This window comes from Lepus europaeus, chromosome 6 (genome assembly GCF_033115175.1).
Source record: "Lepus europaeus isolate LE1 chromosome 6, mLepTim1.pri, whole genome shotgun sequence".
Classification (NCBI taxonomy): Eukaryota; Metazoa; Chordata; class Mammalia; order Lagomorpha; family Leporidae; genus Lepus; species Lepus europaeus.
This window is the reverse complement of record NC_084832.1, coordinates 3,293,821-3,365,174: the sequence shown is the minus strand read 5'-3', so window position 1 is coordinate 3,365,174 and position 71,354 is coordinate 3,293,821.

Below are 71,354 nucleotides of genomic sequence, written 5' to 3'. Positions count from 1 at the left end.
CTCCTGTATTATTTTAGCTGTGTGGCACAGATCCTGATGTGTAATGCTTATTATCATTATTGTTATGTATTATAAAATTTTGTTTTAGATTTTATCCTAGAGCTAAAATTGTTGTTTTGATTTTGATAAATATAGGTAATTATGGGATTAATGCTTTCCTTTGTTTTCTAGCTTCAAAATTATTTTCGGATTTAATTCCCAGGTAGTCAGGGCAACAATAAAAATCTGTCTTGCGACATTTCTGAAAAGGTCAAGGGACAAACAGGAGCAGCTCTCCTTAGCCCTCACCTCCCTCTCTCTTTTCTCCCACTCCTGTGAGTAAAAATCTAAACAATTGCGAATTCTAGACACCAGCACTTTTTTTTTTTTTTTTTGACAGGCAGAGTTAGTGAAAGAGAGACAGAGAGAAAGGTCTTCCTTCGGTTGGTTCGCCCCCCAAATGGCCGGCGCTGCGCCCATCCGAAGCCAGGAGCCGGGTGCTTCCTCCTGGTCTCCCATGGGGTGCAGTGCCCAAGCACTTGGGCCATCCTCCACTGCACTCCCGGGCCACAGCAGAGAGATGAACTGGAAGAGGAGCAACCGGGACTAGAACCCGGGGTGCTGGCACCACAGGCAGAGGATTAGCCTAGTGAGCTGTGGCGCCAGCTACTAGCACTTTTTTTTTTTTTTAAGATTTATTTATTTATTTGAAAGTCAGAGTTACAGAGAGGCAGAGGCAGAGAGAGAGAGAGAGAGAGAGAGGTCTTCCATCCATCTGGTTCACTCCTCAGATGGCTGCTATGGCTAGAGCTGCACTGATCTGAAGCCAGGAGCTTGGAGCTTCTTAGAGGTCTCCCACATGGGTGCAGGGGCCCAAGGACTTGGGCCATCTTCTACTGTTATCCCAGGCCACAGCAGAGAGCTGGATGGGAAGTAAAGCAGCTGGGACTCGAACCGGCGCCCATACGGGATGCTGTCACCGCAGACTGAGGCTTAGCCTACTACACCACAGCGCCAGCCAGGGGCTCTTTGTACATTGAAGCCTTCCCCTCGGTGCCTCCCACTAGATCCTGCCCAGATGTGTTAGGATGCCTTAGTGTCAGTTTATTTTTGTGCAAGCAATTTTTGAACTCCATGCAAAATTTTCCATACTATACATTTTCCTTGAATATCTTGAAAAATCTTTGGTTCAAAGTCTCCTTTTTTTGTTTTGTTTTGTGGACAGTGAGAGAGAGAGACAGAGAGAAAGGTCTTCCTTTGCCGTTGGTTCACCCTCCAATGGCCACCATGGCCGGCACACCGCACTGATCTGAAGCCAGGAGCCAGGTACTTATCCTGGTCTCCCATGGGGTGCAGGGCCCAAGGACTTGGGCCATCCTCCACTGCACTCCCGGGCCACAGCAGAGAGCTGGCCTGGAAGAGGGGCAACCGGGACAGGATCGGTGCCCCGACCGGGACTAGAACCCGGTGTGCCGGCGCCGCAGGCAGAGGATTAGCCTGTTGAGCCGCGGCGCCGCGCTGGCCCTGGTTCAAAGTCTTCTAACAACCCCAGGAGGTAGGCAGTTCCATTTTCCACATTTGATGGAGAAGGAAGCTTAGAGAAGCCACCACCCGACCAGTTTCACAGCTGGTGTGGAAGAGGCAGAGGTCACACAGCTCCACAGCTGGTGTGGAGGGGGCAGAGGTCACACAGCTCCACAGCTGGTGTGGAGGGGGCAGAGGTCACACAGCTCCACAGCTGGTGTGGAGGGGGCAGAGGTCACACAGCTCCACAGCTGGTGTGGAGGGGGCAGAGGTCACACAGCTCCACAGCTGGTGTGGAGGGGGCAGAGGTCACACAGCTCCACAGCTGGTGTGGAGGGGGCAGAGGTCACACAGCTCCACAGCTGGTGTGGAGGGGGCAGAGGTCACACAGCTCCACAGCTGGTGTGGAGGAGGCAGAGGTCTGCACAGCTCCACAGAATGAGCACCTACGACCCAAGGCCCCTCAATTAAACTTTCAAACAGTCTTCAAAAAATTGTGCACTGGGCTTTTTCCCCTGCTATTTAACAATACGTTCTGAATGTTGGGTGGCAGGGCCCAAACACCAGGCCATCCTCTGCTGCCTTCCCAAGTGCATTTGCAGGGAGCTGGATCAGAAGTGGAGCAGCTGGGACTTGAACCATCGCTCACATGGGATACTGGCATGGCAGACAGTGGTCTAGCCTGCTGTACAACAGGGCTAGTTGCTGTTATGCTGTTCTTTAACTCAGAGTCCCCCTAAACCGACAGGGATGCTGGGGGCATCCCTGGTCCAGCCCACGTTAACCATCGGGGTCCTGTGGCTTCGCTCTGGGCTGTCTCTGTTTCAAAGTAACACGTGGTCCTGAAATGCTTCCTCCGTGCGTGTTGTCAGTTTCTGACACCTGTCACCTTTCCCGACTGCCAGCCATCCCGGAGCACGCAGCCCGACGCAGGCATCTGACAGTCATGTAGAGCAGACAAAACTCTGAACACCACGCTGATCCATGAAATCGAGGAAGAACCGTACTGCTACCATGAGCGTGTCCGTCAGACTGAAGCGCTACAATATCCGGATGAAGCTGTGATTCTCATTTTCAATGGCTGGCCCGGAAAATATGATTTATTTAGTTCCGAGCAAGGAAAAGTCTCCACAACGCAGCCAGCGGCAAGAAGAGAGTGCAGGAAGGCGGCTGAGAAAACATCCAGTCTCCACAGCTGTCCAAACTCTCCTGCCCCTGGGCGTGGGTGTGTCCCTGCTACTTCATTGAGGCTAATGTTGGCTGGACTCAAGAGACCATCAGTGGGGTCTGATGCTGTGGCGTAGTGGCCAAAGCTGCCTGCAGTGCCAGCATCCCACATGGGCACCGGTTCAAGTCCCGGCTGCTCCACTTACCATCCAGCTCTCTGCTATGGCCTGGAAAAGCAGTGGAGGATGGCCCAAGTCCTAGGGCCCCTGCACCACCTGCGAGACCCAGAAGAAGCTCTTGGATTCTGGCTTCTGATCGGCCCAGTTCTGGCCATTGCGGCCATTTGGGGAGTGAACCAGCGGATGGGAGATCTCTCTCTCTCTCTTTTTCTCTCTCTCCTTCTGTGTGTAACTCTGACTTTCAAATAAATAAATAAATCTTAAACAGAGAGAGAGGCCACCAGTGAAGGTCCTACAACTCTCCCAGGTCAACGTCTCTGTTTTTTTTTTTTTTTTTTTGACAGGCAGAGTGGACAGTGAGAGAGAGAGAGACAGAGAGAAAGGTCTTCCTTTGCCGTTGGTTCACCCTCCAATGGCCACCGCGGCTGGCGCGCTGCGGCCTGCGCACCGCGCTGATCCGATGGCAGGAGCCAGGTGCTTCTCCTGGTCTCCCATGGGGTGCAGGGCCCAAGTACTTGGGCCATCCTCCACTGCACTCCCGGGCCATAGCAGAGAGCTGGCCTGGAAGAGGGGCAACCAGGACAGGATTGGTGCCCCGACCGGGACTAGAACCCGGTGTGCCGGCACCGCTAGGTGGAGGATTAGCCTATTGAGCCGCGGCGCCGGCTAACGTCTCTGTTTTGACCTGTAGTTTCTTCTCAGCAGCATGGCCACACACCCAGCCAGGTCCTAGAATGGTTTAAAGGTTGGACTTGGGGTTCCCCAGATCGTCAGTTGTGTGGGTGACCTCGAGTAACCCCTCTGGGTTTGTGCCTCTGAAAAATGAGGAAGTGGGACCAGCTGCTCTGGTAGCCTCACAAACTCCTTTCTTTAAGATTTATTCATTTGAAAGGCAGTTACAGAGAGATCATCCATCCTCTGGTTCATTCTCCAAATGGCTGCAAAGATAAGTGGAAGCCAGAAGCCTAGAACTTCATCCAGGTCTCCCAAGTGGGTGGCAGGGACCCAGGTACTTGGGCCAACCTCAGCTGCTTTCCCAGGTACAGTCGTAGGGAGCTGGATCTGAAGTGGAGCCTCCAGGACTCGAACCAGCGCCCATGTGGGATGCTGGCGTCTCCCGCAGGGGCTTCACCCGCTGTGCCCCAACGCCGGCCTCATCTCACCAACTCTGGCTGGTTACAGTTTGGTCCTCAGCCTCGCCAGATCCCTGGCTGTTCACCACACTTCCCCCAACATCAAAGCACGTTCTCCCTCCAGGTGAGCTCACCTGGCCCCTGGCTGCTCCACGTGGCCCTGTGCAGCAGGGCCTGGAGGCAGCAGGGCCGTCACGCTCTCTTTCAAAGGAGGCAGCACTCGGCTCACACGGGAAGGACTGGGGCTCCAAGCATGAAGAGGGGCATCCACTGTGTCCCCACAAGCCCAGGCCTGCAGCAGGCAGGCAGGCATGACTGACACCCCTGCCCCAGCCCCTCTGTCCCCCCATCCCTGGGGAATTGCGTCTGTCCACCACACTGGGAATCTGCTCCATCCCGGTGGTGTTGTCAGGGGCCACGGTGCACGCCTAGCAGACTCACCAGCATCGCCTCGCAACGGAACCCTGCGTTCTGCCAACCTGGATCTCGCCAAGCGGTATTTTCTAGAAGTCTGTGTGGACCGGGAAGGGGGAGGAAGGGAGGTCTGAGCACTGGCTGCCCCTGCTTCCAATTTCTGGGATATTTTGGTGTTATTATAATGGCAGGGCATTTAAAGTCAATTTCTTTTTGATCACTGGCTATTAATGGGCAGTGGTGGATGTCAGTGAGCTCACAGCTCATGACAGAGTGGTGTGGCGAAGAAACAGCAACTCGCGTGTCGCCACGCAGGAAGCCGGCACAAAGCGACAGCGCTCCCAGTGGGACGATGCTCGCGCGTTAGCCGTGTCTGCTCCCCTCGTTGGAGTGAGGCCGCGCTGCTTTCCTGGAGAAACATTCATTTTCAGGACGGAGATGTGGCCCGTGGGCTGACAGATAAACCACAGGGTCCAGGAGCTTCTTCTAGGTGAGTTCTGTGTGACACGGGACAGGACGCATTGGTATTGCCAGTGCGTCCATGCAGTAAATGCTCTGTTGTTTTTTTAAAGCAGGGCAAGGAAATTAAAAAAAAAAAAAAAAAAAAAGATTTATGGCCAGCGCCGTGGCTTAACAGGCTAATCCTCCGCCTTGCGGCGTCGGCACACCAGGTTCTAGTCCCGGTTGGGGCACCGGATTCTATCCCGGTTGCCCCTCTTCCAGGCCAGCTCTCTGCTATGGCCCGGGAAGGCAGTGGAGGATGGCCCAAGTGCTTGGGCCCTGCATCCCATGGGAGACCAGGAGAAGCACCTGGCTCCTGGCTTCGAATCAGCGAGATGCGCCGGCCACGGCAGCCATTGGAGGGTGAACCAATGGCAAAAAGGAAGACCTTTCTCTCTGTCTCTCTCTCTCTCTCTCACTATCCACTCTGCCTATAAAAAAAAGGATTTATTTATTTGAAAGGCAGAGAGAGAGAGAGAGAGAGAGAACACACGCTTCCATGCCCTGTCCACACCCCAAATGGCAGCCACAGACAAGGCTGGGCCAGGCTGCAGCCAGGAGCCAGGAACACCACACACTCGGGCCACCTTCTGTCGCTTTTCCCAGGTGCATTAGCAAGGAGCTGGCTCAGAAGCAGAGCAGCTCAATCCTTAGCTCTGATGTGGGATGCTGGCATCGCAAGTGGGGGCTTAACCCACCATACTGCAACACCAGCCCCAAGTGCAGGCTCTTGTGCAACGATTTATTTTAAAAACATATCCGACCCCAGCAAGATCATAGCTCACAGTGGACAAAGAATGTTACTCCTCCCGAGGAAGTCACGGCCTCTCTGCTCTTCTTCCTAAACTATAATAATTAATGCGTTAATACATAAGAATACAATCAAGTCAATTAATTGACCAATGATAGTTTAATCAATTTTCACTTCTATTTCTTCGTGAGATTATTATGTGGAGAAAAAAAGATGATATTGTTCCTTTCATATATGCATGGAAACCATACCCGAAGGTGAGTTTGAATTAATCATAGGAGAATTAGAATAAAATTATCCAGCAATTTTCAGGATTCCTCACGCGATTACAATAAATGAACTGAAGTTCCTGCAGCCGAGTCTCCAGGCCAATTATGTTTCTTTCACACTTCTCTTTGGAGCTACACGGGGCTAAATTATGAAATGGCTTATTTTACATTCACACAGCTCTCAGCGTAGGAAACATCACGGAGTGAGGGCAGTTTCTTGGCGAGTAGATGGGCCTGTGGTCCATCCCAGCCATGCTCTCCAAGAGCCCAGGGCTCAGCGTGCTTCTGGTCAACCCCGTGGGCTTTCGTCTCCCGGGCATCCATCTCTCCCAGAGAGAGGCAGGTGCACAGCCGGGTCAGGCTCTCCTGGAGCACACCGTGGCCGCGTGCTCGGCCGTGGAGGTAGGCTGTGGTCCCTCCCAGCAGCCAGGGGGCAGGGGCCGCCCTAGGTGAAGTCCAAGAGCAGCAGGAGCTAGGAGCGAGGCAAACAGCTGTCACCCTAAGGCCGCACCCCTGCCCTGGCCGCGCTGCCTCACTTGGGCTGCGGATGAGCTTGAAGAATGCGCATCCCCAAAACGGCGCTGCCTCCCTCCACCCCCCTCTGCCCCCGCTGGCCTTCAGGGAAGAGGCTCTGCAGCTGCACCGCTCGGCTCTGCAGTAGGGGACCTTCTTAGGATGTCACATCAGACCCAACATTTAAACAGGCGCCCCTCTCACCTCAGTGGTGTTGGCGAGTATGAGCTCTGTTCTCTCCTCCCTCTCTCAAAGATGGAAGACGACAGGTTTCTTTCTGCACGTCTCAGGACAAATGCACCGTGAAGTCACATCGGCCCCTCGGGTGTGGTCGGCTTCCATGACAGGTGCAGCACCACGGAGGAGCCTCCAGCTTCCGGGACCGGTTCTAATAACTAAATACTCCTTGGTATTTGTTTCACAGGGCAGCACTGAGGGAAGGAGAGCGGGCAGGGAGCGGGAGGGTGTTCAGCAGCAGGAGAGACCAGGAGCCCTGCCCGGGCTGCTCTCTGGGCATCTGCACATCTATGAGGTGGGGAGGGGGCAGTGAGGAACAGGGCCATCTTTCCTTCCCTTTATTTCTCATAAATAAACGAGAGTGTGAATAGGAGAAAGTGAAAGAGAATTGAGAAAGCATCCCTTGTTCTGTCTCTCTCTCTCTCTTCCCCACACGCACACCTGGACAGGTGGTGCCACAGGCAAGCAGAAGGATATGGGGTTTTCTTCCCACCTGGGGGCAGGTGTGGCAGCAGAGTTGGCCCAGGGAAAGGAGGCTCCCTGAGCAGGAAATGGATCTAATTTCTTTGGAAGTCGCCCTCAGAGAAGGGGTGTGAGTGGTGTAGGGTTCAGGATACAAAACCCGGCTGTGGGGCTTCCTCGATCCTTCAGTCTGTGTGGTTAACCCAACCCTGGAGGCTCTGGTGTTTGCAAGCAGCAGTCCCTGAGGGCCACTGTGGGCACACTGGGGAGGGATGCACCTGTGGGTCTTACCAGTCTGCACACCTGCAGCGTGCAGACCCGGGTCCCCTGCGCTCCAGGGTGCCTATCAGCCGCTGGGAGTTTATCTCTGTTGAACAATTCAGTTATTTTTATCAAAGAACATAACCCATCCACACCAAAAAGGAGTGTGAGGGAGGGGCTTGTCCAGTATCAGCAGAAGAGTGAGGCACAAGGAATCCTCATGGCTCACCATGGTCACGTGCCACAAAGTGGCCTCAAACCCTGGGCCAGTGAAGCACTGCTCTTCAGGCAGGGGGCACGGCTCGAATGCCGCATGCCTCTGGCCATGTGTCCGATAGCTGACCGTAGGTGACCTTCTCCTGTGCAACTTCCGGTTCAAAGACTCCTTCCTCGAAGCATAGAGCTAATTCGCCCACGCTGGACTCCGTGCAGCAGCATCGGGACTTGGCTTCTTTATCCTCCGGTGCATCACAGCCTTCTTGTACAAAAATGTAGACAACGTGCTGCTAACTAGGCTGTGGAAAGCACGCTGAGACTGAGGACCAGCGAGCCAGCTGATTGGAGAAGGAGGCATCGCCACGTTCAGCCGTGGTGCTGTGCACACAGGCAGGAGGGCGGGGTGTGCCCACACTCAGCTGTGCCGGCCCTGCCTGCTGGGCAGCTCAAGGCCAGACCACTCTGCATGTCCGGGAATAGTCACAGATCACCAGGGGCATTGATTTGGGGTTACAAATAAACTGATGAGTAAGCAAATCCCCAAATACAGAATCCGTGAGGATCAACATCCGGGACCCTCGGGCCGAGTCCACTGAAGGTCCCAGAAGCTGGAATGGCCGTCATGGGGTCGAAGGAGCTCATTGCCCCCCCAGAGAGCAGACCGTCAGGAAGTCCTGCAGGCTGACAGAAACACACTCGCTGTTCCTAGTCACCGTTCATCTCGGTGCACTGTGAAGGCTGCACACTGAGCCAGTGAAGACGGAAACAGCAACTTTGACTACAGTAGAAGTCCTGGAGCTCCTAGTCCATGTTTCTAAGATATCAGCCGTCTGCAGTCCCAGTGGCCATACAGGAGATCCCACAGAAGGAAAAGCTCAGATTTCAGGCCTCGGCACTAACCACCCTACCATCTGCACGCCGTGTGCGATGCGGGAAGGCTGAGGGCTCACTTCCCCGCCCTGTGTCCTCCAGCTGTGGTGAGCCAGAGCCCTGAGAAGTAGGGGCGGCCATAGCTGTGCAGGTAGTAAGAGCAAAGTGGGGAGCCTGGTGCCCCAGAGCCCCTCGCCCGTGACGTCCGAGCTGGGGGTGGGCCGTGAGCACCTGCACGGGCACTCTGCAGAGGGAGGTGGAGACCTTCCCCTTCCCCGGGGAACAGCACCCCCGAGCACACCCCCGCTGCACGTACAGCCCAGGGAGGCTGGAGGGAGCCTCCCTAACCCACTCTGGAGGCCCCTCCAGTGTAGACACACAGCGGGGATCAACGAGACTTAGTGCTGTTTACTTCGGCAGTGTTTCGTGAATGACTGCTGTTCATGGGTGATGGTGGATGGGGGCTGCAGACAGAGTACAGGGGAACCTTCCAGGAGCTTCCATTAGCAGAGGCAGACTTGCTAGTACCACCACTGATAAGATCCAGAGGGGAACCTGGAGGCTCAGAGTCAAGGCGTTGGCTGAAAGGAAACACTGGGGGTTGGGAGGCACAGCAGGCTTGCAATGGATATGATTATGTTTGAGACAATGTTTATTGAAAAGGCAGAGTAAGAGGGGGGCACCTTCCACCTGCCATTCACTCCCCAAATGGCCACAACAGACATGTCTTAGCCAGGCCCAAAGCCAAGAGCCAGGAGCTTCATCCAGGTCTCCTGAGTGGGCGCAGGGGCCCAAGCCCTTGGGCCGTCCTCCACTGCTTTCCCAGGTGCATTAGCAGGGAGCTGCATCCTAAGTAGGGCAGCCAGGACTCGAACCAGTGCTCTGACCGGGGATGCTGGTGTCACAGCCACAGCTTAACTCACTGTGCCATGCCGGCTTCTCCGCTGGAAGTGATTCTTGGGTGAAGAGAACTGAATAAAAGGAAGAAAGGGTTTGCTCTAGGTGGGAGTGAACAGTCTTGAGTTGCCAAAGCATCTGGGGAAGAAAGCCAGGACTTCTAGCAGGGGAGGGAGTTGGAAAGCCAGCAACCTGCCCTGGGCTTATGAAGGACACGGTGATCACCACCAACTCCCTTGCTGTCGTTTCTGCTTCATCAACAAACTGTGTCTGAGTTCCCAAACCCCCAGAGAGCTGCTGAAAACCCACCCCAGCGAGTACAGAACAAACAGTTGGGCAAGGAAGAGTTTATAGGTCACACTGCTGCCGTGAGCATTTGGATGACGTTGGTGAGGTGGGTTAAGTTGGTCAGTGCTTATATTCCTCAATGACCCATCATGTACCTGTCATTATCTATCTATCTATCTATTATCTATCTATTAATTATCTATCTACCTATCATATATCTACCTACCTACCTATCATCTATCTATTAATTATCTACTTACCTATCTATCTATCTACCTATTATCTATTATTTATCTATCTACCTATCATCTATCTACCTACCTATCTATTATCTATCTATCTATCTATTAATTATCTATCTACCTACCTATTATCTATCTATCTACCTACCTATTATCTATCTACCTATCTATTATCTATCTATCTATCAATCATCCAATTATCCATCTTGCTTTTCTTAAAGCAGAGTCCAAGACAAAACATATACTGTGAGGGTTGATTATGCTTTTAAAGGTCTTTGAACTTTTAGACTATTTTTCTTTGCAGCCACGTTATGTGTTGCAGAATCTTGGTGACTACATTTCTGTGGTGCTGGTCAACACGTGTTCTGCTGTTTACCCGTCCAGCATCTGACATGATGGCAGCAGGATGTCGCCTATGCAGCCAGGGAGTCGTCAAAGCAGGCAGAGAGAAAGAAGGCAGGAGGAGAGGGATGGCGGGAAAATAAGGCAGAAGAGAAAAATGAAAGACGAAGTGAATGCGCTGCTTTGGAATCCAGCCTCCGTGTAAGCCACTGGCTCAGTGCCCAGGGCTACAGCCCCGTCTGTGTCTCTGAATACAGCTAGAGACGCGGCACCTTCAGGAGAGCATGGGCCACTTGCAGCCGCCTGCGTGGTGCGGAAGCTGAATCCCCAGCACAGCTGGCTGAGGCTGGGGACGCTGTGGCTTGGCAGTGTGACGAGCTGGTGTGCCTCGATGATCTACTGTCATTTCAGGTCCCGCGCGGTGCGGGCTGCTTATGTCCAGGAGTCTCCCGGAGCTGAACTTCATCCAAGTTTTAAGCTGTGGGTTTCCCACTGCAGACAGGAGGCCAGGACTGCGTTCCTGAGGTGTGGGCTTGGATAAGGAACTCAGTTGCTAGATGCACCATTCCCCAACACGCACAGCAGAGAAAGCAAGCCAGATCGCCTCCAGGTACCTAGGCAGCTCCTCAGGGGCGTGGCACCCTGCTAAAGGGCGACACGGAACCCATGTTTGGACATCTTGCAGCCCCCGGTGCCATCAGCCAGCAGGTGCTGGGCCCGTCTCTGTGTCCAGCACAGTCAGAATGAGGTCCTGCAGGAAAGGATGCTGACCACCAAGAGGCAGAGAGCCGGGATGAATGGTGCGACACCTTAGAAGCCTGTCTCCCCTCTCCCTAGCAACAGCCAGTGTTTTTCAGGGAGCCTGGTTCTCATCACTGACTGCGAGCCATGGCTGATTGTTTTCTGTATTTCTTTACGGATGCCTGCGACCCTCACTGAAATCTGCCTTTTCCTGAAAACGGGCAAAGATTCAGGACGGCAGGGGAGGGGGCGCTGCAGGAGGACGGAGGGAGCTGGATGGGGTGGACTGGGGACGGGGTGGTGGGAGGGGACAGGGAACCTGCATGCCTGCTGATCCCTCCACACTCCCGGGGCCCAGCCCAAGGCTGGGGACTCTGCGGCTCTATGACTGTCAGACTTCAGAGGGAAGCCAGAAGCCCACGCTTCTGTTACAATGGCTTCAAGAGTGGTCAAGGGCATCTCACACCCTTCCGTCCTCCATTTTCAATCAGATGCATTGGACTTGCACTGTGACCATTTCTGCTGCACTTGTGGAGAGAGGTGCTCTGATGTGCCTACACTAGCAGTAGTGTTCTGGAACATTCTTTGTGAACCACTCACTTTCCTAGCCGTCCATCCTCCCCACGCAGAAGAAGTTAAAATAATTTTCCTCCAAAGGAGGACCTGTGACATATCTCCCGACATCTTGTACGATTCGCAGAGAGAGAAGCGTACTATGATCATTAGCATTGCAAAAATTTTTCCTTCTCATTTCTATTTATTAAGCAAATGTTCTTGGAAAGGCCCTAAAATTATGATTTAGATATTACACATACATACATATTCTTAGAATTCCACTCAGCTTTTCCTGCATAATTTTAATGCCTAAAATGCCCATATTTGCATGTAGCTACTCTTTGAGATTAATGGAACTGGCAAAAGTAATACAATTATGAACAATTTCACTATAGGATTTGGAGCATCCTTTCCCATTTTTTTCCCTTTCGTTTTTCTCAGCTTTCGATCGGCTTGCAGCCTCGAATGTTTGAGGAAATGAAAAAAAAAAATCTAAATTACAAAATAGTCTATTGCCTGGATCTCTTACCTCCTCCCCATTCTTTGTCCCAGCACGGGTGTAGACGCCATTCCAGCCGCTGGCTTGTACAGTGGAGTGTGCCTGGCCGGGGCAGGCTGCCACTCACCCCCGAGAGCCGTTCCTGACCGTGCGTGGGAGCAGCCCCCGCCCCGGTGCAGCAGCAAAGCCCCCAGCTGCAGAGATGCGGTGTGCATGCTTTCCTGGCACCGGCCACTACAGGCGAGGTCACTTCCTGGGTCAGCTTTAGCTGAAAACCTCGTTAAAAGTCACCCAAAGCTTGACGGGAATCACTTTGTCTCTGTTTGATAATGACTGATCATAAAGCCGCCACAATGATGCGAAAGCTCAGGGGTGACCGTGTAACACCTGGGGCAGCCCAGACACCTGCAGCAGCCCAGCCGGGGGCTCAGCTCCGAGTCCACAGAAGAAGCCACAAGTCTGGATCTGGGAGGACGACTTTCGGGAAGCCACATTTTCACAAGTTCCTGACAGCTCCGACGCTCACTGAAGAAGCCTGAATTCCAACATTAGGGAAGGAAACCACGGCGTACAGAGCCCATGGAACATGTTTATTGTGAGAAAATTGTGTGGGTTTCAAAATGCTTTGCACCAAAATAAGCTTACGTTTTCTTTTTTTTCCTTCTTAGAAAAAAATTCAAGAGGCAGACAAAGAGAGACAGTCCCGGTCTGCTGGCTCACTCCCCACGTGTCCTCAGTGGCTGAAGCCAGGAGTTGGGAGCTAACCCAGGTCTCCCGAGTGGTGGCAAGGGCCCAGTCACCTGAGCCACCGCTGCCGCCCCCCAGGGTCTGCCGTAGCAGGAAGCCGGAGTCAGGAGCCCGAGCTGACACCGACAATGGTGGGTTTGTTCACCAACCCCCAAACTCACTTCCGAGCCCAGACTGTGTGTCTGCCCCACACCTGCGCCAGGCTCTGTGCCCAGGGCAGCCCACACGGAGCGCAATGGCGCCTCCTCTTTCTTCATCCTAACTTGCTCCTGCTCTCCCGCCTCTGTCCGAGTGCCCTCTCCATCCATCCAATAGTCCACCCTGGGTTTCCTTTCTTCTCAAGATGCTCAAGTCTCCTATCAGAGGATCTGGATACAACTCCCGAGTCCAGCTTCCTCCAATGCAGACCTTGGGAGGCAGCGGGTGAGGCCACAAGTAGTTCCTGCCACCCACGTAGGTGTCTTGGACTGAGCTCCTGGCTCCTGGCTTTGACCTGGCCCAGCCCTGGTCATGGCAGGCACTGGGGGAGTGAACCAGTCGACGAGGACTCTCTCTTCCTCCGTGTGGCTCTGGCTCTCCAAGTCCCATGAGATTTAAGTTCAGATCAAACGTTACTGCTTCTGAGCAGCCTTCGAAGCTGGGTTCCCCAGTGCAGACTGGTCTAGCACCCTGCACCAGAGTGTCTCCATGCGTATCACATTTGCACATGCTGCCTTACTTGTGTCTTTTTTTATCCAAGCAGGCTGGAGCTCCCCAAGCACAAGGGCCCAGGGTCTTTGGACTGGTGCAGGGACTCTGCACTGCAGGTGCCCAGGGAACATCACAGAGCAGGGACAAAGACAGGACCACAGCGCCTGCTCATGACCATCAGAGCCTCCACCTGCGTCTCACACTTGCTCCCAGGGCTGCTCAATGGTGCACCCGAGGCGGGCATGCGGGGAGAAAGGCCATGGCCGGCATCCCACAGCCACAGGGAGGCAGCCAGTGTGCTGGGTGGGCCAGCATTATCATAACCGCTCCTGCTATTATCACTTCCAACAATTTCCCATCTGGGCTCTGGGAGGTAAGCCCCACGTTTGCTGCAGATGTGAGGTTAACGCCGGCCTCAGCAACTCACCGAGTTTCTTCTTAGAGATGTAAGCGTTTCTAGGAGATTAAAAAAGTGGAGGAAGTCACCCATCAACTGGTGTCGGCCGGATGTTTTCTTTATGGGGAGATTTTTGAGATACTCATTCAGTTTGTTTGATATTTACAAGGGTTATTTAGGCTTTCTCATCCAAGATACTGAGAATCAGATTTTCAAAAGCCAGTTTGGGTATATTTCTAGGAATTTGCTCACTCTGGTTAAATTTTTAGGGTTTTAAAAATCTTTTAAACCTGCCTGTGATCCACATTTCAGGTTGCTGTTTGCTGTACTTAATGTCCTGTCTTCTTGGTCAGTGTTGCCAGTGGCTTTTTGGATTTTTTTTTTGTACTCTTGTTTTAAAAATTTATTTATGTATCTATTTATTTATTTGAAAGGCAGAGAGTCAAAGAGCAAGACAGAGAGAGAGAGAGAGAGAGAGAGATCTTTCATCAGTTGGTTCACTCTCCAAATGGCTGCAACAGCTGAGGCTGGGCCGTGGATGCTGTAGCTCCATCCTGGTCTCCCATGCGGGTGTCAGGGACCAAGCAACAGGAGCATCTTCCCCTGCCTTCCCAGACACGTGAGCAGGGAGCTGGGTCAGAAGCAGAGTGCCTGGGGCTCAGCCTGGCTCTCCAGCAGGGATGCTGGGGCCAACACAGCAGCGGCTCAACCTGCCAGCCCTTCCCGGGACTGTTTTCAAAGGAGCACTCTACACGGTCCACTCTACACGGTCCACTCATCATGGTCCACTCTATGTGGTCCACTCTACGTGGTCCACTCTACGTGGTCCACTCAACATGGTCCACTCTATGTGGTCCACTCTACATGGTCCACTCTACGCAGTCCACTCTACACAGTCCACTCTACGTGATCCCTCTATACAGCCCACTCTACACGGTCCACTCTACGTGGTCCACTCTACACGGTCCACTCAACATGGTCCACTCTACGTGGTCCACTCTACACGGTCCACTCAACGTGGTCCACTCTACGTGATCCCTCTATACAGCCCACTCTACATGGTCCACTCTATGCGGCCCCCTCTATGCGGTACACTCTGCATGGTCCACACTATGTGGTCCACTCTATGCAGTCCACTGTACATGGTCCACTCTATGTGGTCCACCCTACATGGTCCACTCTACATGGTCCACTCTACGCGGTCCACTCTACACAGTCCACTCTACGTGATCCACTCTATGCAGTCCACTCTACATGATCCACTCTATACAGTCCACTCTACATGGTCCACTCTACACGGCCCCCTCTACGCGGTCCACTCTACACAGTCCACTCTACGTGATCCACTCTATGCAGTCCACTCTACGTGATCCACTCTACGCAGTCCACTCTACGTGATCCACTCTATGCAGTCCACTCTACACAGTCCACTCTACATGGTCCATTCTATGCAGTCCACTCTACATGGTCCACTCTACACGGCCCACTCTACGTGATCCACTCTATGCAGTCCACTCTACGTGATCCACTCTATGCAGTCCACTCTACATGATCCACTCTATGCAGTCCACTCTACACGGTCCACTCTACATGGTCCATTCTATGCGGCCCCCTCTATGCAGTACACTCTGCATGGTCCACTCTACACAGTCCACTCTACATACCTCTATTTCCCGTGTCATTTATTGCTGCTCTCACACTTATTACCCCCTCCCACTTTCCAGTCTTCCACCATGTGGCTTTTCCTCACTTTTCCAATGGAAAGCTCACCCTGCTCATATTCCACTAGTGTTGTCTTCTAATCAAATGCTCCAGTTTCCCTTTAAGCCTTTCTTCTCCTGTCTCGCATATTTTAATATGTGGTATTTTTATCATTGTTTCATTGCATCCTTTGCATTTGCATTTTTCCTTAATTGATGCTTGCCATGTGGATTAAACGTTGAGGAAATTCTAAATGGATGTGTTTTCAAAGTCATGTGTTTTCATCTTTCTCTGGTTGATTTACAGTTTGCATTACTGTCAGAGGACGTGGCCTACCCTCATTTAATTCTTTGAAATTCATTTAGACTTATTTTGCGAGATGGCGCACGACATTTATGAGTGCTCTTTGTCGTAAAGAAAATAATGGCTCTCAGCTTGCCGAGCGGTTTTCATTTTATGCCCGAGAAAGCCGGCTTGTTAATTGTGTGGTTCAGAAGAGTCTGTTGTCCTCGATGGTTTGGAACTAACCTATCTCCCAATCTCTACCCAAATTATAAAAATATATTCCAGTGCCTGAGTGACTTGCCTGTATTTCCATGTAATCTTGTCAAATCTGCTGGATGTTTGGTAATTATTGTATTACGTTCATAAACACTTAGACTTCCTGTAACCTCTTGGGCAACTCAGACTTCCGTGAAGTCGGAATGGCCTCTGCATCTGTAATAAGAATTTTTGCCTTTTAGCCTCATTGGTATTAATATTCCCACACTGGACTTCTTTGGGTGTTTCTTGCCTGCACACATTTTTTTCAGTTAATTACCTGAGCGTCTCTGTGTTCTTAGGCTCTGGGCATAGCTCTTATGAAAGACAAATCATTTGATTTTAATCTTCGGAAATCTTTGTCTTTCGCCTGGCAAATTTATTTATCCAATTTGTTCTTCTGTTTTCATAAAGAATTTCATTTTCTCTTTTTTTTTGTTTTCATTTAATCGATTGACTCTGTTTTTTTCCCATGAAAATAAGACATCTAAAGTTAATTCAGTATACTAGGCTTGCGAAAAAAAAAAAAGAAAGAAAGAAACCCTGGGATATTCTCTTATTCTCCCATCTGGCGAACCTGCTGTTGTTGTCCATAAACTCTCATTTTCTTAATTTTACCCAGAAAAGTGGCTATTTCTATTCTGTCTCTCCGAGCGGGCGCTGGCTTGGACGGCCTGCCTGTTCCCACTCTCGCCCCAGTCCCAGGTCCCTTCCCTTCCTCCTGCCTCGGACCCAGCCACACTCGCTTGGCTGGAGCTCGTGCGCTTCCACTGTGTGTTTTTCCTAAAGCAATATTATTTCTCTCCTGATCTTGCGAGACCACTTTGCTGTGCACAGTCGTCTAGATGGGCGTGTGTTTTTCAGAGTCCTTTAAGGAGATTATTCTACTTGCTTACGGGGTGTCTTGTTGGTTTCACTTACTACCATCTCCTTCTGGGGGTCATTGTTATTCTGTGTCTGATCCTCAGGGTATGTGAAGTCTTGGAGAATGGAAACGTTGCTTCTGGCTTCGGCTTACCCTCACTCATAGTGACTTGCTTCTTTATGGCGTGGAAATCATGTGTGTGTATGTGTGTGTGGTGTGTGTGTGCACCAAATTGCCAGTTTCAACATGTGGAATCCCCAGGGAGCAGGATCGAGGGTGTTCTCCAGAGGGGGTTTACCTGATTGTCTGTTGGGCTGACAGCATGCCTAACCTGGGGGCTCCGTGCACAGAGCCTTGTGCGTGCACACAAGACCGAACTATAACTCGATAATATGGGGACCCTGTGTTTGCCCATCCGACAATGTAGGACCCAAGGTAGACTTCTTGGGTCCCCCCAGCAGCAGGCTGACAGTGTTTCCACCCCCATTTCCTCTGGAAGCAGCAGTTTCTCTAGTTGCCCTGGCTTCCTGCAGAGGAACCTCTAGCTAAACTATGCAAATTGCAAGCAGAGCCAAAGCCCCGCCTCTCAGTCCCCCTAAACAGTGGCATTAATTCCCCACAAGAGGTTGCCAGTTCGGGCTTTTATCTCCAGATTCTGGTACCTGGCCTCCTAGGTGCCTTCACCTGTGTCCAATTTACTTCTCTTTTTCTTGAATAGATTTTATTTATTTTTTTTCCTAGCCTTTCAAGGATTCTGGCATGTGTGTGTGTGTGTGTGTGTAGCAATGAGAACTTTAAGCACGAGGACATCTTAGAGAACCTACTCTCTCCCCTTCCCTCACGAGGGCTCTTTGTAAAACTCTGCTTCTCTGGGAAGAGGGGGATTTTGGCCGTTGGCTTTCTCTACACTTGCAGCTGATCTGTGGAGTGACTCGGTGCTGGGAGGCACCTGTGGCTGGTGATGGTTCAAGTTCCTCCAGCTCTAGGGCCCGCCCTCTGTCCCGCCAGGCAGGGCTTGGGTGAGTCACAGACACGCTGTTGCTGCTTGGCGCAGACCCACTTGTCTGATTATCTTCCCCCGTATCTATCACTGGCCCAGTGGTTTCCACACCAAGGGCCCCTCTCAGATGTGTTTATGAAATGTCCTTGGCAACAAAATGTCTCTGAAATACATATAGGATAAATGCGATCCTAAGATATGCAAACAATGCTGTGCCACGGATCCTGTTCTGCCACCAGTGTTGTTCCTCACTGCTTGGCCTGGAACTGCACTGTGTGTTTCCCACCTTGAGCTTCTGTGCTCACCGATGGGCACCTGGGTTCTCTCCAAATCGCCAGCCACAAACAAGGCTGCGTATCCCCTGTATGGACCTGGATCTCTGATGAGAGAGCGGGTGCTTGCTGCACACAACGCTCCCAGAGGAACTGTGCCTTGGCGGGGTCGGGGTGAGGGAGACAAGCAAGCCCTGGGCCCTCCAATATTCCAAGTGGAGGAGGTTGGGGACATTTGCAAAGGGTGTGCGGAGCAGCAGCCAGTGAGATGGATGCAAGCCCAATGTGGGCTCCATCCCAGGAGACAGGAGCAGGTTCACCAAGCAGAGGCTGGGGGAGAAGTGCGCTTGCCAGATCCGTGGGTATGCCAGGTCCGGGGGAGAAACTGACCACCAGAATTGCTAAGTAGGAGGCTGCTGGTGACTGGGGTGGGGGGGAGTGTCAGAGGTGTGTGGCAGGCAGCTAATTGGATTGGGTCACAGGACGATGGAAGCGAATGCCGACAGCGAGCGTGAGTTCTGCTTTTCAGTGGCAGCAGGGACTCTACAGGGGGAGCAAGATAGACGCGGTCACTGCTGGGGCTTGTCTGTGTGTGAGTTTGAGATAGGAAAAGCACACAGCATATTGATGGCAGACGGAAGTGGGGGTGCGAGGGGAGGGCTGACGGAGAGAGAGCGGCAGGACAACACCTGGGGTGGGCAAGAGGGCCAGAGATCGGGCACGCGGGTGGCACGTGGCCTTCGATGGGTGTGTGAGCCGCTCATCTCTGGGAACAGGTGCCCAGCCAGGCCTTCCCTGTCTGGCGTAAGGATGTCTGTGACCACACTCAAGGCTGTGAGTGAGGTGGGGGAGCTGGTTGGGGGGCTTCAGGAGGAAGGGAAAGTGGGGCGCAGTCCCCTGGGTGTGTTACAAAGCAAAGGACATGGCTGTGAGGCCAGCAGCACTAGGGCCCCGGGAAGGCTGGTGATTTCGTGGTCATTCGTTTAGTGTGGGACCAGTGAGGGTGTCGGCTGCTGTCCAGCCACACCTAGACGACTGCAGGTACAGGGACAAGGGCTGGGCGGGCGCAGAGCCAGCCTGTGGTTCCGACGGGCGAGCAGCCTGCAGTGAGGTGGGGCAAGGGAGTGGGAATGTACTCAAGGAGCCCGGGGTAGCAGTGGGCTGTGGAATGTATGCTACCGGTGGGGGAGGGGAGGGTCTCGGCGGGGGGGGGTACAGTGGCAATGAGTCCTCGACAGGTCCATTGGCAGGGGCTGACAGGGAACCAGGCATGGTTGAGGGGAGAGAACTCACAGAGGTGAGCTGGGAATTAGGGAGGTGGCGATGGCGTATCGGGCTCATGAGATGAGCGTCCAGGGGTATTTGTAGTGATGACAAAGCTAGACTTGGAACTCGGGGTGAGTGGCTGTGGCAAGCCTGGTGGAGGGCGTGTGGTGTTGTCCTGGGTTCTGGGATCTCTCCGTCCTCGTTGGAGAGGTGTCTGTGTCGTCCTGATTCCAGGGACCACGTTTGGGAGAACTCACCTGCAAGAGTACGGGCCGCTTGTTTTTCGCGTGGGGAGGCCTTTGATTCTTGTTTTCCTTAAGGATTCTCCATCTACGACTTAACTTTTCTATTACTTCTTTGGCCTTTTTTGACATTTCCTGATTTTTTTTTCCGGAAATTTGCCTTTCACTTAGTTTTAGAATGTATGAGGATTATTGTACTTGTTCCTGATACTTTTTCTCTTTAAATCTGCATGTATTTCCTTTCAATGTTTAAATTCCCTTTTGCTAGAGATATTCTTATTGATATTTTAGAGAGCAGATTTTATTATTGTTTATGTTCTTTTCTCTGGAGTCATACTGATTTTTAGCAATTTATATATTCTTTTTTTAAAGATTTTATTTATTTATTTGAGAGGTAGAGTTATAGACAGTGAGAGGAAGAGACAGAGAGAGAGAGGTCTTCCATCCGCTGGTTCATCTCCCCAGATGGCTGCAACTGCTGGAGCTGTGCCGATCCGAAGCCAGGAGCCAGGAGCTTCTACCCGGTCTCCCATGCAGGTGCAGGGACCCAAGCACTTGGGTCATCTTCTACTGCTATCCCAGGCCATGGCAGAGAACCGGATCGGAAGAGGAGCAGCTGAGACTAGAACCAGTGCCCATATGGGATGCCGGCACCACAGGCGGAGGATTAACCTACTGTGCCGCGACGCCGGCCCCATGCAATTTAGTTTCTTCCCTGTTTCTGTGTACTCCTTTATCCTAGCCACTTGGGTCGAATGCAGGGTTCTCCTGCTTTTTCAACGTTCCTCATCTCGAATGCTGTAGCCAGCTCCACGTTTCTTCCCACAGAACACCTTCGGCCGTCTCCCACGTGCTGGACGTCTCGTTCTCACGGCCATTCGGTTCCAAGTATTTCCCAAGTTCACTTCTGATTTCTTTTTCAGCACAAAGGTTATTTAATATAAACAAGCAAAGCCTTGTTTGTTTCTTCGTACAGGGTCTTAAATGACTCCGTGGTCGTTGGGTCGTGGTTTCCTTAGGTTACGGTCAGAGAGTGGTGTCCAGAGCCAGCCACTGGGGAACAGCATTCCCAAGGTTTTCTCGCACAGTGGACTCTTGTGAAAGCTTTGTGGATCCTTGCCTGAGTGGGTTTTCTACTTACTGGGCCCTGGGCGCACCTGTGTCACTGCTGCCCGTGTTGCCCAGTGTGCCACCGTGTCAGGAGGGTTTCCCATTTTTCCCTGAACTTTGTGTTACCTGGTAACAAGATCGCCATCTCAACTCTCTTGTTGCTTTATATTTGGTAGCACATCTTTCTCAAGTGCCTTATTTATTTGTACTTTGCGTTTGTCTGTTTTCATTTTATTTGGAAGGCAGATAGAGATCACTGCCCCCTCCCCCATGCCCACAACCTCCAGGGCTAGGCTGTGCCAAAGTCGGCAGGCTGGAACACAAGGCAGCTCTCTCCAGAGGCTGGCAGGGACCCAGGGCCTGGAGCCGTCACCTGCTGCCTCCCAGGTGCGCACTCACAGGAAGCTGGAGTTGCAGGCAGAGCCAGGACTCAAAGCCCCAGGCTCCTATACGAGCTGCAGGGGTCCCAAGGGCCTCAGAGTCGCTGTGCCTGGCCCCTGCCACTCCGGCCCTGTAATTCTGAAACCATGGTGTGCCTTTGTTCTCACTGCGTCCCTTCCCGCCAACCAACGCGGAATCCATTTGTGGACCCAGCAGACCTGAGACTCTGTCCATCGGGAAGCATGGCTGACCTACGTCTGCTGACCTCACCAACACCTGTGTTTTATCTAACAAACTTCATTGCTCTTTCTTTCTTCTCCTAGTTCTAACTGGGTAAAGTTTTCTTTCTTTTTTTTTGCAATGGCCTAAAAATATATTTATTCCATTCTTGATTTTCCTACCCTTCTTTGTTGTATGCAGTTCTTTGTTGTGATTTTTACTTTTCCTCCAAATTTCTTGATAACCAATTAACTCACTCACTTAGCCTTTCGAGCCATTCCTCCCCCACGTTGGGGCCCAGGCCTTGGGGCCGCGAGTTAGAGCTCCGGGTGCCCATGGGGGAGTCTCTCCTTCCAGCCATCGCTGGAGCTGTTTCAGTTCTGGTCACTGCTTCCCGAGAAGACGTCACAGTGCGTTCGTGTGTTTGTCACGGTGCGTGCCCGAATGCATGTCTCTTCTTGTATGTGGGTTTATGTCCTTCTAGGGGGAGCTTGGAAAGCATCGGGCGGCCCTTTGTGCCACGGAATGCGTCAGTTTTGTTCACACGCTAAAGGGACCCAGAGTGACGGAACACTGGGTCGCTGCTCCCTCAGCACCTTGAAGCCACGGCCGTGACTCGTGGCTCCGCCGTCTTCCTGCGTGGGGTTTGCTCCTGGCAAGCCTAGGCCAGCGCTGCTCTCCTGGCTCTGTGCGGTGGCCTGCCTGCCCTCGCTGGGACATTTTAGGGTTTCCTGACACATCCAGGCGTGCACTTGTCTGCTTGCCCTTTTAATCGAAGATCTGACATCTTTACTACTGGAACGTTCTCTGTCGTCATTTCATGGAATGCATCACCTCCTCTTAGTCGCCCATAGCAGGTTTTTTTTATTTGCTTTTATTTGAGAGGCAGAGAAGTAGACGTAGAGAGAGAGAGAGAGAGAGAGAGAGAGGTCTTCCATCCACTGCTTCACTCCCCAGATGACCACAACGGCTGGAGCTGAGCTGATCCAAAGCCAGGAGCTTCTTCCGGGTCTCCCATGCAGGTGCAGGGGCCAAGCACTTGGGCCATCTTCTACTGCTTTCCCAGGCCATAGCAGAGAGCTGGATTGGAAGAGGAGCCCCCTGGACTGGAACCGGCTCCCGTATGGATGCCTGCTCCACACCATAGCAGGGTTTTGATACTTCAGCTGCTTTGGTTCACTTCTCTCAAGTCTGAATTTTCCCAGTGCTCGCCTGGTTTTTCAGTTCGTTTCCCCTTTGCCTGAGTGTAACCAGCCTGCTATTTATTTTGTGTTCTTCATCTGCGTGGTCCGCTTTCCCATCCCATACTCGATTCGCCCTCCACGGGGGCTGCCTCCTGCCCCCTCGTGTCTCCTGGAGTGCTAGTCTGTGGGCTCAGCTGAGATTTGCTGATGCACAGTGGGCCACGCCTCGTCCGCGCCGTGGGATTTCCACCAAGATGCTCAACTCTTCCTTGCTTCGGTTTCCTCGTGTGAGTGAGAGAGAGACGCTCCACCCTGGAGCTGCACAGTGCCGTCACCTGTGCACTGGCCACCACCTGGACCCTCTCTGTTTGGGATCTTCAGGGGAGGGAGACTGAAGGCAGAGTTACAGAGAGGGATTTCAGAATAAGAGAGAAGCTTAGGAAAATGAAGACAGCAATGGCCCAACTGCAACTCGTGAGTATGCCCAAGGGCGGCGCTGACTTCTGAGGGTTCCTTTCTGTCACCAGGGGTCTGCGCTGGGCGCTCGCCCTCCGCTCTGCAGTGCCGGAGAGAGGCTCAGGGTGCCAAGCTTGGAGGGAGGGAAGTGGCAGCTCTGGCCCCGGACACGGCGGCTCCTCCAGCCTTGGGGGAAGTGAGCACCTGGCCTAGTGATGCAGGTGCCTGTGTCCACGTCAGAGAGCCTGGGTTCAATTCCTGACCCCAGTGCCAGTGCCGGCCCTGGAGTTGGGTAACTTCACTCCTGAGAGACCCAGGCTGATGCAGGCGTTTTGGGGAGCGAACCCGTCGATGGAAGATCTCTCCCTCTCTGTGCGTGTGTGTGTGTCTGTCTGTCTGTCTGTCTCCCAGCCCTCTCAGCTGAATCAACAAACTTTCAAAAGCCCAAGAGTAGCCGTGCCTGGCCCACGTTCGTTGCGCGAGACGAGATGACCATAAAAGGCTCCAGCTCTTTCGTCGCTGTTCCCACGTAACTTTCCACACCTCCACGTCAGCCATTCGAGGGCCCACGTCCATCTCCCACATCCTGAGCTCCACAGCAGTTGAACAGGGGCCTGACACATGGCAGTACGTGGCCAACGAAGGGACAAGCAAGGGAGAAGGCTTCGGAGCTGCTCCAACGCGCTGGCGCATGTCCTCCGTCTGCTGTAGGCTCTCTAACTCTATTTCACGTTTCCCCGAATCCCTGCACACTGGGACTTTACAGCGGGTACGAAGGAAAAGGAGTTAGAGTTGAAGATGCGGGCCAGAAAGACTGGCCCCAGTGCTCAGCAGGAGTGGGCTAATGGAACACCAGGCTGCAGGCTGGACACACACCCACCGCCGCTCTCCTCTGGATGAGCCGGTGATGGGCTGCCTCACGCTCACGTCCTAAACATTCGGCCTCCCACACTGAGCATTCAGGCTGACACGCTAAGGGGTCAACTTCATGCTAAGCATTTGGGCTGACACGCTAAGGGGTCAACCTCATGTTTAGTGTGCAGGTTGACACGCTAAGGGGTCAACCTCATGCTAAGCATTCAGGCTGACACGCTAAGGGGTCAACCTCATGTTTAGTGTGCAGGCTGACACACTAAGGGGTCAACCTCATGCTAAGCATTCAGGCTGACACGCTAAGGGGTCAACCTCATGCTAAGCACTCAGGCTGACACACTAAGGGGCCAGACAGAGTTCAGAGCCTTTCCAGTTCTGCTGCAGAACCACACAGAGCGATCGTTGCTGGGACGTAGACTTTAACCTACGCAGTATCAGCCTAGTTCTTGATGATGGTCAGAATGTTGCTTGAATCTGTAACTTTAACTTAAAAAGCCTACTGAAACATAACCGTAGCTGATCTTCTGGAGCCTTCGATAATGCTGCTAGTACACATTGGGATACTGTGAGTATTGCTTTAAAATCCACGGAGTAACTCTGATCATCTCACACCTGCACAGCTTGCCTTGCATGGATGCTCGTAACTTCCCAATCTCTTTTCCTTAGAGCTAGATAGAGAACACTGGGAAACACACACACACACACACACACGTGTGGACGGTGCTGTGTGTTCTCAAAATATCTTTACTAAGTTTTCCAAAAAGTGTGTCTTTGCAAAAACAGCTTTTAAAAAAATCTTTTTTAGAAATGTTTAACGCATTCCCTTTTCTGTCTTCTGATTCCTCACGCGGGAAGTGTGGAATAAGATCCTACTCGGCACACACATCCGAGACCGATATTCACGACGAGTCAAGACAGACAGATGGACCTGCCGGTCTTGGCCCTGGGCGCTAAGATCACCACGTGCCTTTCTCACGGTTGCCCTGGGTCCCAGCTGTAGAGAAATGCCCCTGGGAGCAGACGACGCGACTCTGAAAGGGGAGGATTCGTCGGCAGTCACCGGCAGTTTCCTGGTTCTGCCACAATGAACACCATCAGCGTGGTTTCCACAACATTCATTGCCTTGGGGTTTGTCACAGTTCTGGGGGCCGGAAGTCCTAAATCAAGGCTTTGGCAGGACTGCACCCTCCCTGATGCTGGGTAGACGCCCTCCTTGTCCCATGCTGGTGTCTGGAGGTGTCCTTTCCCCCTAGATGCGCCCTGGCTCGCAGGTGCACGGCTGTGGTTTTTGCTGCCGTCCTCACTGGGCGTTTATTCTTCCTGCAAGGACACTTGTCACGGAGCAGGCACCAGTGACTTGCATTAGCTTGAGGACCTCTGCGTAGATCCAGTTTCAATGGTCAAAGTCACAGGTGGAGCAAGGATTTGAACATGATTTTTGCAAGACATGATTCAACCCATCACAGGAGGCTAGAGAGTCCTCGGCGTGCACCCATGTTTACCACGGAACACATTTTTGCATGCCTGTGACATGCGGGCCCACGCTGGGTACTGGGAATTCCACCAGGAATGGAGTCGGAACCTGCCTCGTGGTGACTCCAGCCCAGTGGGAGGAGCAAACGTGCACTCACGTGTGATCATGTGTAACCATGTATTCTAGCTGATTGCACGCTTGTTAGGTAGAACACCAAGGGGGTGGGGGCTTGAACAGCTCCCCAAGGAGGAGCCACTCCCTCACTCATGAGGGGATGCAGGGGGCTGGAAGACCATCCGAGACCATGGGGGCTAGGAGTCTCCAGGTCTCCGATGCAGGAGAGACCACCACAGACCAGGCAGCGCACCTGCAGGCAGAGGAGGCATTACGAGGCCCGAGGGCTGGAAAAGACCAAGGCGGTGACAGGAGGCAAACCTGTCCTAGACAAGCCCTTATCCAACTGGGCTGTGGCGCTCGGGGACCCACAGCAGGGCCACCCCTGTTCCCCAAGCCTGGTTCTCCTGCGTTGATTCTGTGATACCCTGGGAGAGTGTTCCAAGGAGGGCACGATACGGGCGGCGTCCCGGATCCCCAGGGAGCGGCCTGTCTTGAGTGGAGAGGGTTGGTCCACACCCACACAGCTGGCTGGGGACCTGAGCCCCCAGAAGTGAGCTCCAATATGACATTTGCCTCCTGCAGCCCCGAGATTCGGAAGTGGCGTGGAATGAACACTGGCTAGCATCCACACACTTCCCCACCTCCCTCCCAAGTCAATGCAGGGTCACAGGAAGCTGGAGGAGGGACCATGTCCCACAGGCCACCAGACACAGACAGGAATGGAGGCCAAGGTCACACAGCTCCTCAGGGCCAGCCTGGGGACATGAACCAAGTGTCCGATACCTCAGCTGCTCTTTCCTCCTACACCATCCCGCATTCAAGGGCCATGGCTCAGCGGGACGAAGCTGATTCACTTCACTTGCTTGACTGAGGTTTGTTTTGTTTTGTTTTGTTTTTTGACAGGCAGAGTGGACAGTGAGAGAGAGAGACAGAGAAAGGTCCTCCTTTTCCGTTGCTTCACCCAACAATGGCCACTGCGACCGGCGCACCATGCTGATCCGAAGCCAGGAGCCAGGTGCTTCTCCTGGTCTCCCATGGGGTGCAGGGCCCAAGCACTTGGGCCATCCTGCACTGTACTCCCGGGCCACAGCAGAGAGCTGGCTTGGAAGAGGAGCAGCCAGGACAGAATCCGGCGCCCCGACCGGGACTAGAACCCAGTGTGCCGGCGCCGCAGGTGGAGGATTAGCCTAGTGAGCCGCGGCGCTGGCCTTGACTGAGTTGTTTATTATGTGTTGCACAAGGAAATCTCTTCTTGTAGCGGGAGCCACTGGTAAGCTGTGGTTCCGTCACGTGCGTGGCTCCCCGTCTGCAAGGTGGAGGCCCCTGGGTGTGCACCAGGAGCAGCTGACAACAGCATCCATCCCACACCAGGCTGAGTGGTCACTTTTACCATGAGCCCATGGTGCTGCCGCTGACACAGGGACACGGGGACAGCTCTGTGTCTCCAGTGGGGGTCGTCCCAACCTGACACAAGCACCGTCTGATGGAACCCTGCCCTCCAGCATCCCTGTGATTCCAGGGTCGCAGCGGCTGCTACCTGGGGCTGAAGCTTCTCATGCCGACTTGCCCGAGATACTCCCCGACGCCAAGGTTGGAATGGGCCCGAAGGAGCCCAGGACGCCCCTACTCCTTCACAGCACCCCCAGTCCTCTCTGCCTCAGATTGTCTCCCCTGTGCGCAGACTGCTGGGCCCCGGACGGAAACACGGCACGCCCTGCTGGCCATAGCGGCCGTTGGAGCAGCGCCACCAAAGCCGAGAGCGTGGCACCTGCTTCCCAAGTGCTGGTGGGGTGACTGCTACAAACGTCGCTGTCCTGCCCCTCAGGATGCGAGAGAAGAAGCAAATGCGGCTCGGATTTAGAAAGTCTATCACGTTTTATTTCCACTTCCCATTTGCATTTTCCAAATCTATGCTTTCTTTTGTTTTATTTTCATGGGCACTTTCAATTATACCTTCAACGCTCATGTCTAGCCCGACTTTTCCTCCCTTTTCTCCTTCCTTCCTCCATCCCCGTCTGGCTTCCTGCCGTCCACCTTCCTTGTGGCCTGTTTCCAGGTATGTGTTTATTTGTTTTTAGACTTGGTGTCATGTGGCTGACGTCGGGGACCGTTGGTCCACTGCGCCTGCCCGCGTTTGCCCTGATGGCAATGGTTTCCCCTCACCAGTGATGTCCTCCCTGAGCCCAGTTGCTAGGCAAATATCAAAAATGTGAGCAACCCTGGGCCTGGAGATGGTGTCTCAAGCCGTCCTCAATCGCCGGAGAGAGAGCTGTGTTCTCCCAGCCCGGGGCTCTCTCCCACTGAGCAACAGAGCTCACAGAGCAGGCCACAGCGGGCAGCGGGGCGCCAGCACAGCCACCCCGGGTTTCAGGTGGTGAGCTGCCCCCGGCCACTTCTCAGATAAGCCCAGGACCCCTGCTGGGCAAAATGATCTTCACTGGGAAGCAAACCTCAGCTGCAGGAGATGCTAAAGCCGAGGGCAAAGGAGTTCTCGTCTGTTCCAGGCCTAATGTCTCCCGTAACTGATGGCCTCACTGCGGCCAGGTGAGGCCAGCCGGGAAATAAATTTACCCTGCAGCTTTTCTCTCCTTGTTTCATGGTAACCGTCATTGCCAGTGACTAAACGTGTGGCTTCTTTTCAGAATACTTGGATGAGTGTTACTTACTGTTGAGTTATAAGAACAAGGCAAGGGGGCTGGCGCTGTGCCATAACGGATAAAGCAGTGCCAGCATCCTATATGGGCGCCTGTTCAAGTCCTGGCTGTTCCACTTCTGATCCAGCTCTCTGCTGTGGCCTGGGAAAGCAGTAGAAGATGGCCCAAGTCCTTGGGCCCCTGCACCTGCGTGGGGACCTGGAAGAAGCTCCTGGCTCTGGCTTCAGATCGGCGCAGCTCCAGCCGTTGAGGCCATCTGGGGAGTGAACCAATGGACAGAAGACCCTTCTCTCTGTCTCTCTCTCTCTCACTCAATGGATGAAGGTGAGAATGCTGTGGATATAAACGGAGGGACCAGCAGACAACTGCAAGTCCGTGAGAGAGAAAGGAGCTGACCGGGGCCAACCCCCACCCAGGAGCGTGTGGGCGGGTGTGCTCCTGGGGTAACAGCCTAGGGGGCAGCGAGGAGCAGCAGGGCCAGGGAACCCAGGTGCTGGGGACCGAGGGGTGGACAGAGGCAGGTGTGCCCAGGCAGGATGAGGGCACCAGTGCCACACTCTGCTCCCACAGCCAGTGCTGACCTCTCTGGGGACGAGTCCCTGCCTCTTCCCCGCACCCAGTCCTTCCTGTTTGAATGACAGGTGTGGAGGAACGCCCTCCAGACCCCACACTCGGCGACCATCTCCCCCACCCGCCACGTCCTCTCTGCTGTGTGCCATGGCCTGGGCCCCTCCTCTACTTGGCCCTCAGCGCTGCCCTTGTCCCTGCATCAGAGTTCCTCAGGACAAGTGACAATGACCAGGCAATGTCCCCGCATGACGAGGACCCTAAGGAAACACCGTGTACATGGGAGATCTTCAGCGCCATCCATCATGAATGAATGCAGGAGACAAAAGTTCGGAGAAATTTCCCTGCCGTTCCATGGGCCCATAATTTTCTATGGGCATTTTCATCTCAAAGAGGAAAATACGTTTTTAAAAGCAGCAATTCGGTAAATGGCTTTTGACAATCAGACTGTAAAACATCTTTCACCAGATGCAAAAGAAGCAGTACTTAAATATTTGCAATTCTCCAGTGAGGGGGCATTTTGTGTAACTTAAAATACTTCTGGACGCTAAGGACAGATCCACTCCCTGTTTCCTAAAGGGAAGAAAAACTCTCTTCAATCTCGGCCCTAGGATGATTCGGGAAAATGAAATTCCCAGGAGCCCTCGGGCCAAAACCGAGGCTTGACCACCCGCCGTGTTTCCTGTTGGCCGCTCCGATGGCCGGGCAGTCCGGGGTGGCAGGAACAGAGGACAGCGTGGGACGCACGTGGGCAGAAGTGAGGCAGTGGCAGGCGCTCCACTGTCAGCGACATGGTCTGAGAGGTCGGCTGCAGCCAGGCCGGCGGGGCAGGCGGGGCAGAGGTGCCGACCCCTGGGCACCGAGCCCTGTGTTTATAGAGTGCCGCCCCCTGGGGAGCACCATGCTGCCCCCAGACGACCTCTTTTAACCTCCATATCCTTTGGAGGCAGGAATGAAGAGGCAGACACACTCACTCACTCACTGAGAACCTGAGCCCCGAGTTGCACCTGCTCTCCACACTCACGCTTTGCACACATGCACCAGCCTAGACCAGGCCTCCCTGGGCCCCTGACTTCTCTCCACGCCCCACTGCCCTCCTTCCCGACAGATGAGCCACACTGCTTCCTCCTGCCGGGGCTCCTGTCCCTGCCCGGCACGCAGGTTCTACACAGGTTCTCTGGACAAGCCTCTTGGAGAAGGGAGGGTCTGGATGAAGAACTGAACAGCGTTTGGGGGAAGAATGGTGTGGGCAGAGCGATCCTGGCAATGCAAAGGCCCTGTGGCAGACACAGCGCCAGGGTGGCTGGAGCAGAGAAGTGCACGAGGTTGGATCAGGTGGGGTCTTGTGCCGCTGTAAGAACTCCGAAATCGTGAAGCCAGCAGGGTTTTGAAGTGTTAAAGGACTTCATCCCCATGATTCTGGGAGTTCACGCTGGCTACCATGTGGCGGATGCAGGAGGGGCTTTCCTGGGGTATCCAGGTGAGAATCTGTGAGGGCCTGGGGCAGGGGCCGGCGGGCAGAGCGTTGGCTCTTGGGTACGGAGTCCTTCGATGGCAGAAGCAGGAAGATTTCCTGGTCGATGGCCTGGTTGTCTGGACAGTAGGAAGATGGTGGCTGCTCTCACTTGGGAAGAAGGCGGCAGACCCTAAAAATAGATGCCCCATAAAACAGGGAGCGGCACCAGACCCACAGGGCAAGGGAGGAGCTGGCAGCTCATCTATGGATGACACGAAGAAAGAGGGACCTGGGGGAGCCCAGGTGCCTGCCACCCCCATGCCAAGGGCTTTCAGACCATCCTCACATCAACACCAAACGGCATTTTTCCAATATGGCAACGCCAGCTCTGCCCACCCCGGAACCGCTTCCCCAAGCCTGTTCAGAGGGAGCCTGGTCGTCAGCACCTCCCGGGGACACCGGAGCCCGGGCACCTCCTCCACACTGCCCCTGAACCCACAGTACAGACCCCTGCAGGGGCAGCCCTGACAGCTGTGGACAGCCACGTGGCTTCTGAGGCTGCCATGGGTCCCCACGCTCCAGCAGGAAGTGAGAGACGTGGTGCGGGTCACCGCCGTCTTTTCATTGCCATCCCCTGCTCCATCAGGAACAGAACTGCATTTTCTACCAGGGTCTTCTCGCGCAACCTGAATTCCAAGAGGTGCTGGGCCAGTGTCACCCAGGCATCCCTCCGCCCTTGAAGTAACCCCGGACGCTCCATTGGCACCGAGGGTGTGCACCTGACCCACATAAAATCGCTCCGTTTTCGTCTGCTCCGTGCCTCTGTCCCCTTCCCCAAAAAACTCGCCTTCCCCAAAGGAGAACACGAAAAAGGACTTAGCAAAACATATTTCTCACACAGCAGCGATGGCTTTAAAACAGCCAAGCGAAGCCCTCAGAGTTTTTTCAGTCAACAGAAAGAAAAACAGACTCAACTGAATGATCAAACACTTAGAGAATTTTGCGTCAAGCCCACCTTTATTCCTAACTGCTTTTGGGCAAATTTACCAAGGCATGTCTTCATGACTGGTGTTGTGGGACTGCAGGTTGAACTGCCACCTGTAATACCAGCTTTCTATACGAGAACCTGTTTGAGTCCCGGCTGCTCCACTTCCTAGCCAGCTCCCTGCGAATGCACCTGGGAAAGCAGCAGAGGATGGCCCACGTGCCCGGGCCCCTGCACCCACGTGGGAGACCCGGATGGAGTTCCAGGCTGCTGGCTTCAGCCAGGTTTAGCCCCAGCCGTTGCAGCCATTTGGGGAGTGAACCACCAGATGGAATCTCTCTCTCTCTCTCTCTCTTTCTCTGTAACCCTGCCTTTCAAATAGAATAAATGAATCTTTAAAATAAATAAATCTACTTTATTTTTTAAAAGAAGAAGAACTACTTTGAGACAACACACAGAAAACACAAGAACCTGCCCCCCGTTTTTCTGGATGCTTTCATGGGAGGAAACACTAAGGTGTCGTTCTCCGGTGTTAAAGGCGATCGGCAAAGGCAGCAGAGGGAAGACTAAGAGGGACCTGGGGGAGGCAGCCGTGAGGGTGCCCCCAGGGCTCACGTGATGAGCGGTGACATTCAAGATCAGCTGCCGGGTTTGGTGCCTGCCGGTCATGGGATGCAAGCCCCTGGAATGGCTAGTGAGCGCTGCCCAGAGCACGGGACAGCTGCCCTGGGACCCTGCTATTTGTTTTTCTTTCTGTGAGTGACAGCCCAAAGCTACGTGAAACGGTGACCAGCATCGCTGTCATATCCCGAGAGGCCCACGGGGAGCTAGAGAAAACAAATGTGCAACACTTCAAAAGGCAGCCGCCCTCTCTCAGACAGGCATATGGATTAAATTGGGTGAGGAATTCGCCTCTCATTCAGGGCACGCCTCGCTGGAGAGCAGACCAGCATTCTGCTCGCCATGCAGCTCTGGGGCTCTTCGTGTTGGGTTGAAGCTGGAGAAAGTTCCTCGTAAAGACGTGGGGCACGGCGGTTACGGGCAGGCAGTGACCAAATCCCGCACCTGCCGCCTCGGGAGCGACCACTGGCTCTGACTTCAGTGTCTGCACTCAAGTGGGAGACTCAGTGCGTGGCGACCCTGTCTCTCAGTGGATTCACTTTGCTTTTACAATAACCCAGACTCTCCACCGGCACTTAGGGTGCGCACCTGTCCCCATCACAACCACACTTGGGGTATACACCTGCCCCTGGATAAGTACACTTGGGGTGGGCACCTGTCCCATCACAGCCACACTTGGGGTGGGCACCTGTCCCATCACAGCCACACTTGGGGTGTGCACCTATCCCTGTCACAGCCACACTTGGGGTGTGCACCTATCCCTGTCACAGCCACACTTGGGGTGTGCACCTATCCCTGTCACAGCCACACTTGGGTTGTGCACCTGTCCCCATCACAACACACTTGGGGTGTGCACCTGTCCCCATCACAGCCACACTTGGGGTGGGCACCTGTCCCATCACAACACACTTGGGGTGTGCACCTATCCCTGTCACAGCCACACTTGGGGTGTGCACCTATCCCTGTCACAGCCACACTTGGGGTGTGCACCTGCCCCCATCACAGCCACACTTGGGGTGGGCACCTGTCCCATCACAACACACTTGGGGTGTGCACCTGTCCCCATCACAGCCACACTTGGGGTGTGCACCTGCCCCCATCACAGCCACACTTGGGGTGTGCACCTGTCCCCATCACAACCACACTTGGGGTGTGCACCTGTCCCCATCACAACCACACTTGGGGTGTGCACCTGCCCCTGGATAAGTACACTTGGGGTGGGCACCTGTCCCCATCACAGCACACTTGGGGTGTGCACCTGTCCCATCACAGCCACACTTGGGGTGTGCACCTATCCCTGTCACAGCCACACTTGGGTTGTGCACCTGCCCCCATCACAGCCACACTTGGGTTGTGCACCTGCCCCCATCACAGCCACACTTGGGGTGGGCACCTGTCGCCGTCACAACCACACTTGGGGTGTGCACCTGTCCCCATCACAGTCACACTTGGGGTGTGCACCTATCCCCATCACAGCCACACTTGGGGTGTGCACCTGTCCCCATCACAACCACACTTGGGGTGTGCACCTGTCCCCATCACAGTCACACTTGGGGTGTGCACCTGCCCCCATCACAACCACACTTGGGGTGTGCACCTGTCCCCATCACAGCACACTTGGGGTGTGCACCTATCCCCATCACAGCCACACTTGAGATGCGCACCTGTCCCGGTCATGACCGCACCCCTCTGCCCACTCATCTTGCTTCTACCACAGACCCCTGTCACCTCCTCACCCCGTCCCAGGTCATTCCCACCTCAGGAACCTCCCACCTGTAGTTCCTGCCTGCTCAGAATACACCTCCCTCTTCTGTTTGCTTGGCTTAATCCACACCGTCCCTCTCAAGTCGACTAAAATGTAACTTTCTCCCAAAAACCCATCTTGGCCCTGACAATCCACTCAGGTCCTCTTGTTGATACCCCCGGGCACCCCGTTCGCAACGTGTTTGTCTGGTATTTATTTCAGTGAACGGCCTGCATGCCCTGCCTGCATCCCGGCTCCACGGGAGGGATGCAAACCTGCCACTGACACCTCGGCTGCCATTGTCCCCGGCCACGCCAGTCACTCGGTGAATAGGGATCCATCGATAAACAAAAGCGTTTTAAAGTACACATATGCATCTAGCCTCTCTTGGGTAAGATTATCCTGAGGCCATCACTATTCTGTGCCAGGTCAAGGGCAGGGTTCCTGGCATGGGTGGATGGAGGGAGCGAGGCTGAGAGACATCTGGAGGTTCCTGGAAGGAATTCTGGGAGAACGTTAAGGCTCCGTGTGGGTGCCACTGTTTTGACCTAAAATATCCAAGAACATTGGTCAGGGAGAAGAGGAACTCCACAAGGCACGGGCAGCACACACTGGATGAGGCCGGTGCCCAGGTGCCCTGCCGTCCACCCTCTGCCGCCGGTTTGGCCTGGAAGAACTGGGCAGATCTCCAAGAAGCCTTGGGTTTCCCTTGGGCTCTGAGCTGAAATCCCATCAGTGAGCACGGATGTAGGAAGCTCCAGGGCGATGGGAAAGCCGGCTCCCCTGATCCCGCGCACTCCAGAGGTTAGGCCGTGCCCGGGGCCCCATGGCGGATGGGACACAGGCCCTGGGGTCTGTTGGATGACAGCGGCACTGAGGCATGGCCAGGAGACACAGGAGACCGCATCTCCCCTGCAAGCCCGCTCGCGCTGGGGGATCCTGATCTTCACATTGCCAGTTCTGCTCTGTCCTCAGACGCTGGCCTGGCTGCAGACAAAGAAATCATGGGTTGCTTGTGCGACAGCTGGCACCACTGCCCTGGGTTCTAAAACGCAGAGCCGCTACGTGGGAAAGGGGGGAGACACTGGCGAGGCCTGTTTCTCTGTTGCTTCTCTAAAACCCACATTCTCGCCTGTACAGAAGCATTTCTGTGACACGGTGAGGCTGCTTCTCAGTGGCCTCCGCTGCAAAACTCCGAAACCTGAGGATTCACTCAAAGACGAAGAGCGAAATTTTAAAGTCGATATTGCTATAGATGCACCCATCGAAAGCATCACTCTCTACTGAAATGGAAACGGTCACCCATGTGTTAATCAGCCTCCCGCCTCTAATGAGAGGACGCCCCCACCCTGCCACACCAGGCAGCGTCTTCGCTCTCGTGGACTTGAGGGGCCTCCCTCGTGTGGGAGGCGGATGTGTGTGGTCCACGATCGCCATGGTTTAGGAAGTGCCGCTCCTGCCCGCCTCCCAGCCCCTGGAGGGTGGGATAGGCCGGGCTCTTAGGCCTCTGCTCTTGTCTGGCCATCCTTGCTTGTCACCGGCTGAAGGCAGCAGCCCACTGCTGCACTTTTGGGTCAGCCCAAAAGACAGAGGGACTTGGTCTCAAAGCCGCCCTCTCTCTTTTTCTCTCTCCGTATCTGTTATATGTGTGTGATGCATGTGCACCCTACGCTCTGCAGGAGCTGGGTGGGGGCTCTGGCTCCGTGGGCTGGCACGGGCAGAGGCACCTGGCCCCCCCGGGAGGCCCTCCTCATGTCCTCTGTCCCCCACTGTAGTTGGGATCTACAGGAAGCAGCCTGCGATTGGTCTCTCGTTGCCAGGCTCCCCTGACCACACAGCAGCTCCACGGCTAAGTGAAGGCATAGAAAGCAGAAAGCCTACTTAGGTCTCTTCACTTTGCTTAGGCGTTCACCAAAATTGTCGCATGTAGCATTCAGCCAGCATCAGGAAGAGCCACGGGCTAGCCCAGGCGTGGGTACAGCAACCTGAGCAGGACCCCCGAGGGAGGAGGGACCGGACCCCTCCTCAAACCCGACCCCACCCAGGTGGCTGGAACCCTAGCCTAATGAAGTTGGCTATTGTGAGCACCTGCCCTGAAACCATCCGTCCCGGGGAACCGCCCACTCACCATGTGGGTGGAGGTCTCAGGGGCTGGGGAGAGGGGAAACAGGAGGGTGTTGATCAGCTGGGAACGAGTTTCAGCCGTGCACGATGGAACATCCTGGAGACAGTGTGCAGCCCTGTGCTTGCAGCGAACAGGGTACCATGCATAAAAATAAAGACGGCAGACCCCACGTTCTGTGTTGTGTAGCCACAGTAATTAAAGAAAATAGGCCACCCTCCACTGCTGTGCTGAGCGGCTTCCGTGTGTGAAGACGCCCCGCCCCCGGAGCTCCCCTCCCCCAGGGTGCCCCCACCCCGCCCCCGGAGCTCCCCTCCCCCTGGGTGCTCCCACCCCGCCCCCGTCTGCACTTGCTCGTTCCTCCAGGTTCAAGTTCACGGTGACGATCACTGTGAGTGTGAGCACAGGCAACGGCTGCCTTTTGTGGACCTCAGCATTTCTGCAGTTTTTGTTATTATCTGGGCACATGGGGCGTGGCCTCTGCAGCACACGTCCTGTGGGATTTAGTGAATCTCTCTCTCTCTCTCTCTCTCTCTCTCTAAGTGACAGGCTTGGCGGGCACAGGGGTGCACGTGCCATGTAACAGAGGATACTGCTGTGGATATGTTTATTATGTGTTTGTCCTATAACACAACTGATGTTCTTTAAAAAGATTCATTTATTTGAAGGAGAGAGTTACAGGAGTTACAGAGAGAGAGGAAAGAGAGAGAGATGGGGGTGGAGGGAGAGAGAGAGAGAGAGTCTTCCAAGCACTGGCACACTCGCCAAGTGGCTGCAATGGACAGAGCTGGAACAGGCTCAAGCCAGGAGCCTGGAACTCCATATGTGTCTCCCACGTGGGTGCAGGGGCCCAAGCACTTGGACCATCCTCCTCTACCTTCCCAGGTGCATTAGCAGGGAGCTGGATCAGAAGAGGCGCAGCTGGAACCAGGCCTCATAAGGGATGTCAATGTTGCAGGCAGTGGCCGAACATGCTGCACCACAGTGCCAGCCCCATGACTGACGCTTGCCACAGACACCTGGGTTCAGGCTGCAAGCACTTTCCACGGCCTTTTCCTGTTGGTCCTCTTGGGACTTTGTGCTGTGCCTGACAACATGCTGCTCCCATCACTGCATCCATACTGCTCTCCCAGGCTCAGGTGACTCCCGGGCGCACGCACGGTCCCTCACTTCCCCACGCACAGCTTTGGAGATTCATGGACTGCAGCACAAAACCTCAAGTCTCACAGGGTGCAGTCCCTGGCGGCGCCCACGTCTGGGGGTGGTGGGGGCGGGGGAGCCACCGCTGCTCTGATACCGGGAGGCCTCGCCCCCTCCAGCTCTGCACTCAGCTGTTGCCCCCTGTGCGCTGTGGGGGCCTCAGCCTGCTTGCGCTGCTGTGACAAAGGTCCAAGACTGGGTCCCTTGTATAGCACGGAAATGGATTTTCTTACCGTCCCAGAGGCTGCAAGTCCGGGTGTGGCTGGTCCACGCCTGGGTTCCATGGGCGGCTGCTCTCTGCTTCCAACAAGGAGTCTTGGCTGCTGCTGCACATGTGGTAGAGGGCGGGGGAGGGCACTTCTTTCCAGTCCCAAGACAGGAGCCCATGGGGTCTACTGACGGCCACACCCCCACCTATCACCTCCACAGCCCTCCCGTCCTTGAGACGCACAACACGTGGGTACCTAGTGAGCTGGCGTCGGCCTTTGTGGGGGATCACAGGTTTGCGGGTGGGTATGTGGCATTTTATTTTCACCCACCCTTTCTATGTTTATTTTTCACACAGCCAGAACCCCAGGGAGAAGCGTGTTTCACCAGCGCAAGCATCACCCACAAGCCCCAGAGAGGCATCTCGTCTGGGAACTGCCCTCTGCACCATGGAGGGCAGCCACTCTGGCCGCCTCGCCCCACCCAGCCACGCCACAGGCTGTCCCACCTGAGTGTCGCATGCCCCTGTCTCAGGGAGGGCCCACGCCGGCCCCAGGATTTTCCCACCAAAGCGAGGACTAACAACGGCCCGCTTTTACACCCATCACGGAGGCAGCCATGAACAGGGAATGGTCAGTGGACTTCCTGCCGCCGACAACCCCTGCCCCCGTCCACCCCAGCCGTCTCCGCCCACCTTCTGCAAAGTGCCTGCGTCCACGCCTCCATCTCCTGCCCCCTTACTTGTACCCCCTTGGGTCTGATTTCACTCAACTTGCAAACTCCAATTCTAAAATGCAAATATTAGGGGCCAGGGCTATGGTGCGGTGGGTAAAGCCCCTGCCTGCAATGCCAGCATCCCATATGGGCACAGGTTCGAGTCCCAGCTGCTCCACTTCTGATCCAGCTCCCTGCTAATAGCCTGGGAAAATAGTAGCACCTACATGGGAGACCTGGAGCAAGCTGCTGGCTCCTGGCTTCAGCTTGGCCCAGGCTTGGTCTCTGTGGCCATCTGCTTTGTGCCCTCTGTGCCTCACCTCTCATGGTTCCCCAGCCACACTGGGCTACCTGTTTGTTCTGGAAGATGGTGTCCTTTTCTGTGTCTGGAAGAGAGAAGCAGCTACCCCGCCCCTTCCGCTCTCTGCCAGTATTTTCTGTCTGACTTCCTCCTGTGTGCCTCCCCAACCCGGTGATCTGTGTCCTCATCATGCCACTTTATCTTGCTACAGTGTAAATGACTATCTCCTTATGTACCCGTCTGTGAGACACAGTAACAATTGGGCAGTGCACAGACAGGTGTTCCCCAATGGCCAGGAGAACTTGCCACCTGCAGACTGGAGACGAAGCCGTCAGGAGTGTGGCCATTGACTACCATGCAGGTGAAGAAGACTGGACAAAGCACGCTGAGAAGACCGTGGGGAGGCTGACGGGGGAGCATGTGGCATCACGGGGACAGAGGGCGGACGCAGCCCGAGCGTGGGAGAAGAGACACGTGCAGGAGTAGCTGGCGCTGGCCCCCCCTCACCCGGGCCAGGGCACCAGGAGCAGCCTGCAGCATCAGGGCTGCCTCAGCGTGGAGGCGGCCGCGGCCGTTGGGCTGGCCAAAGCAGAGCGTTTGTTTGATTGACAAGTTTGATCATTCCAGCCAAATGCTACGGGCAGAAAAGTCTTCATGTGATTCTAAAGCCAGCCGGGCTCCAGTGCTTGCAGGGAGAGCTTTCTCGGCGCTGGGATCCTCATGCTGAGAGATGTTGCTTTTTTAAAAAAAAACGTATGAGTTGTCTCGCAAGAGAATAAAATATACAACTTACCCCCAAATTACCAGCGAATCTTCTAGAAATCTGTGCCAGGGGAATGCGTGGGTTAGGTCCTCTGGGGCTGTCAGACTCTCCATAAAGCTGCCCTCCAGGGTAGCTTCCAATGCCTGCGCCCACGGGTACAAAACAAGACTGGGGCGGGAGACTCCGCGTGGTTCCTGGCCCCCGTGCTGGGATCTTGGTAGGTTTATTTTGCATGTGCGGGCTTTCAAAGCTGGGACTTTTATGCTTGCGGCTTCAAAACCCTTTTTGCATCCATTTCCTCTGGCTCTGAAAACAGAAGGCATTGATGTTTTAGGAAGGGGTTTCCACTCCCGCGTGCTGTCTCCCGTGAAAGCCAAGGACAGAGCGGGCACCTGGGTGTCCAGGGTAGCTGTCCTTCACCTCAGGACGCAAGCCCCAGGCCCACGAGAGAAGCCCCACAGGAATAACGTGTCCCCCTGTTCAAAACGAAATACAGAGCTAGCCTTTCTCGCTCACCGACGCGGGGCTCGCCGGCTTCCGAGACCTCTCGGCCGGTGCTCAGCTCTTCTGCAGGCTCCAAGCTCTCCAGGGAACCCCGGGGTCTCTCTTCTGTGTGGATCCCAGCCTCTGCAGCCCAGGGCACAGACCCACTTCCTCCTGGAAGGAGCCTCATTAATATTCAGTGTCACAGGCATCCCTGCTGCGCGGGGCGGGCACACCTCCCCTTCCACGGGGCGCCACGCAGAGCCCATCTCACTGCGCCTGCAAGGGTGGCCGCTTTTCTCTTTTCCCGTGGCAAGCAACTTAATTCTCTGCAAGCCCAAGGTTCTCTCTGCCTCTCTGCCGATTCCTCCCGGCAGCCACAGCTTTTAGTCTACATCCAGTCACCCTTCTCCAAACTCCAGCGGCTCACCTGCCTCCTTTCTCCATCTCTGTCTACAATGTCCATTTGCAAGCAGCGCGTGGAGCAGCGGTCTCTCCTTGCAACAGTTCCCATTTCCCGCAGGAAGCCCCATCCGGGAGTCTGCCAGTGGCACGGGTGGATCAGAACCTGAGCCTGTCCTCAAACGCAGGCATGAGAAGCAACACTGCAGGCGGCTGCAAAGGGCGGGGGTGGGGTGGGGGTGGGGGTGAGCCGCCCTCCCTGCTCTTTCATTCGGAAGCCCGCCCCTCCCCCACTCTGCCATCTGCCCTGGGCTTCCACCCTGGCTCCCCTCCCTCGCCTTTCTCTGCCAGAAAACAGGGTTCCCTCGCGATCCCTTTGTCTGCAGAGTTGCACGGGTTTCCGGTGGCTTTGGGTTTCAGCTTGTTTGCCCGGGTTACAAACTAGCAGGGAAGGGAACCGCTGGTCCCTTCTGATGCTGGTAATTTCTGGAGCCCACCTGGGAGGGAACTGCGCTCAGAAATCATAAAGCCTTCCACGGGACGCAGGAGCGTCTCAGCAAGTGTGGCTTCTCCCTGCTATTAAAAAATGAATGCCCCTGAAATGAGGTTTGGATACAGAGCCGCACGGCCGTAACTTCCTTTTGTTTTGGTTTTTCAAAACATGACTGTCTTCAATAATGCATCTTTTATTCCTTTAGCCTTACTAAATATTAAACAGGTTCAAGTTAAATATTGGAAAACAGAATACCAGCTGGGGTCCCCCAGAGGGTGCTTTGGGGCTGTGCCTCTGACCTCGCAGCCTCGGGCCGGTGTTGCCCACGGTGCGGGCACCGAGCTTAGCGCACGTGAGCCCTGCAGCTTCTTCCCGCCACACTTGCCTGTGGGGCCACTGGGGCTCCCATGTGTCCCTGTCCCCGGGGAGCTGCTGGTGGCACTACCCAGGGTTCCTTGTGATTGACAGCCAAGATGGGCACTCGGCAAGACTGCAGAATGTGGGCGGTGCCCCGGGTCCCCAGAGAAGGGGAGAGCCGCCGCTGTGCCGGGCTGCGGTCAGCACAGGCAGCTTGGCCAGGCTGTAGGACCGCCAGTGGCCTTCGTTGGCAAGCTCCCTCCCCACCCAAGTGAGGCAGCAGAGGGGTCCCCCGTGCTAAACAACTGGCGTGATTTCATCCGTGTTGATCTGAGCCAGGAGACTTCAATTCCTCTCTCGCTTGGCCCCTGATAACACACGCCTTTTCATTATTAGCTGGATTGTTTCTCCTAGCCCGGGAAATTAATTGTAGATGCATGCTTGGGACACAGCTTCCAGCGTGAATTTTCAACTGAAGATTTCCACGCTCATCTGCCTGATTCTTCGTCGAGGCAGATGGCAGACTTTGTCTTTGAGATCCACGTGCGCCCTGCTGCCGGCAGGACACATCTTTGGTTTTTCACGGAACGACACATGCCCGTTGTAAGCTGGCCCACCTGAAACGCCAGCACCAGAGTGGAGAAGACTTACGTCCGGAAGGAACCAGTCGCTCAAGGCCAAGCCACACTGTAGTGACCATTGGGAACCCAGCAGGCCGACACCACGGCCGTCCCCAGGAAGACAGCAGACGCTCCTGGACCTAATCCAAGCTTCCGCTTCCAGCTCAAGGTGTCACCTCCCGGGAAAGAGCTGGGACTGAGGGCAGGTGGCCGTGGCCCCCACTGGAACCAGCACCCTGGCCAATGTCCTCCTCCTCCTGGGACTCCCCCCAGCCACGCGCTCAGCAGTGCAGTCAGAGGGAGGTTCCTGAGGGTGGTTAACAGTTTCTCACCTCGCAGAATAAGCTGTGAGCTGAAACTGGAGGGGGAATACAATGAAAATGCTAATTGGCAACACAGACCCTTCTTTCATGTTTTATTAATGACATCTGCTCCATATTTGTAAAACAATTTACATAATACGCTAATTCTCCAAAAGAGGAGAGAAGGGGCTGACAATCGCATGCGCAATCAGCGCCTCCTCTACCCACACCCAGGCTACCTCACACTTTGGCCCTTATCAGGCTCGGGTTGCATTTAAAAGCCAATCAAGATTAAATTGTTAAACTTGCTTTGCAGGATGTAGACTCATTAGTAAGTGTTAATAGCAGCTACAAGCCCTGGTGGTATAAAGGTTTGGCGGGAGGAATTAGGAGAGGCGGTGAGCAAAGGAGGCGGGCACTGGGGCACTGCGGGTTACACTGCTGCCTGCAACGCAAGCATCCTACATGGAAGCATCAGTTGGAATCCCAGCTGCTCCGCTTCCAACCCAGCTCCCTGCTAATGTGCCTGGGAAAGCAGCAGAGGGCGGCCCAAGTACCGGAGCACCTGCCACCCACCTCGATGGAGTTCCTGGCTCCTGGCTTCAGCCTGGCCAACCCCTGGCCATTGTAGCCATTTGGATAGTAAAGCAGCCGATGGAAGATCTCTCTCCCTCTCTCTCCCTCTCTCTCCCTCTCCCTCCCTCTCTCTCCCTCTCTCTCCCTCTCTCTCCCTCTCTCTCCCTCTCTCTCCCTCTCCATCTATCCCTCCAGGAGGTACACGTGAAAAGAAACACAAGACTGCATGGGATTCACCAAAGCAAGGAGAGCTGGATGCTGGCCCTCGCCTGAGACTTGCTGGAGTCGCAGTCTTCCTTCGTTGATTTCTTGTGTGAAATGGGAATTTCACTCCATGAGGTCCCTTTCTTAAACAAAGGAATGTGCCTAAATTGTTCTAGAACATTCCGGGAGTTGCTAAGTAGCAGGCAAAGGAACCAGAGCAAGGAAGTCTGAGTGTGGGGCGGCCGACTGCTCTGCATGGCCCTGCCGTCGACAGCACGGTGCCTGCTCTGTGCTTCTTGGCCAATCTTGGAGTCGCTTTCCTCTCTAAACACCTGGGCTGTGCTGACGCGGAAGTCCCACGCTGCCCAGTGCATCTTTGACCCTGTGCAAGCTGGGTAAGTCGCCACTTACTGAACAGCAAAGAGTACCAGGCATCAGCAAGCCACGGGGTGTTTCGCTGCACCCTCCCAGTTCCCAGTGCACTGCCGGTTATGAGGGAGTGTTTGTCAATGCCTGTGCCACCCCTACACATGAGCAGCATAGAATCTTCGTGATCTGCGGCCAGGGACTTCAGACTGGAAAACCTGGGCTCCTTCCATTCTTGGCCTCTGAATTCTAGAAGATGGTATGTATGGAATGCAGGCAGTACCTAAAAGTGGCCAACATCGTCATGACAACTCAATAAGGAAAAAGTTCGTGTGTGTGTGTGTGTGTGTGTTAATTTTTGGTGCGCCACTTCCTTCCTCGCCTGCGTTGGAACTAGAGTGCCGTCCTGGTGACAACTGGAAAGAGAAGGTGATTTCCTCACGGCTGCTCCTTCCCAATGAAACCCTTGTCACTCGCTGCTGGTTACTCCGAGAACTGCCAGTCACCCCGAGGCCCAGGCTTCTGGTCTCGCGCTAATTGCAAGCCCATTCAGAATTCTGTTATTTTAGCTGCCGCCCCATGAGGCCATTCACATGGGTAAGTGCATGTCATTCACTGTTTTTGTTTGTTTGTTTGTTTTAAAGATTTATTTATTTATTTTAAAGGCAGAGTTACAGAGAGGCAGAGAGAGAGAGGTATTCCAGCTGTTGGGTCACTCCCCAGATGGCTACAATGCCCAGAGCTACAGTGATGCGAAGCCAGGAGCCAGGAGCCTCCTTCAGGTCTCCCATGCAGGTAGCAGGGGCCCAAGCACTTGGGCCATCTTCTAATGTTTTCCCAGGCCACAGCAGAGAGCTGGACTGGAAGTGGAGCAGCCAGGACTTGAACCGACACCCATGTGGGATGCTGGCGCTGCAGGTGGCGGCTTTACCTGCTACGCCACAGTGCCGACCCCTCATTCATTCTTGGATCTGGTTACTTAATGAGCATGTTTGTTGAGCACCCGTTTCCTGTCAGGAACGGTGCTCTGGCAGCCATGGAAGCATCCGGGTCTTCTCAACAGAGCAGATGGGTTTTCCCTACCCCTTGTATCCCAACGCCAAGTTCCTGAGATCCGGTGAGTGTTCCCTGCTTTGCACAGCCTTATTTCCTTCTACGAAAATAGGGGTTGAAATGAGGTACTCAGGATTTCGGCACCGCTTTTGTATGGGTGATAACGTTTCCTGACAAGGCACAGCCACATTTCCTTCTGTTCTCAACACCTACTTTCTTGTTGACAACTGGACCAGGGAGCGACAGGAAAGCGGGTGGGAGCCCTACTAGTCCTTCCCACAGCAGAATTCCGTCTTTCATTGAAAAGTTCAACGGACAATGGGTAATTCAAATGCCCTCCCCCACAATTCCTTCGGAGCAAGCCAGGGAATCTGGCACACACGTCAGTTCTGGGCAAGGCTCTGTGCCCATTCATCCAGGCTCCATCCGGATGTCGGAGGGACCCAGGCCTGCATCTCAACACGTCCAAGGGACAAACCAGAGACAGCTGGAGTCTGGCCGCCGTCCACCCATTGGTATCGCAAGGAATCACAGGTGCACAGCCCCACGAGTTCACTGGACACTCGAGATACTCGGACGGGACAAAGCTCGTGCTAGGATGGACTTCATACCTGTTGTTCTTGACCGTTTCAGCATTCATTTACTACGGTGCTATAATGAAGATCTCTCCACATACGCTGTGTTTTACTGACACAAAGTAGGTAATCGTCATTCCGGGATCACTGGAGTTTTCAGATGTTTTGTAAGAACGTTTTTTATTTTAGTTTGGAAAAACATCACAGTGCTAAGGAAACAGAAACTGAAATTTTACTATTCCTAAAGCCATTTGTAGATTTGGAAATAAACCATGAGTTCTACATGCCACAGTCACACATTGTAATAACGTGATATAGATTTTATTATCTCATAAAATACCAAAAAATGCCTTAATCTCATCATACAAATGACTGATTTACAGAGCAATTTTCAGTTAAATTAGAAGCTGTGTCGGTGAAGTACTTTTAAGGCCTTCTTTCGAATTTTTCATTTCAAGGGAGTTTTGTTTTTTTTTTTTTTTTTTTTTTTTTTTTTTTTTACAGGCAGAGTGGACAGTGAGAGAGAGAGACAGAGAGAAAGGTCTTCCTCTACTGTTGGTTCACCCTCCAATGGCTGCCACTGCCAGCGCACCGCGCTGATCTGAAGCCAGGAGCCAGGTGCTTCTCCTGGTCTCCCATGCGGGTGCAGGGCCCAAGCACTTGGGCCATCCTCCACTGCCTTCCTGGGCCACAGCAGAGAGCTGGACTGGAAGAGGAGCAACCGGCACAGAATCCGGCGCCCCGACCAGGACTAGAACCCAGTGTGCTGGCGCCGCAAGGCGGAGGATTAGCCTATTGAGCCGCGGCGCCAGCCCATTTCAAGGGAGTTTTAAAGCAAGCCCAACATACAAGTATTCTACTCGGGGCCAGAAGATTCTCTACAGAAATTCATGCGAGAGTTATTTCCCCAGGGATCTTTTGGTGCAAAATTCAACTCACAATGACCAACCAACCAAATTTTGGATCAGAATATTCCAACAAGCTGAAATATGCTTCGGAACACTACCATCACTCTTGCTAGGTGCTCCACCACTTGGTGCTCAGTATCCAATGGGCAGCTCCCTTCAGGATTGCAACATCCAGATCTACAGACAAAGTAACAGCAGCCGAACTTTCTACTGTTGCAAAACCTTCCTCCGTGCGTCTCCACACCATGCACCCTGCACCACGCACACCACGCACTCTGTGCTAATCTGAAACTCCTTTGGGAGCAAAAACTTGTCCCAGAAGCGCAGCAAGGTGATGGACGTGGATCCTACTGAGGACGGACGCTTCGCTACGCCAGTCTAGTCCACGTGTGCTCTCCGCGAGGGAGGACTTGACAAGCTGATTAATTTGTCCTTTATTCTGCCCGAGTGTTTCTGCCTCGGATCCCCTTAGCGCTGCCTTCAGCAGTGTCTGTCTGCAGCTCTGGCAGCAGCGCCAGCCCAACCTTGGAGCCACTGGCATCCTTTAACCCAGCATCAGGACAAGGAGCTCCTGGGGACCTGTGTGGCGTCATCCGGACAAGAAATGTGGGGTTGCACGGCACAGAGACCCTGCTGACCCCCTGGGAACACAGCGGGAGCTGGCACTGACAGAGCCAGGAGAGAGGCTGTTTTAGAGCTGCTCCAACCAGCGCATCTCTACAGCAGAATGGCGCATTTGCCCAGCCCCTGGAAGTCCACCATGGCATGCATGAGATGGAGGAGTGAGAGGGTGAAGGAAGGCAGAGCATAAAGGGTGCTGCGCACCTCACGGTGCCGGCAGGTGTGCCAACAGCTGTGTCATCCTTCAGGGGAGGTGCATTGGAAGTGGCTCTATGCATAAAGGAAGAGCTATTGAAACCCACTGAAGGAGGAGAGCTCGCCCCTCTAGGCCTGGTCATGCAGGCTTTTCCCTGGGGAAAGTGTGACCGTGAGCAGTGCAAAGCTCAGCCTAGTGTCCCACCGTGGCCCCCGTAGGGTCCAGTGCTGGGTGCCAGCTTATGAATGTTCGCTTAATAAGCTGAGGATCCAGGGCCGGCACTATGGTGCAGCGGGTTAAAGCCCTGGCCTGAGGCGCCAGCATCCCATATGGGCGCCGGTTCTAGTCCTGGCTGCTCCTCTTCCAACCCAGCTCTCTGCTGTGGCCTGGGAAAGCAGTAGAAGATGGCCCAAGTCCTTGGGCCCCGCACCCACGTGGGAGACCAGGAAGAAGCTCCTGGCTCCTTCAGATCGGCGCATCTCTGGCCGTTGCAGCCATCTGGGGAGTGAAACGGCGGATGGAAGACCTCTCTCTCTGTCTCTACCTCTCTCTGTAACTCTGTCTTTCAAATAAATAAAATAAATCTTTAAAAAATATAAGCTGAGGTTCCACCTCAGAAACTCAGTATTTCCTTTGCTACTCAAAGCTGAGAACCCAGAACACAGCCAGGAAAGGGGGCTGACCTTCTGCTATTTCCAGACTCAGAGAAAAAGGCGAAACAGCGAGGCAGTCACCATGGCGTGCCACCAGCTGGTGCCCTTGAACCTGGTGTCCACCGGTTCCCACAGCAACTGAGGTTCTGCACCTGCACCCTGATTTCAGAGGAGCAGAGGGTAGGAGCAGAGAACGGAAAGGAAGTCGAGTTCGATGAACTGAACAGAGAGTAGGCCTGACCAAGAGGGCGGAGAGCGGGATGGCAGCCTTTACCACGCACAGTGCACAGCCACACACAGCTGCTCCCGGGAGGGCTCCAGAGCCTGCCCCAGCACCGTGCGGCCAAGGGTGGAGACGAGCCCACGGGAAGGACCACTGGCAGCGGCGGCGGCAAACCTGAGGCCCCAGCCGGCCATGGGGGAAAGAGAAGAAAGGTGAGGCCATGGTGAGCAAACACAGGCAGGAGCCACCGCACCCCCTGCAGCCTGCTCCTCAGAGCTCGCCAGCATCTTAGCTATCCCCACTGGGGAGCCGAGAGAGGAGAGAGGGAGAGAGGGAGAGAGGGAGAGAGGGAGAGAGGGAGAGAGGGAGAGAGGGAGAGAGGGAGAGAGAGAGAGAGAGAGAGAGAGAGAGAGAGAGACAGCTGCACGCTCTTCCCTGTGCACGCGTCAGCGCATTGGAAAGGGAGCCGTCGCCTCCTCTAACCCTGTGCATGCCCACGCTTGAGCCACAGTTGCCCTAGTGCCTGCAGCCCAGCCCTGGGCTCTGTGGATGCACCAGCCCCACTCTCAGACAGCACAGCCATGCCACCGTGCACTTGTTCACCCTCCGAGCACCGGAGCGATGCACTCACTGCTCACGTCCGTACTCCACCTGCAGGCTCAGCTGTGGTAGGCAAAGCCGCTGTCACTCTACACACCTGTGCTCCCCTTCTCAGCTGTTTTACCAGCATCCCCCGCCCCCCAGCCCCTGAAGGAAGATGGCAAGGATCAAAAGGAACTAGAAAACAGGAACAAAATAGCAGTGCTAAGTTCTACCTATCAATAATTGCCTTGAACGTAAGTGGATTAAATTCTCCAGCCAAGAGACAAGAGTGCACAGCCATTGTGGACACCTGTATGGAGGCTTCTCAGAAAACAAAAAAGCAGAGCTACCTGGGGCAGGCATCGTGGCGCAGTGGGTTACGCCGTCTTTTGGGATGTCCACATCCTGTGTGGGACATCCTGGTTTGACTCCTGGCTCTCTGTTCTGATTCAGCTTCCTGCTGATGTTTCTGGCAGACCGCAGATGATGACCCCCAGGAACCTGGGCTCCCGACACCCACACGGGAGACCAGGATGGAGCTCCTGGCTCCTGGCTGTGACCTGGCCCAGCCCTGGTAGTTACAGGCATATGGGGAATGAACCAGCAAATGGAAAATTCTCTCTCCCTCCCTCTCTCCCTCTCTCTCTCTCTCTCTCTCTCTCATTTCTTCTCCCTCTCTCTGTCACTCTGCCTTCCAAATAAATAAATAAGCCGTTAAAAAAAATAGGGCTGCCACGTGACCCAGCAATCCCATTACTGGGTTTACATCCAAAGGAAATTAAATTAGTCTCTCTAACAGACATCTGGACTCCCATGTTTATCGCAGCACCGTTCACAGTAGCCAAGATAAGGGATCAACTAAGCATCTATTAGCGGATGAATGGAAAAAAATCCTGTGGCATATACACAATACTATACCAGTCAGGCTTCTCGAAAGGATGAACTGCTGTCACTTGTGACAACACGGAGGAACTTGGACATTGTGTGAAGTGACAACAGTCGGGCGGTTCTGGCAGAACCTCCCACGTGGACTCCTGGAAGTCAACAGTAGGGTGTGGGGGGAGGTTGGTGAGTGATGCCAAGGGACAGAAGGGTGGGAAGAGAAGGTTCTAGCTTCCGGTGCGTGGCTGGATGGATGCTCTCAAGAATGCCCCCCCACCCCCATTGCAAAACAGCTGGAAGAGAGGGCTTGTGGTGTTCTCACCAGAGAAGCGGTGAGCGTCTGCAGCGATGGAGTTGTTAATTGGCCCGATTTGATTGTAACACGATATTACACACACGCATTGAAACCTCACGTTGTGCCCCATAAATACTGTGTGTCATTACCGTGCAGCAATTTTTTTAAAATTTACATTTTTATTTTTAAAAATTTAAGTTTTTTATTTAAAAAAAAATTAAAAATTGAAAAACATAGAATGGCTAAAAGGAAATACCCAACTAGATGTTGCATATAAGAAACTCACATATACTGAAAGTGAAGTCATAGAATAAGATATTCCATGCAAATGGAACCCAAAACAGAGAGGTGGTAGGTATACATATTTAAGATCTAGTACAGGCTGGCACCGTGGCTCAATAGGCTAATCCTCCACCTGCGGCGCAGGCACCCCAGGTTCTAGTCCTGGTTGGGGCGCCGGATTCTATCCCGGTTGCCCCTCTTCCAGGCCAGCTCTCTGCTGTGGCCCAGGAGTGCAGTGGAGGATGGCCCAAGTGCTTGGGCCCTGCACCCCATGGGAGACTAGGAGAAGCACCTGGCTCCTGGCTTCGGATCAGCGTGGTGTGCCGGCCGCAGCGGCCACTGGGGGGTGAACCAACGGCAAAGGAAGACCTTTCTCTCTGTCTCTCTCTCGCACTGTCCACTCTGTCAAAAAAAAAATCTATTACAAAGTAGCCTTTAAGTCAAAAAGTACCAAATGAAGCAAAGGCCACTATATAACTACAGAGGGGTCATGCACTAAGAGTATACAATGACTGTAAATTTCTGAACCTGACATTGAAGCATCCACATATGTAAAGCAATAGTAGTGGGTATGAAGAGAGAGGACCATGGCCACACAATCGGGCACTTCAGCAGCTCGCTCTCTGCCATGGACAAATCACCCATGTGGAAAAGCAATGCGGGAACGCTGGACGTGAACCTCACCGCAGACCAGGAAGACCTGACAGGTGTATTCGAGAATGGCCAGTCCAACAGCCGCAGGGGCCCACTTCTCTCGGGTGCAGAGCAGCCTCCAGTGCAGACCACAGCACGGCGACGCCATGGCCAACATCCTGTGAATGAAAAACCGCCGAGAGAGCACGTGTTCTCTTCCCCATGTAGCCGTGGGCAAGTCTACATTAAACAGCCTGATTTAACCATTCCGTGATACGCGTTTGTATGCAAGACATACATGGGTTACATGTGAAAATTAAAACATCAGGGCGTATCTATAAAAATACACGTAAAGTATATAAAAAGAAATATATAAACATGCATTTATATGTGTGTGCATTTATAAAATATATTAAAGGAAGCCAAAGGAACAGAGCAAGAGTGGACGAAGAGGAACGTGGTGTTTCCCTGTCCCGCTCAAAACAGGAAGATGGTAAAACGACACATCAAAGCAGCAAGAATTGCCAGAGTGTGGTCCAAGCAAGGGAGATGCTGTAGGAGCCACACATGCACCTGTGCGGGGAGGAGGCTTGTGTGGCCTCCACGCAGTCCTGAGCTCCCCGTGGAGTTACCCGTCACACGGAGAAAACCTCGGGCGAGTCAGAGCCGGCGGCGTGCACCATCAGCCACCGAGTTGAACAAGCAGGGCTGGGACAGGGTGGAGCCATGAGCAGGGACAGGCCGGCTGTTTTGGTGCAGGGTCCTAAGCTACCAGCAGGGACACCTGGGTCCTCTATGGTAGTGCTGGCTCGAGTCCCGGCTGCTCCGCTTCTGATCCAGCGCCCTGCTCGTGTGCCTGGGAACCATGGATCATGTCCACCCACTTCAACCCCTGTCACCTACCTGGGAGGCCTGAATGTAGCTCCTGGCTCTTGGCTTTGGCCCAGCCCAGCCCTAGCTGCTTTGGCGATTTAGGGAGTGAACCAGTGAATATGAGAGATTCTCTCTCCTTCTCTCTCTCTCTCTCTCTCTCTCTCTCTCTCATATAAATAAATAAGCAAGTTCAGGGTGCAGTGTGACAGTTCTGACAGTGTGCCTGGCTGTGGGGATGAACCCACACACGGTGCCTTCGGCCAGCTCCATCCTCACCCTGAGGCCAGGAGGACCCATTTGCCCGCGAGGCCCGCTGGCACCAGCAGGGTTCTGTAGGATGGATCCCACTTGCACTGGGGGTTCTTTGGGGCCTCACTTGTCATCCGTGGGTTCACCTGTGCTGACATGTACATCATTGCTCTGTCACAGAGTGGCCCCCACTGTGCAGATGAACCATCATGAACTAAGTACCTCTGCCCTTGGAATTCTCAGCTGTTCCCAGATTCTGGATGCTATAAATCAACCTGCTGCATGTACTTCTACGTGGGCTTTTGTGTAAATGATGCTTAACTCTCTTCTAGACAGAAAAGATACATTTTTTTTGAAAAAAAGATATATTTTTTTATTTGAAAGAGTTACATTGAGAAAGAGAGAGAGAGAGAAAGAGGGAAAGAGAGAGAGAGAGAAAGAGAGAGAGAGAGAGAGAGAGATCTTCCATCCGCTGTGTCACTCCCCAGATGGCCACATTGGCTGGGGCTGGGCCAGGCAGAATAAACACATAGAAAAGGCTCTATCTGCTAGGACAGAACCCAGCGCCCCTGCACACACGGTCACAGCCCCGGGCAGAGTTCAGAGATGTCTGCAGCCAGGTGCCGCCCCCACTCTCTGCTCGGCTGCTGGCCTGAGGGTCGCAGTGCAGCTGCTGGGCTGCCCCCCCCCCCCAGTTGGGCACTCTGCGAGCAGCTCTCTCGCTCACGCACACCGTTCCCCCTCTCTCTGCAGGCTTGCTCCGCACACAGCGGCTCCTGGAGGGCGTGGCCAGGGCTTCTGACCCGTGTGCCACCCACCGACTGCCCCCTGGGGACCCTGTCTCTGTTTTTGCTCCTCTCTCCCCTCATCCTCATGGAAGGTAAAACGCAGCTGCCCGGAAGAGCCTGCTGGCCCCGCCACCCTGCTGCTCTGCCCGCCGATCCTGGTGGGCGCCCAGGCCTGGCGTCCCCTAGGTCCTCAGTCTCCCTGTGGACAGTGCGTGCTTGTGGTGTGCGCACGCAGCTCCGGTTACCTCCCGCCTCTCCGTGGCACGGGAGAGCCTATTCATCCATTTCTTTTGGACAAAAAGCCTGGGTTCCTGGTAACAGAAGCTCGTCCCCATCACAACCCCAGGGCGGCTTCCGAAGGACCTGGTATCCAGCCCAGGGAACCAGCCTCGGGCATGCCCAGAGGACCTTGGCCTGGCCTCGCCCACCGCCCCGGTGACCGCCGCAGGTGCTCTCTAACAGGAAGCTCCGGTGATTCTGTGGCTGTGCTCACGCTGGTGGAGTGAAACAGAAGCAAGAGTGTAGTTGAAAGCTGAGTGTGTGGGTACATGCTCCCTACGTAGGATCTCTGTCCTTAATGTGTTTTACTATGAAACTTAAAAACACTACTAGTCGAACAATACCCTATACCCTATACCTTGTGCGGTTGTGTGAGTGCAGCCTGTTGAAATCCTTGCTTAGTATATACTAAGTTGATCTTCAGTATATGAAGGTAATTGAAAATGAAACTCGGCGGGATGGGAGAGGGAGAGGGGAGGGCCACGGGAGGGAGGGAGGTTGGGGGGGGGGGAAGCCACAACAATACAAAAGTTGCACTTTGTAAATTCACATTTATGAAATAAAAACTAAATTAAAAAAAAAAAGCTGAGTGTGTGCAGGTAAGAAATTCGTAGTTTTACATCCTCACCTTTCGTTATGACCAAGCACGCAAATAGGAGACAAAACTGACGAAATGCTTTGTGAATCAGTTAAAAAAAAACTGCAATGGACCAAGGCGCAATTCATTATTTTAATAGATTATTGATAGATTATCGACAGATTATTGATCTAGTCAAGTGCCAGCCAGGCCCCCAGCCACAGGCAGACAGGAGGGATCGCAATTCTACAGCACACACAGTGGTGATGAAATGTTATTAACCTACTTGATTCGAAAGCTGGGAGCCTGTCCGAGTGTTGCTTTTACAGTAATGTTTAAGCGATCTGTCTAAAGCTTGAACTGGTGGTCTCGGGAAGATGGAAGCCAGCCGGTCGTTACGGCAATGTCTCCCCAGTGTTGTGCATCTGTGATTAGAGATCTGTAGTCTCTAGGCTTAATCCCTAGATCGTAACGCTAACGATACATTTTAAGTGGGCCGTTTTTAGAAATTTAGAACCAAAGAGACAGTCTGACAGAAAGAGAGAGAGAGAGAGAGAGCGCGCGCGCTCTGGCTCACTCCTCAAATTCCCCCCAAAGCCAAGGCTGGGCCAAGCGGAAGCCGGGAGCTGAGAGCTCAATCCCCTCTCCCACGTGGATGGCAGACACCCCACCTCTGAGCCACCAGTGCTGCCCCCCAGCATGTGCACCCAGGACGCCGGAGCCAGGGCCCAGGAGTGGAACCCGGGTTCTCAGGTGTGGGGTGCGAGCAGTGTAGCAGATGAGCTACGTGGTTTTAAGTAGTTAAACGAGCATGTGCGCGGCCTAACCTGCCATGTAAGTTTCACTCAGATGTCCGGAGTTATCCCAGCTGCTATGTTCTGCAAAGAAAGCATTCTATTATGTTGCCTCAAAATAAAGTATTTGGGTTCTTTAACATAATTTGGTTTCCTATTATAAAGAGCAATGCCAGGCTTCAGTAAAGAAAGCAACACAATTCAGAGGATTTCTTTTCCCCAGTAATTTTCATTAATTCCTAATGCCTTAGGGAACACACACACACACACGCATCACTACCAGATTGTTTGCATCAATTCTTGCTTAGCCAAATGCAAAATTCATTGTGGGCTTCTTTTCTGCGAAGGATCGTTTTTTTCCAGTTGTTCCATTTGCTTATGCGAGAGTTCACAAAAGCTGTTTACTGGAAGCCTGCAACAGTGCACAGTGTTTTCAACGTGTGGAGTCAGTTTTTGTTATCTCTGCCTTTGAATTACTGAGACGAAAAAGAGGAGACCGAACAGACCGGTCAGCTGGTCCACCTCCTCTGTGGACGCTGCCGACGCCTCTCCTCCCGGCCCATCTGTGCCCCAGGCGCCGGCGCGCAGGCTTTCAGAAACAGTGTCTGCTCTCGCAAAACAAGGGTTATGATTCACTTCAGACTTTGTTCCTTGCACTCGCCTGTTTGTTCAGGAAAACAGATTCCTGAGGCGTGTGCGCACAGCAGGGTCCCTGTCCCTGCTCGGCCGCTGGGCGGCTCAGATGACACAGCTGTGGGCTCCTGGAACCTGCGTGGGAGATAAGAGGAGGGAGCGGTGATCGTCTTGTGACTGTGTTTTCCACAGATGCCCCAGATAGGGGGGAGGTGCAGGCATGGACAGCAGGGCCGGGCGCTCCCGGCAGGTGGGGATGGGCCAGCATCTCGTCCCTTCATCCAGGCCCTTTCCCGGGTATCCATCTCCTGCCAAGGTGCTCCCCACCCCACCGGTGCACTCTCGGTCCACCCTGTCCCATCTCCCTGGGTGCCCGCTGCTGCCCCGCCCTCGATGCGGGCCATCTGTTCTGTTTGCAGGAAGGGGTGGCCACCCAGACGGCCCCAGCTGCCCCTCTGCTCCGCGCTCTGCACCCAGACAGCAGCTGCGTCTTCACTTCAGGTCCTTAAGCAGCCAACCAAGTCCGCCTTGGAGACAGACGCTGGCTGCAAAGACCTGCAGACAGGGAAAGGCCGGTAGCAGCGCCGCGGGTGTGTCGCCCGACCCCAGGGGCAGCAGGCTGTCCCTGCACGTCCACGCTGGGGAGAAGGGTTTAACACGCCTTTCCCGCCAAGCCTGGGCAGGACACGCGCGGGCCCGGCTGGCGCCCTTTGCCTCACATGTGCTGACATCGTGGGCAGCCACGGGGTGGCCTCAGAGCTAAGCCATGGACGCTGCCCGCCGGCTGGGGACTTGAGCTTTGGCCTGCATTAGGCAAGAGCAGGCAAACTCAGAAGCAAGAGTTGGGCTGGGCGTCTGCCCCGAGCAAGGGCTTGTCCTGTGCCAGCTCAGGCAAGGGCAGCTGAGCCCCAGCCCCTGCTCTGCAGGGCTCCCGTGCCCACTCATGGTCCCGGGGGTCCCTCACCAGCAAGGGAGAAATGGGGTCCCCGGGCTCTGATCAGCTTGGTGGAACAGAGAGCAAAACAAAGGAGCAGGCAGAAGGCCGGGGCCCCTCTCTGCCACTCTAAGTGAGACGACCCGGGCAAGGGCCCGGCCTCTGAGCCCCAGCCCCACTCCGCTGTGCAGTACATGGGCCCGGATCCCTGCTGGCTCCCCTCCCAGCCCTGCTGGGATCCCACGAGGACGCCCTTGGCGACACTGGGAGAAACCCAGCATACGGGTATACGGTTCAAGTCAACGAGACCTCAAACCAGGGTCAGACCTGCACCTGCTTCCGCTGACTGGGGACGCAGGGATGGAGCTGTGCTTCTTAGGCACCTGGAGAGAGTCATTTTCTGTTAAAGTCGAAAAACCAGCTTATTTAAGAAGCTTTCTGTGTGTGTCTCCCTTTTTCTCCGTCACTCTGTTAAAACAAAGAAATAAACCTCAACCTCTCCTACTGAGGAGCAGGCGCTGTGGCACCCGACGTTGAACCGCTACGTGTGACGTGTGCATCTCAGATCGGAGTGGTCTTGCAGTCCCAGCTGCTCCACTGCCAGGGCGCTTCCTGCTGATGCATCTTGGGAAGAGCAGACAATGGGCCGAGGGGTTGGGCCCCTGCCACCCACCTAGGAGAGCTGGATGGACGGATTCCTGGGCTCCTGGCTTCAGCCTGGCCCAGCCGTGTGTGTGAGTGTTTGGGTAGCAAATCAGTGAATGGAAGACTCTGTTTGAGTGTGTGTGTGTGTGTGCCTTTCAAGTAGATGACAATTAAGCAAACACCATTTAAAACACCCCCAGAGTGATCCAACCCTCTACGGCTTGGGCACCATCGTCTGGGGGGGTGTCACTGCAGACTCTCCAGGCCCTGGGGCTGCCCAGCACTCAGCCGTGCGAGCCTGAACCCCAACTGCAGCTCCCCAGGCTTCTGTCCTCTGTCCCTCGCAAGCCAGCAGTGGGTGCCCCACCCTGCACCCACCCCTCCTGGTGGAGGTGGGACCTGCAGCAGGCTTCTCCCTAGGGCAGTCCAGGCTGGCGCACTGGGCGCACTCCGTCCTCTGCACCCCAGGAGGTGATGTCTGTGCTCCCAGGAGGCACCTTTGGCTTAAGGTGAGTTTTCTGTCTCCCAGGTAACAGAGACAGAGGGGAGGTGTGCAAAGGAAGCTGCCCCCGGCCCTGCGTGCCTCAGGCCTGTGCGTGTGCTGGTGACGTCAGAGCCCACAGCCGCCAGGGACAGATCACCGCGGGGAGACAGGCGCCTGTCCAAGTGGAACAGAATGTCCCGGGGAAGACAAACAAAAGGTTTTCCTGGGTGTGTGGCAAGAGGATCAACCGGGCCAGCCAAACAAACTGAACAGGACATGGTACCTTTTTTTTTTTAAGGGCTTGGATTGAAGGGCCCGTAAGAAATGGGAGAATCTTGAATTCTCCTCTTGCCCCTTTGGTTCACACATTTTCTCTTCCCAGGAGGATCCCGACACTGCCATCTGTGAAATGGGTATGTTGCAGGAGGCTTGGTTGTCCATCTGACCTGGGCGGAAGGGCGCAGCGGGTTATCATTGGAAATTCTGCCAAACCGCGTGTGAGTGTGGAGGATTCCTGCCGCTGGGACCCTCTACTGAAAACACAGGAAAGGAAACCAAGGCTCGGGCTCCCTCCGCTCCCCACGCCCGGCACACCCTGCTCGCTCCTGTGGCTTCACGGCCACAGCCCGGCGTCATAATTAAGTCGCAGAAAGCCGTGTGGAAGGTGGTGCTGGTTGGTTTTTTGCCCCCTGGGGAATCAGAACAGTGATAATGAAACAGGACCAGTAATCTGACTTTAATGAAATGCAGAGCCTAATTCTCCACATTTGGCAAAGATGTTAAGTCCGAGAAAGCCATCGGCGCGTTCCCATATCAATAAAGCGCAATTCTTTATGTTCTTTACAATGAGGCAGACTCCGTGGAGAACACGTGGGCTCGCCTGCCTGTGGTTCTCTCGTGCAACTGACAGATCCACTTCCTGTGCAACTGGGGAATGGATCGGTTGGCTGATGAAAAACCCGTGCATTACCACGTTAGACGGCCTCTCCAGCATTTTCTCTGGTGAAACAACTTGTGCTGCAGATCTATGTTTATGGGGAGTACGGGGGACGGCAGAGCTGAACGCCTAAGAGGGGAATTAATGGGAACTAAGCGGGGTGCGCAGGCCCACTCTCGAGTAAGCCTTTCAAATCTGCATTGCATCCAGAAGGCTTTTTATTTTAAAGCCAATTTAAAAAGTCAATAATCATTAAATATGCAGAGACATTTGTACGCTTCCTGCTTTGTTCTTTGGCTTGCTTCCAAATGAAGCCATGCGTGTTTCTGTTATTTGTTTGTTGGTTGGCTTAGCAAATCTAGAGATCGGGGTGACACTGGAACCTGCTTCACTCAATTCCTGTCTTTTCCAAGAGATGCTGGGACAGCCAACCCAGAACAGCTCTCCTCCTTCTCCTGGGGCCCGTGAGGAACTGAACTGCAAGGCAAGCTTCCCTTACCGGGGTCCTGGCTCTGCCCTCCGGCTCCTCCCAGGAGCAGCCTTTCCCGGGGTCCCTACTGCTGTCCCAGTAAACCCTGGTCCTGCTTGGGCAGAGTCTACCTGGCCTGTGTCCAGCCTGGGACACATCAGCAGGTCCGAGTGGGCTCCGAGTCCCTCGCAGATGCCCTCCCTGGAGCCCCGCCTGCCCCTGGCACCCTGGCAGCCGGAAGACCAGCTTGTGGCTTGGCAAGGCGACTCGTGTCGGAGCGCGGCGTGCCCTCACCCTGGCCAGGACACGGCTGGGTTTGGAGCGCGGCTTCTTGGTGTCTGCTCTGGGCAGCCACTGACTTATCTTTGAGCACATCCTGGAACAATACTCTTAGATAAATACTCTGCCAAGCCTTTTACTCCATGGCTATTTACTTTGCATTTCCATGATCTCAATGGAAGCCAGAAGGGAGGAGACAGAACGCTGGGCAAACAATCCTTGGCCTCCATGTGCGCACAAGGGGAGGACCGAGGGATGCTGTTTTGTTTTCCCTGACGTGACACAGCCCTCCTGTCTGTGTGCAGATCCGAGTCACTCAGAATATTCCACTCGGCCCAGCAGGCTGGATAACTCTGCACCCAGAGGGGGCGGACAGGGCCCAGGGCAGCATCACTGGAAGACGGTCTCCACACCCTGTCCTACCCATTTAGCCTCGGGGTCCTGGGCGAGACCTTGAGCTTGCACGAGTCTCTGCTCTATTCCTCCCTGGAGAGACACCTGGGCTTCCGGGGACTCAGCCCTCCAGACTCTTCTGTGTTTCCAGCAGGACGCCGTATCCCCTGAATCCAAGGCTCCGGAAATCCAAGGAGAGAAACACCAAGCTGTGAACTGGCAGCCTGCTTTTTCAAAGGATGGCTCTCACATGAGCCCTATCATCATCATGGGATTGCGCTATTTTTAAAAGCCCGCAGAGGTGAGAACTGATTTTGAAAGGTTAAGTCCACAAAGAAAAAGTCAGCACGCTATCAGAATTTGTTCTAGACTCACCCACATTTGTCAATGAGACCTTTCCAGCTCACCCTCACTGCTCTTCCTCCTCCTTGTCCTGCTCAATGAGCTGCTCACGCAAAGATCCGCCCTCAACAAACAGACGCAGGCCCCCGTGAAAAGCTGCCAACAGGAAAAACACAAGAGGAAGAGGATGTGAAATTGCTCAAGGGCCACTCTGCTTACTCCTACTGAGCCCAATGCATCTCCACGCCTCGGCCAGGGCAGCAGGTGCACGTCTCCATGACAACAGCCAGAGGTGGGCTACTGCGTGCTTTCCCAGGACCTAGGGGAGGGGCGTCTATTTTATTTTTTTTATCTCCCAGGTAGAAAGTGGTGAAGGTCGGGCACTGGTGTCTCCTGAAGCTCTCAGAACCGGCAGTGACTACAGTAGCTTGGAGAAAGTGACACAAGTCCAAGGCCAGGGGGGTGAGTGGGGACGTGCTCACATCACGGCTACTCCCTGGGTGCTGACTGCCTGTCCTGTTCTCACACCCCTAGGGGAGCCTTGGGGTGGCGGAGAATTCCTGTGAAGAGATACAGACGTAGGAAACATACCTGCCTTCAGCGTACGGCCTCTGTGGCTCTGAGACTCCCTGATAGGCCGTGGTCTCACTTCCATCAACTTTGTTGGTTCCAGACGTGCTTGGGAGGCATCTTTGAATAAGCTTTGCACGCAAAGGTACAAGGAGGCCATCTGGATAACACATCAAGTGCTTAGGAAGACATTAGCCTGGGAGACACACCAGGGTCAGCACTACTAAGACAAGGAGAGCTACCCAGCAAAGCCACAGCCCGACGTGGCGGGGTTCCTACACGAGCAAGAAGGGTGCACGCAAGGACACTGGACCCCAGACCCCTCAGCCTGCTGTCGGTGACAGTGCCCGCCATGCCGGGCTCAGGCCCACTCCCTTTCTGTCCCACCCCAGGCAGGGGCTCAATTCTGGTTCTTTCTTTCCCGCTCTGCCTTCCTCACTGGCAAGGCCACCACCACCCAGCTCAGCCTTTGTTCCTTCCCCGGAAACAGCTCCTAAACATGGAAACGTTAGAAGCTCAAACCCTAAGCAGGGCAGATACCTCTCCCTTAAATATTCCATTTAATGAACTAAGAGCCTCTTTAGCTTTACATGTATTTACATGTAATATATTTATATTTGTATATGAATATGTATCTTCTCAGCGGGCGTTATCGCCTTTTTGAATGTGCACAATGAATACAATCCTCAAATCTGCACGGATCTTGGTAACAGCTTAGTCAGCACACTCCGGTCTGGAGCAGAAGGATGCTGCTTCTCAGCCTAGAGCAAGTGCACCCGGGAAGGGTTGCGTCCAGGTGTCCCCCGGACGGTGATTCTGAGTAGGGACAAGGTTCTCGGGCATAACCGAGTGGCTTCTCGGAGGAACATTCTTGGAGCCAAAGGTTTGGCCCGATGGCCCGCAGCCATCCAGGTTGTTCCTCTCCACAGTCGGGAGGAAGGAACGGCATCCCAGCACCCTCTACCACCTCCAAGGTCACGATATCCGCAGAACCAGCCCAGGGCTCGCAAAGGAAAGAGGGAAACGAGCTCACGCCCAGTGGGCGATTTCTGCGGCAGCGCTGGCGGGGAGACCCCAAGGCTGCGGGGCCCGGAAGTGTCTTACTGCACTGGACGATGGGACAGTGTGGCCGGAGGAGAGCTCTCACCGGACAGTGACCAGGAAGCAGTACGCCCTCCAAGATGTCGCTGGAGCCATAGCCTGACAAGGAGGGGTGCCACCTCAACAAACCGGGATAACAACGAACACAAAGAATCAATGATGTCACAGCTGACTATGCCATCAGAACAGTCGTCTGTGAGTCCGGTTGCTGTGTGCTAAATTGAGATTTTCCTTTAAAATTCCATGTTATGGACTAAATGTCCTTGACATGTTGAAGGGGTCTTGAGAGTCGTGATTCAAAAGGAAATCCTCAAGGCCCCACCCCCAGAGCTCCACAGGCAACAAAGGCACCCGGAAATGATCCAGGCTCCTGTCAAATCATAAGACGGAAGACAAAAATCACACGCGGTGGGCTGAGAAGGCCATGAGAGAAGCGCTGTGCAAATGGGAATGAAGCCATTGCTCCAGTCTGGCTGGGGACCAACCAGGCCTTGGGCAGAAGGAAAAACGCAGAAGCTATGGAAATGATGGAAAGAGAGGATCCAGCCTATGTCATTTTTTTAAAGATTTAATTTATTTATTTAAATGACAGAGTTCCAGAGAGAGTTAGAGACAGAAAGAGAGGTCTTCCATCAGCTGGTTCACTCCCCAGATGACCGCAATGGCCAGAGCTGAGCTGATCTGAAGCCAGGAGCTTCTTCTGGGTCTCCCACGTGAGTACAGGGGCCCAAGGACTTGGGCCATCTTCTACTGCTTTCCCAGGCCACAGCAGAGAGCTGGATCAGAAGAGGAGCAGCCAGGACTCAAACAGGCATCCACATGGGATGCCGGCACTCCAGGCCAGGGCTTTAACCTGCTGTACCACCAGCCACACCCTATGCCATTTTTACACAGACAAATTCACCCAAATGGGTTCCTCTCCTCACCTCCATTGGTGAGGATGGAAATTGTCAGAGCGGCACAGAACTGGTGTTTATCTCCCCTGAGAAGGAGGTTTGCAGCTTGCATGGCAGTGCTACCTTGCAAACAGTAACGCTATGGATCCATACACCAGTCACACTGTTGGGGGCTGGATTCTACTGTGGAGGTGACAGTAAGCCACTGTTCATCTTGGAAGAAAAAAAAAAAAAAAAGCAGAGGATGAGGGGAGAGTCTCACTTAAAAAGTCTACCTAAACTGACAGCTCTCATAGAATATGCTGGAAGTCGGGGTAAAGATAGAATCTTCCCTCGGGTTGCGGAAACACGCTCTTATTCACATGTTCTGTTTTCCCATTGACATGAAAATTGCCTGATAAAAGCAGAGGAGATCCCAGGGGCACCTTGCTTCTCCGCCTGGATCCGCACCTTCCCTTCTCACTCCTCAGCTGCTGAGAGTCTGCGTGCCTGCACGTGTGTGAGTGCGTGAACACGTGTTTGTGCACACGTGTCCGTGAGAACTGCCCCCCGAGGGCCCTTTCAGCATCAGGAGAGCTGCAGCCCACACTCCTTCGCGGCAAACGTGCCCTTCTCGGAGAACGGGAGGTTCATCTTGACAACTGGGGTAGCTGTTTGTGCAGCTCTGAAGCTGTCTCCCGTCTGCTACTGACTCCCAGGAAAGAAAAATGGCACTGTTTGGCCCACAGAGACTTTAGAATGTGCCCACGTGTCTCACAGAGACAGAGTTACTCAAAGAGAGCAGGAGAGGCAGAGAGAGAGAGAGAGAGGTCTTCCACCCACTGGTTCACTCCCCAGTTGGCCACAATGGCTACAGTTGCACCAATCCGAAGCCAGGAGCCAGGAGCTTCTTCTGGGTCTCCCATGTGGGTGCAGGGGCCCAAGGACTTGGACCATCTTCCACTGCTTTCCCAGGCCACAGCAGAGAGCTGGGTCGGAAGTGGAGCAGCCGGGACTGCTCATACGAGATGCCAGTGCCGCAGGCGGCGGCTTTACCTGCTACGCCACAGCACCAGCCCCTGAACGACAAATTATATTTGGTGCACTTGGCATTATTTAATGCACAAAATGCTTCAAACTCCTGGTGTACACTCGCTTGTTATGCCATGCCTTCCATGAACCCTCGCACATGCATCGCCACCAGCACTCACCCCGCACTGCCAGATGGTCATCGTCCAATTGTGACAGCCCTGACACGGGGAGGTGTAGCCACCCTCTCTCTCAGCTTCTCACAGTGCTAGAAAGTAGCTGGGGATCTGGGTTTTCGGATGTGATTGCTAATGCTACGCCTCTCTGGACTGGCTTTGGGTGCCCAGGCATTTGGTCTGACACTGCTCTGGTGTGTCCGCGAGGATGAGTGGAGCTGGGAAAGCAGGTGGCCTCGCGCAGCGTGAGTCAGCCTCGCCAGTGAGCTGAAGTCCTGGGAAGAGGGGCCCCCCTGCCTTTCAGGCCACCCTCAGCACCTGGGGATGAACTTCAACTCTTCTGGGTCGTGAGACGGCCAGCTCTCAGCGGCACTCACAAGACCAGCCCTGTGGTCCTCAGGAAGAAACACAGATTGGCTCCCTTGGGAAGCAGCTTTCTCAGTGGGGATGTTGGGACTTCTTGGTCTCCAGATTGCATGAGCCAACTCCTTACAAAAAAGTACCTGTCCCTATCTCTGCTCTGCAAAGGCAGAGAGTGTGTGTGTGTGTGTGTGTGTCTGAGTTTCACAGCAGTTCTATTTCTCTGAAAACCCTAATACAAAAGTTAGGGGGTAGAAGGCGGATGCTGTTTCCACGAGTATTTAACATTCCCTTATCTCTATTTCCCTACCTATAAAATGAGGAAAATAAGACACACCATGGGGGCCAGCATTGGGGTGTAGTGGGTAAAGCCACCACCTGCAACACCGACATCCTGTATGGACACTGGTTCAAGTCCCAGCTGCTCCACTTCCTACCAGGCCTGGGAAACGCAGTAGAACATGGCCCCAATGTTTGGGTCCCTGCCAACCATGTGGGAGACCCAAATGAAGCTCCTGGCTCCTGACTTCAGCCTGACCCAGCCCTGGCCATTGCAGCCATCTGGGGAGTGAACCAGCAGATGAAGATCTCTCTCCCTCCCCTGCCCCCGCCTGTCTCTCCTTTGTAAATTTTTCAAATAAATCTTTTAAAAAAATAAGCCACCCCATAGAATTATGCTGGCGTATGTATGAGATGAGGTATCACTTGTTGGGCTCTCCTCCCAGCATCACAATTTAGGAACACCTGACACAGCATTCCACTGGTCATAGCCGAAAACTTCCCATTTCTGTGTCCCCAGCGCTAACCTGCCACCTTCTGAAGGGCTGAGAAAGAACAGGCCAGTGTAATTAGCAGGGGTGAGGAGGAGCATCGTAAGGAAGGCTGGAGAGAGCCCAGGGGCGGTCAGCCGTCTTCCTGGCTCTTGTCCTTTCCGTTCTCGGTAAGGAACTGGTGCGCACAAGGCAGCCATGCACACACATACGTCTAATGACCATCATTTGCCCTTAATTGTCCCAGAGCAGTTTTGAAATGGGCCTTTCCCAGCTCACTGCCTTCTAGGGACTGGGGCTGGCTCCTGCAGGCTTTGTGAGAGCGTCCTAAGAGCCCAGATAGGCACCTTCCAGGGCTCCTCATGAGTGAACATGAAAGAAATAACAAGTTCTTCGACAAGCTGCATTGAGGAGCAGGTTCTTGTACAAGGACAGAGTAAGACACCTGTTAGGAAAGCGTACAGAAGACCCTGATGAAGAACAGAGCTCCTGGGCAGGCAACAAAGCCAGTGGCAGAGAACGGCCCGGGTGCTGGGTAGAGGTCCAGTGGATGTTTGCAAATCCCATGCCCTATTCCTACAGATTCTACAGGAGGAGCAGTGCTGGCTGGGACAAACCTCGCCTTTGCACTCCACGGCTTCTCAGCAGCACCTCGAATGTTCCCAGGTCTACGTCTTCATAGCCAATTTGGATTTCATGGCATTCAGTTTGGTCTCCTGACGCGAATGTCACTCATTAATATGCTACACCTCACCCTATAAGCAAATCAACTGGAAAGACAAAAGTCAATTTGCTGCCAATGATGTGAGAGTCAGAGTCACAGTGAACACCCAAGGTCTGCAAATAATGGCCGTGACCGCTGCCCAGAGAACATCTATTACACACCTGAGCTACATTAGGGCTGCCAGGTGCCTCCCCTGACAGGCACGGCCACACCTGCACCCAGGAATTAATCAGTGTCCGAGGTGTCATCTTCCAATGCCAGGATGGCTGGCATATAAACCTGAGAGTGTGGTACCTGCAGATCTTGCTCAACCACAATAGTACTTTCATCACTGATTTGCGAAACATAAACAAAAATGTGCGATGTTCCTGGCATTGGTTTATTGGTATTGGATGCTTCCAGTTCCTTCCACCGTCACTTCCCGGGTAATCACTTCTGGAAGAAGTAGTTTGCCATCAGAGGCGCCACAGTTTGGACGGCTGTAACGGCCTCCTTGGGATCAGAGGAAAGGTCTCTCCGCTTGTGCAATACCAGATACACGCCTTCCTACTCTCCCAGCCGGCCTGCAGCCAGTGCTACACAGCAGCATTGTCAGCAGCTCAGACAAGGTTCCCCACCTCTACAGAGGCCCCAGCCCTGGGGAACCCAGCGCCAGTTCCTAGCCCAGCTCTAGGTCCAGCTTGGGAAGCAACTGGAAGGGTAACCTTTCCTACACACAATATTTTTAAATTATTTATTTATTTACTTATGTTTTTCAGAAAGGCAGGGGTTAAGGAGAAACAGAGACTGACAGAGACCTACTGGTTCATTCCCCAAATGCCTGCAGCAACCAGGTTGTGCCAGATCAAAGCCAGGAGCCAAGAATTCAGTCCAGATCTCCCATCTGAGTTGTAGGCACCCAAGTACTTGAGTACCTGTTGCTTCCCTGGGTATCAGCAAGAAGCTAGAGTAGGGATCAGAGGCAGGACTGCAGCTCAGGCACTCTGATGTGAGATGTGGGGGCCCCACAGGGCATCTTATCTGCCCAGCCAAATGCCTGCCCCCAGAATTATTAACCTTTGAGTTTTCTTGCCATTGATCCCGGGCAGGAAGCAAGGGGAAGCCATTGTTTGGTATTTAAATGAAATCTCACTGGGAAAGAACCTCCGTGGTGTTCCTTCCACATCTCAAAGGCATAGCAGCCAACGAATGAGCACCTGGGGCTAAGTGGTTGGAACCTGGGGCATCTGCGTCTTAGCGGGTGGAGTGAGCACACTGTGTTCTCTACATGGAGAGCCATGAACAGAAGGGACAGGAGAGGGGTGATTTTTGGAACCTGAGAGTTGCTGTTATTGTTTGTGCTTGTGTATTTTTCTAAGCAACTCCAGGACTCACATACACTGCTGAGGTAGTCTCTGCTTTCCTGGAAACTTGACCAATGCTGGTCTCTGCGGAGACGCATGCATAATTTACGCAAGTGCTTCAAGTTCAAGTTCAAGTGCTTCTCCAGCCTTCCTGCCACCTGACTTTCTTAGTGTACAGAATCCTATGAGGGATTTGCACCAAACAGGATCTCCAACCCCACACGAGCACAGACCACAGAGGACAAGAGGTGAACACCAGTAACACTGCAGGCTCACCACCAGCTGTGCTCACAGACTTCCACACTTCCTCAGTTCCTCCGTTGATATCACACCCACCCAGACTTTTTAATGTGAGCTAAATCAGAGGCCGGGTGCCTTCAGGCCAGCTTCTCACCTGCCAGGGTGACTCTGATTCTGAACCGATGACACTTCCAGAGAGAAGTTTCTGTGCCGTCTCATTACACAGGAGAGTGATGCTCAAAAAGCTGACAAGCGACCGATTTTCAGCAACGTATTTTCTGTTATCCAAAAACGATCTTCCCATTGTAGGCCCCTGAGCCTGCTGTGTGGCTGACACACAGACGACCCTTCTCCCCTTGAGACTGGAAAACCATCCACGTCATAAAAGAAATGAGACACCGTGAACGTCTCCGTGCCTTGGGGCTCAGGACACTGAATGTGCGTATGAATGAATGCCTCCTTCCTTTTTTGGAAAAAAAAAAAATTTGTTTATTTGAAAGTCATACTTACAGAGAGAGAGTGAGGCGGGGGGAGGGAAGAGAGAGAGAGAAGGAGAGAGAGAGATCTTCCACCCATAGGCTCACTCCCCAGATGGCTGCAACGCCCTCTGTCACAGCCATGTCATGGCCAGGTCAGCCTCTGCCGATTCAGGTCTGTGGTACCCAAGGAGAGCGCCGGCAGCAGAAAAACACGTGGTCTGTGCCGTGCCCTAAAATGTGCTTTATGGACTCGGAAGTACGAACTTTATATAATTTTTACATGGCATGAAGTATTACACTTCTTTTAATTTTTTGCAAAAACTTTTACATTAAAGACATAAAAACCAGGACAGGAATTTATTCTATGGATAAGTCACCAAGTCTCCTGTCTGAGCACCAGGGTCAAGGTCTGGCTCCTGATTCCTGCTAATGCAGAGCCTGGGAGGCAGCAGCGGTCAATCAAGTGCCTGTGGCCCTGCCACACCCACGGGAGACCCAGAGTGAGTTCCCTGCTACCAGCTGAATGCTGGCCCAGCCCCTCCTGTAGAGAGCATTTGGGGAGTGAACCAGCAGGTGGGTGCTCCCTCCCCCCAGGTCTGTCTGTCTCTTAGCCTCTCAAGTAAATAAACATCAAAAATGGAAACAAGTTGCAGTGTTAAAATGTTTCTTAATTTTCAAGCTGCAGGAGTTAGGCTGAGTTCTGCGGTGTTCTACACAGAAGGGCACCAGGATCCGTCCAGGCAGTCCACGGCTCGGGAGGGCACCAGGATCCGTCCAGGCAGTCCACGGCTCGGGAGGGCACCAGGAACCGTCCAGGCAGTCCACGGCTCGGGAGGGCACCAGGATCCGTCCAGGCAGTCCACGGCTCGGCTCGGGAGGGCACCAGGATCCGTCCAGGCAGTCCACGGCTCGGGAGGGCACCAGGAACCGTCCAGGCAGTCCACGGCTCGGGAGGGCACCAGGAACCGTCCAGGCAGTCCACGGCTCGGGAGGGCACCAGGATCCGTCCAGGCAGTCCACGGCTCGGGAGGGCACCAGGAACCGTCCAGGCAGTCCACGGCTCGGGAGGGCACCAGGAACCGTCCAGGCAGTCCACAGTCTGCAGGCATTTGCTCTCACTTTTTCATCCAGAAAATAAATTTCAAGTAAAGCAGATTTGTATTAAGGCATCAGCAATGATGACACTGCTTCACCAAGAAGAGGGAAACCACTCATTCTTTAGGAAAATTGGATATTTAGGGGAAAATGTATTTTTAAGATACATGGAAATCCCTGTGGAAAGTCCACAAAATTGCCTGTCTTGTTATTTCCTGTAATAAGGTCTGCTTTATCTCGGGTATGAGCATTCTCCCCGGTCTAATCTGTTTCACACTACAGCAGGACACTGAGTAGCCCTGGTTTCTCTCTGTGGCCACAGCATGTGCCTGGCTTCTAAGCCACCTGCCGGTGCGGTGCACATGGGTGGGGCTGGGACACCCTCCAGGTTTCAGTGTTTCAATGGGAAGAGTACTGTGGATTTCAGATTCAACTGACAATAAACAGGAGATACACAACCCCTTGGAAAATCAGGGATTGCTCACAAAAAGAGCTGATAGAGCATTTAAATAGTTTAAAATTTTATTTATTTTTATTTTCAAGGCAGAGACATGTACATGTAGAGAGAGAGGCAGAAAAAGATCTGTCATCATTTTTTAAAGATTTATTTATTTATTTGAAAGTCAGAGTTACACAAAGAGAGAGGCAGAGGCACAGAGAGAGAGAGAGAGAGAGAGAGAGAGAGGTCTTCCAACTGCTGGTTCACTCCCCAATTGGCCGCAATGGCCAGAGCTGTGCCAATCCGAAGCCAGGAGCCAGGAGCTTCTTCCAGGTCTCCCACATGGGTGCAGGGGCCCAATAACTTGGGCCATCTTCTGCTGCTTTCCCAGGCCACAGCAGAGAGCTGGGTTGGTAGTGGAGTAGCCGGGACTCAAACTGGTGCCCATATAGGATGCCGACACTGCAGGCGGCAGCTTTACCCACTACATCACAGCACCAGCCCTGAGATCTTCCATCCTCTACTTCATTCCCCAAATACTTGGAACAGCCAAGGCTGGGCCAGGCCAAAGCCAGGAGCCAGGAACTCAGTCAGGGCTTCCTACGGGGGAACCATCCCTTGCTGCCTCCCAGGGAGTGCATTAGCAGGAGGCTGGAATGATCGATCTCAGGATTGAGTCTCAATCCCGATTCAATCTCAGGTACCCTGATGTTGGCTGCAGGCACCCCAAGCAGTGTGCACAGCTCTGTGCCAGACGTCCACCGCAAGGCAGCTCATATGACTTGATTTTTTTTAACCAACTTACATCTCATTGAAATTCAGTAAGTGACAAGGAGCTGAATCGTAAGATAGTGCTAAAAACAAAGACTGCCACCATTCAATCGCCCACATCCAACACAGCGTGACTTCTAGGAAGAACACAGGACCACATCTGGTAATGCAAGAATTGGCACTGATGTCCATAAATAAGTAAATCTTTCAGAAACAAAAAGCCACGCAAGTGTGTCATCGTTAGGGAAACAAGCTACACACTCCTGAAACACGATGGAGCCACACAAGCGAGTGCAGAGGATGAGCGAGTGTAGACCGAGCCACGGAGAAAGAGCTCCAGGGCAGGAGATGGCATGGGCTAGCACAGACAGAAATAGCATCACAGAGCAGCCAGGGCTGGGCGGGGCTTTGGAGGATGCGACAATGGGGACAGGTGTTTTGCAGATGGAATGCTATTCTGAGCCGAGCAGACAGCGTGAGCAGAGAACAGGGTAGCAGAGCAAAGCCAAGAAAGCCGGCGGAGCAGGGTGCACGTAGAGGCAGAAGGCGGGAGGGGGCCGAGTGAGGGCACAGGCTGGCTGGCTTTGAAGGCTGGAGAGTAAAGGATTGATCAAAGCAACATTTTCAGGATGCTTCACCCCCCAGCCCTGCTAAGGAGGAGCCAGTGAGAGAAACTAAAAGCCATCCAAAGCCAAGGAAATACATACAGATGTGATAAGATTACGGCAGCCAGGGAAATAAACTGGACACCCATGGCAGCCAGCAGAAAAGAGAACACCACCTTCCAACTCCAGTTTTGTTTTGTTTTTTTTTTTTTTTCAAGATTTTATTTATTTATTGAGAGGTAGAGTTACAGACAGGGAGAGACAGAGAGAGAGGTCTTCTTTCCATTGGTTCACTCCCCAATTGGCCGCAATGGCCGGAGCTGCGCCAATCGGAAGCCAGGAGCCAGGAGCTTCTCCCAGGTCTCCCACGCGGGTGCAGGGGCCCAAGGACTTGGGCCATCCTCTACTGCTTTCCCAGGCCACAGCAGAGCCAGCTCCAGTCTTAAGGGAGGTTATCAGGGCCAGGACTCGGGAAACCTGGGGAGGGAGCTCATTCAGGGGTGGGGAGGGAAGGAGTTCGGTTTCCCACGTGCTGGACTGAGGCATGAAACCACAGTGGTTCCACACTGAGTAACCATGTGGATTTTCCAAAGGAGCTATTCTAGTCTGAGCTGGGGGCACACCCTGGCCGGACGTCTTGCAGATCAAGTGTTCTTGGAGCACTGCTCGCCGGTTCCCTTAGGCGGCAGCCCTGGCTGTTTCCCACTGCAATGGCTGGCCTGAGTGGTCCTGACCCACCTGGAGCACAGTCCTCACATAGTGGCTCTCGGGATCTTCGTAGGAACAGATGGCAGGCCACTGGAAACGGGGTATGTGGGGAGACCAAGAGAGCCAGTGTGGGCCGGGGTGAGCATCCTCCCATGGGAGGCAGGACAGAGCCAACAGAAGCACCGTGCAGTAGCTTTGGGTGCCAGGTTGGTGGTGGCCCAGCCTCCAGAGGCCCTGCCCTGTCTCTTCGCACGTGTCTAGTGCCTGTCGCACTGCTAGAACCCGCTATGCACCGTGGGAGCCAGGACCACAGATCCCCAGCCCCACTGGAGGCCTCGCCCATAGGGACAGCCTTGGGGGGTGGGGGAGGCAGGGCCAAGCCACACTGGCAGGAGATGGGAGGGAAATCGTGGACTCTGTGACGTCCTTTCTGCCCCCTGGCCAGGACGAGGGACCCGAAACAGGGAGGCGGAGTTCGGGCAGAGACGGCTGCTGCGTGCGCCTTTGTCTGGGACGCCTGGCCAGGTGCACAGCTCGTGCTCCCGTGGAAAACCCACTTACAGAGCCCTGAGGCGTGCAGCTCTGAGAGAAGGAGGGAGAGGCCCCAGGCCCCGGGATCGAACGCAGAGAGGAGGGTTCTGAAGCCGAGGGAAGGGCCACCTTCCTGCCCTCCTGCACCTCCACGCCTTTGCTTGTCAAGACCATGCGTGTCGGCTTTCAGGAGCGCCGGCTACTGCCACCCACGTGTTTACTGGTCGCGTCGCTGTCGCTGTGGGTTTGTTGATGTACAGTGGCACACACTGGACGCGTGAATGGGGCCCTGTGTACACAAGGTGCGTGAACAGCCGAGCGTCTTGGTTCTGTCTCATCAGTGTTCGCTCTTTGTCTGTGATGCACAACTGTGGGCGTCCCTCCTCCAGTTACTCTGCGTTCACTGGAGCCGCCCCAGTCTCACGTCGGCGCGTCCCTGCCCTCTGCCCTGCCTGGCCGCTAACGAGTGTTATTCTACCCCCTTCTTCTATGAAATCAACTCTCTCCGCTTCCATGGGGCCAGCTCTCTCTCAGTGTCCACAGAAGCGTGGTGGCCACGACACCAGGGAGGAGAAGGACCACTGGGAGACAGGTAAGAGCCGTTCCCCTGCTCCTCTGACGGTGCCAAGGCTGAGCAGCTGGACTCCAGCCTGTCCGCCCAGGGGATGCTGGAGAGCCCTGGCCCTGCCTGAGCCCATGTCTTGTCTTTTCCATGGTGACTTCCAGAAGCCACTGCGGCCCACCAGCTTCTGGTTGGTCCCAGGAACGGCAATGCTCTCTTGGCACGAGCCTTGGCCTCCCTTCTCCTCTTTCATGCCAAGAGGTGCGAAGCTGCTAGTAGCTCTTTGGAACCAAGTTGACCTCTGAGCTAAAAATGGACATAGCTTTCTTTTTTAAGGCAGAGTTAGAGAGAGAGACAGAGAGACAGAGAGAGACAGAGAGAAAGGTCTTCCTTCCGTTGGTTCACCCCTCAAATGGCCACCGTGCTGATCCGAAGCCAGGAGCCAGGTGCTTCTCCTGGTCTCCCATGGGGTGCAGGGCCCAAGCCCTTGGGCCATCCTCCACTGCCCTCCTGGGCCACAGCAGAGAGCTGGACTGGAAGAGGAGCAACCGGGACAGACTCGGTGCCCCGACCGGGACTAGAACCCGGAGTGCCGGCGCCGCGGGCAGAGGATTAGCCTAGTGAGACACGGCGCTGGCCGGACATAGCTTTCTTAGTGTGACTGTTGAAGTGATCCTCAACATAAT